The sequence below is a fragment of the Jaculus jaculus genome, chromosome 12 (genome assembly GCF_020740685.1).
Source record: "Jaculus jaculus isolate mJacJac1 chromosome 12, mJacJac1.mat.Y.cur, whole genome shotgun sequence".
NCBI lineage: Eukaryota > Metazoa > Chordata > Mammalia > Rodentia > Dipodidae > Jaculus > Jaculus jaculus.
In genome coordinates this window covers 9860389-9918322 of record NC_059113.1, presented here as the reverse complement: position 1 = coordinate 9918322, position 57934 = coordinate 9860389, and the positions used below count along the sequence as shown (strand labels likewise).

The following is a 57934-nucleotide window of genomic DNA, read 5'->3' as shown; positions in this document are numbered from 1 at the left end:
ATAAATTGGCATATATTTAAGAAAACAATTCACTGATATAAATAAGAGCTTTTGTGGTGTTCATATTCTTTGTACTCTCAAAACTCCTTGAGCAAGTTTTCCGGAATATAAATGTTTATGTAGAAACAAGCTGATGACAGCATAAGTGAAAGGTTAAAATGCTAAATGGTAAACATTAGAGGAAACAAGGTATATTTATGACATAGCATAATACAGCCATTAACGTGTTAGTCTGCTCACTAAGCATGGTTTCCTAGGGAACCAAGCAAAAAGGAAAGGACACAAAATTTACCTATCTTCAGTTTCAGCTGTATTAAAGCATGTGGAGTCTTACAGTAAATGAAGGTCTGGTTCTTAGAAAAAAAAATACATCAAGCATATGTTTAAAAACTTACTAAGAGTTTTAGAAGTTACTTGCTTCCCAAATCAGATTCTTTGGCATTAAAACAACAGAACAGCCCATAACCCCACACTGCCAATAGGCATATAAAATGATATAGCTAGGACAGGAGAGATAGCTTAGCGGCTAAGGCGCCTGCCTGCAAAGCCTAAGGACCCATGTTCGACTCTCCAGATCCCACATAAGCCAGACACACAAAGGTGAGGTAAGCTCAAGGTTGCACATCCCTGTGAGGTTGCACAAGTATCTGGTGTTTGATGGCAATGGCTGAGGCCCTTGTGAGCCAATTTTCTCTCTCTCCCTTTCTCTAAAACGAAAATTTTAAAAATGGCATACCTGCTTTAGGAAATAGTTTGATAGTTCAGAATATTAAACATCTAGTTGGCATGTGACCCAGCAATTCCATCCTAGATACATACTGTTGCAGTCAGGATCACATTTCTGGAAGAAACCACCCAGTCAAGAGCAGCTTGTGGGGAAAAAAAAAAGTTTATTTTGGCTTGCAGGCTCGAGGGGGATGCTATCTAATGGCAAGGAAAATGGTGGCATGAGCAGAGGGTGGACATCACCCCCTGGCCAACATAAGGTGGACAACAGGAACAGGAGAGAGTGCCAAACACTGGCAAGGGGAAACTGGCTATAACACCCACTGCCCCCAACAACACACTCCCTCCAGAAGATGTTAATTCCCAAATCTCCATCAGCTGGGAACCTAGCTTCAGAACACCTAAGTTTATGGGGGACACCTGAATCAAACCACCACACATACTCAAGAGGTGAAACATATGTCCACATGGAAATTCCAGTGAATGCATGTTATTCACAATGAACCCAAAGTGGAAATGGTCCAAATGACTATGAGGGCTCAAGTTTGATCCCTTGTGCCTATATAAAAAAGGCTGGGTGTCGTAGAGTATACCTGTAATTTCAGCATGAGGAAGGCAGACTAAGGAGGATCCCCAGGGCTCACTAGCCAACTAGTCTAACCTAACTGGTGAGTTTCAGGTCCAAAAGAGGTGGGTGACATTCCTGAGGCTAATACCTGAGGTTGTCCTCTGGCCTCACTTACATACACATGCATCCACATGTGCATCAAAACACATGTGAACACACAAACATACATCACACAAGCAAGTAAGCAAATTAAATTTTTTTTTTGTTTTTTTTTTAATTTATTTATTTGAGAGCGACAGACATAGAGAGAAAGACAGATAGAGGGAGAGAGAGAGAAGGGGCGCGCCAGGGCTTCCAGCCTCTGCAAACGAACTCCAGACGCATGCGCCCCCTTGTGCATCTGGCTAACGTGGGACCTGGGGAACTGAGCCTTGAACCGGGGTCCTTAGGCTTCACAGGCAAGCGCTTAACCGCTAAGCCATCTCTCCAGCCCAAATTAAATATTTTTTTAAGAACAACAAAATAAGCAAATTCACAGACAAAAAGATTAGTGGTTACTTCTGACAGGTAGTGTTAGGGGAAAGGGGGAGTGGTTTCTAGTTAAGTACAAAAATTGTGGGGTCAATATGCAAGTGTTCCGAAATTAACTGATGAGGTTTGCACAGCTCTACCATGATGTCAAACACCATTGCATGGCCCTTTAAGCAGGCAAATGCACAGCTCAGAATGCTTAGCAAGATGCGTGGGTAACATCTGGAACTTTCACAGGCTGTTGAGGCACTTAGGAATAATCTGTAGGGACCACCCAAAAGGGATGCAAGACAATCAGATGCTGGGAAGGGCCTCCTAGGGATCATAATGGTTTTATATTTCCTTTCAAAAAATATTTATTTTTTTTATTTGAGAGAGAGAGAGAAAGAGAGAGAATAGGCACACCAGGGCCTCCAGCTGCTGCAAATGAACTCCAAACGCATGTACCTCCTTGTTCATCTGGCTTACGTGGGTCCTGGGGAATAGATCCAAGGTCCTTTGGCTTTGCAAGCAAACGCCTTAACTGCTAAGCCATCTCTCCAGTCCTGGTTTTACATTTTTACAGCAAAGCCAAACACAGGCATCAGAGAGGACTCAGGGCCTTTCAAAGCTGATGAGCTGACCACCACAGAGCTCAGACACTGACAAGTCAGGGTCCAGTACTCCAAGTCTGAACCCTAATTTGCAAAGGAGTCGGAGTGGGGACTGTTGGAATTCTTCGTGCGGTTAGCTGTTTCTTGCCTTTGTTCTGGGAGCTGCATCTCCCACTTACCGCCTCGTAAAAGACTTGCCTGGGACCCTCTGGATCCACACTTGTTTCCACTCTTTCTGGACCCAAGAACCCAGCTCTGGTGACACTGTCCCTGTCTCCCGTCAGACTCAGCCTAATCACTTAGTCCCTGAGTGCTCATGATGGGACAAAGGAAAAAGAAGCTCAGAAGCACAAAAGAATGACTTTTCCTGGTTTCCTGAACCTACCTAGAGGCTTACGTGGGCTGCAAAGGAGGGTGAGCAGTGGAACCACGAAAAGGGCCTTTTAAGAATTCCTGCTCAAAGGATGCAAAATCAGCACACGGAAATCAATAGCCTTCCTATACACCAACGACAAATGTGCTGAGGATGAAATCAGAAAACACTCCCATTCGCAATTGCCTCCAAAAGTTAAGAGTACCTTGGACTAATCCTGACCACAGAAGTGAAGGATCTCTACAATGAAAACTTTAAAACACTCAAGAGACAAATTGCTGAGACACTAGGAAATGGAAAGACATTATCTGTGTTCATGGATTGGGAGAATCAATAATGTGAACATATCAATCTTACCAAAAGCAATCTATACATTTAATGTAATCCCCTTCAAAAATTCCAGTGGTATTCTTTACAGAAACAGCAAAACCAATCCTAAAATTCATTTGGAAGCACACACACACAAAAAAACCCTTAAATAGCCAAAACACTCTGAGCAACAAAATTAAGGCTGGCGGTATCACCATACCTGATTTTAAGATATATTACAAAGCTATAGAAACAAACAAACAAACAAAAATACCAGCCTGGCACTGGCACAAAACAGACATGTTGATCAATGGAACAGAATAGATGATATAGATGTAACCCCACACGATTTTCTGACTTTTTAACAAAAATGCCAAAAATGTTCATTGAAGAAAAGACAGCCCCTTTAACAAATGACGCTGGTAAAACTGGATATTTATATTTAGAAGGATGAAAATAGATCCTTATCTCTCTCCATGCATAAGAATCAAGTCCAGCTGGGCATGGTGCCATACACCTTTAATCCCTGCACTCAGGAGGCAGAGGTAGGAGGATTGTTGAGAGTTCAAGGACACCCTGAGACTACACAGTGAATTCCAAGTCAGTCTGGGCTAAAGCGAGGCCCTACCTTAAAAAACAAGCAAACAAACAAAAAAGAATCAAGTCTGTTGCAGTCAGGTTCACATTGCTGCCAGGAAAGACCTGATCAAGAGCAACCCGTGAACATAGATAGTGTCTTTCCATTTCCTAGTGTCTCAGCAATTTGTCTCTTGAGTGTTTTAAAGTTTTCATTGTAGAGATCCTTCACTTCTGTGGTCAGGACTAGTCCAAGGTACTCGAATTTTTGGAGGCAATTGTGAATGTGAGTGTTTTCTGATTTCATCCTCAGTACATTTGTCGTTGGTGTATAGGAAGGCTATTGATTTCCGTGTGCTAATTTTATATCCTTTGAGCAGGAATTCTTAAAAGCCCCTTTTCAAGGGGAAGCTCCCTGATGGCAGGTGAAAATGATAGCATGAGCAAAGGGTGGACATCCCCTCCTGGCCAACATCAGGTGAACAGGAGAGTATGCAAAATGCTGGCAAGGGGAAACTGGCTGAAACACTGATAAGCCCGCCCCCAATAACACACTGCCACCAGGGGGCGTTAATTCCCAAATCTCCATCAGCTAGGAACCTAGCATTCAGAACACCTAAGTTGGTGGGGGACACCTGAATCAAACACAGTCCAAATTTTTCAAAGACCTTAATATTACACCTGAAACTGAAACTGCTAGAGGAAAAAGCAGGGAAAACGCTTCAACATAAAGGCATAGGCAGTGGTATTCTGAATAAAACCCCAGTTGCTCAGGGAGTAAAACCACTAATCAACTTCTGGGACCTCATAAAATTAGAAAAAACCAAAACAAAACTTTTGTACAGGGCCTGGAGAGATGGCTTAGTGGTTAAGACGTTTGCCTGTAAAGCCAAAGGACCTCGGTTGGATTCCCCAGGACCCATGTAAGCCAGATGCACAAGGTGGCACATATGTCTGGAGTTTGTTTGCAATGGCTGGAGGCCCTGATGCACCCATTCTCTTCCCCTGCCTCTGCCTCTTTCTCTTGTTCTCTCAAATTAATTAATTAATTAAAAATATTTTGTACAGCAAAGGACACTGAATACAGCAAAGAGGCAACATACAGAATGGGAGAAAATCTTTGCCAGCTATACATCTGACAGAGAATTAACATTTAGGATATACAAAGAACTTAAAAATCTAAACAATAAGAAATCAAACAACCCAATCAAAAAGTGGGCAATAGGCTGGAGGGATGGCTTAGTGGTTAAAGCATTGGCCTGCAAACTAAATAACCCTGGTTCAATTCCCCAGGATCTATGTTAGCCAGATGCACAATGGGGCACATGCATCTGGAGTTCGTTTGCAGTGGCTGGAGGCCCTGGCATGCCCATTCTCTCTCTCTCCCTCTTTCTCTGTCAAATAAATAAATAAATAAAAATTAAAAATTAAAAGAAGTGGACTATGGAGCCCAGTGTGGTGGCACACACCTTTAATGGCAGCACTCAGAAGGCAGAAGTAGGAGGATTACTGTGAGTTCAAGGCCACCCTGAGACTACATAGTGAATTCCAGGTCAGCCTGGACTAGAGTGAGACCCTGCCTCGAAAATAAAAAAATAAAAAAATAAATCAAAAACAAAAAAAAGTGGGCTATGGAACTGTTTAGAGAGTTATCAATATAAGAAATACAGATGGCCAATAAACATCTAAAAACATGTTCTACATTCTTAGCCATCAAGGAAATGCAAATTAAAACTATTTTGAGATTCCATCTCACTCCTGTCAGAATGGCTATAATGAAGAAAACAAATGACAGTAAATGCTGGTGGCATTGTGGAAAAATAGGACTCTTTCTGCATTGGTGGGGGAAATGTAAACTGGTATAGCATGTGTGAAAATTGGTGTGGAGGTTCTTAAGACACTTAAAAATAGATTTACCATATGACCCAGCTTTACCACTCCTTGACATATGCTCTAAGAACTCTACTCACTACCTTAGAGATTATTTTCTCATCCATGTTTATTGCTGCTTTAATCATGATAGCTAGGAAATGGAACCAGCCTAGATGCCCTTTTACTGATGAATGGATAATGAACATGTGATATATTTATACAACTGAGTTCTATTCAGCAGTAAAGAAAGTAAAATTATTAAATTTGCAAGAAAATGAATGGATCTGGAAAGGGTTATACTAAGTGAGCTAACCCAGGCCCAGAAAGTCAAATGCCATGTGCTCTCTCATACATTGATCCTAGTTGCAAATGTTTAGATTTGTATGTGAGTTGGAATATAAGCCAGCAGTAGAGGCCAGGAAGCTGGAAAGGGGCTCTAAGGGAGGGAGGACAGGGGAGGATATTGTTAGATATGTGAGTGTCAGATTACTGGGGTGAAATGGTCTAAGTGGGATGGGGGGAATGGATAGAACAAAGGAAAGGTGGGAAGTGAGCTAATCAAAATTTAAAATGCGAGCTGTGTGTGGTGGTGTATGCCTTTAATCCCAGCACTTGGGAGTTTGAGGCAACCCAGACTGTTTACTGAATTCCAGGTCAGCATGGGTTAGAGTGAAACCCTGCCTTGAAAACAACAAAAACAAACAAACAAAATTTAAGATGTTATCAATAAGTCATATGGAAACTTACTTCTTTACTAGCCAATAGTGTGTGTGTGTGTGTGTGTGTGTGTGTGTGTGTGTGTGTGTGTGTATGTGTGTGTGTGTGTTTAAGAAAAGAAAGAGGCCGGGCATGGTAGCACACACCTTTTAATCCCGGCACTTGGGAGGCAGAGGTAGGAGGCCAGCCTGAGACTACATAGTGAATTCCAGGTCAGCCTGAGCTGGAGTGAGACCCTACCTCAGAAAACAAAAACAAAAAAAACAAAAAAAGAAAACATATGGGCAGATGTGATCTATGGGCATGGATAATGGTGCACCCAGAAGCCACTGATTGTTAGTAGAAAAGTTTCAATGTCAGGGTGGAATACCGTCCAGTGAGTTATTGGTCAGGGAGGTCCCTGGTGGCCCCCAAACATTACAAGCCAAGGCTCTCGGTTGTCCACCAGAACCGGATGGTAAGACCCAGCTGAAGGCTCCACATGCTAGGACTACAGAACATGGAGATATCAAGTAGAGATGAGCTAGAAACCTCCCTGTTGACTGGCTATTAGAAAATACTGTGCTACATACAACCTCATGACTTTCCCCATCATAGGTTTTCAGTATCAGGCAAGTATTCCCTCCCATGGAGCAGGCCTCCAGCCCAATTAGAGTGGTTGGTTTCTCTCATAATAGACGTGCCACTATTGCACCTGTTGGCTCATTTGACCTGGCTGGCCAAACTTAAGGCTTGCAGAGTCCACGGCTGTTAGTTCATGATTCTTAATTGTTTATGACATTAAAAGGTTTTTGTTTATTTGTCTGTGCACATGTGTGCATGCACGCAACAGGGTCTTGCTGCTGTGAACAAACACCAGACACATGTACCACCTTGCGCACTTGTGTGTTGGGGGATTTACAAATAAGTGCCCTTAACTGCTGAGTTATCAGCCCAGCCACAGTGACATTTCATTTTATGTAGCTTTTTTTCCAGGGATTGAACTCAGTGTTTACTGAACACTAGAGAAGCTCTCTACTACTGAGCTATAACCCCAGCCCCAAGAACTTTTGTGATTTTTGGTTACATGAGCTGCATGTAATTGAGCACCACTCAGATTAGACCACAGAGGTCACTCACTTCTTCATAAGTATACACATTTATTCACATTAGAGCTTAAATACATCTCTCCATGATATGATCCCCACTATCTCACATACACAGCTATTGGGGAAAGGAACCTGTATGGTTAAGGTGTCAACTTGATCTGTTTAGTAATCTACAGAAATCCCTTTCCAGTGGGCCTTGGAGGTTGCTTCCAGGAAGGATCAACAAAAGGAGGAAGTCCTTCCCCCAGAGTGAGACCTTCCCCCAGAGTGGGCGGCCCCTGCTCAGAGGGGGACTCGATATAAGGAAGCTCTGGGTAAAAAGAGCCCCTTCCTCCCTTCCTTGCTTCCACTTGGCTGCCAGAGCTGCTCGTTACCTTCCAACATGGACTGAAGACCAGCATCAACTGAAGACCCATGTGGATCGAAACCCAGCTGCTCCTCAGGAAGCCTCCAGGTCTTCCGGCACCATCTGCAGTGCCGGGTCGGGACTGCTGAGGCATCTGGCCACGTGGACTGAGCAGCTACCAGGTTCCGTGATTCTTGGGCCTGCTTTTGGACTACCGTAAGCTAATCCAATAAATTCCCTTTTTAAAACAATTAATTCTAGCAGTTCTGTTCCTCTAGGGAACCCTGACTTACACAGAACCCTAGAAGTGCTGTGGGCTTTGGCTTAACAAAGTCATGACCGCTAAGAAACTCTACCTGATAACACTTCTTCTGACCCCAGCGGGTAGGATTCTTGCACTTGCCTGCACTGGTCAGGTATTTGCCTGTACAAAGCACATCTGTCAAGTAAACCACGCTGAGGCTACTCTAGTTTAGGACTATGCCTGAGTGTGACGGGAAACCCATGATGGCACAGAATAAACATTCACACTGCAAAAGATGGCATTGGACATAGTAAAGAAATACTCAAGCATTACATGATTTAAACAAGGCAAACAGCAAACTCTGTAGTTTCAAGTCCAACAACTCTAGCCAGTGACAAGTCTCCAAGTCCGATAATTCTAACCAGCAAGAAGTCTCCAGAGTTCCAATTCCACCTCTCCAACTAGGCTACTCACAGTCCTGGAAAACTTCATCGGGGCCAGCAGCTTTCCTCAGCAACCATCTAGTATTCTCAGCATCTCCACTGGGTCTCCACTGCAATTCACAGTTCATCCTCACGGTTCCATTGGGTATCCATGCAGGCATCCAGCAAATCTGCTTCATACTGCCATGGCCGTTTCCAAAACACAAGACCATGCTGCAAAGTCAATGACCCTCTCTTTCCTGCACTTCTTATATTCCACAATATCAGGTAGGGTGCCTATTTATTAATCCATGAGGAAATAAAGCAGACTTTGAAGAACAAGACACTCCTTGAGCACTCTGGCGCCTTCAAAACAGTCTGCATTCTTCCTGTTGCCCCAGTGCAGATCAGCTGGCCCCATCTCAAAGGTTGTAATCTCTCAATTGCAGCTGAATGGGCAGCAGTTCACTCAAAGATTTCTTTTCTTTTTCTTTCTTTCTTTTTATTTTTTTGTGTCATATCCCTTTGCTCATACCAGTCTGTTTCTATGCAAGCAACCCTGCACAACTTCTCAGGACACAGGCATAATAGCAAGCCTCTTATACAAACTGCTTCTATCCCAGTCCAGACAAAGCTCCTTTTTCATCCTCTAAGCCAAACTTCATAGTCCATAGTTCTTACTGCATTCAGATTTGAATTTGACCAGAACAGTCCATCAAGCTGTACTAACAGCACTGCAAGGTGTCTCTTAGGCCAAGGTTTCAAATCCTTCCACATTCCTCTTGGAAATAAGCTCAAAAAGGCCAAAGCCACACAGTCAGGTGTCTAGTAGCAAATGAGCCTACTCCTGGTACCAACCTTACTATTGCAGTCAGGTTTGCATTGCTGGTAGAAATGACCCAACCAAGAGCAGCTTGTGTGTTGGGGGAAAGAGATTTATTTTGGCTAATAGGCTCGAGGGGTAAGTTCCATGATGGCAGGGGAAAATGATGGCATAAGCAGAGGGTGGGCATTCATCTCCTGGCCAATATCAAGTAGAAAATAACAACAGGAAAATATGCCCAAACATTTGCAAGGGGACACTGGCTATAATAACCATAAGCCCACCCCCAACAATACACTGCTTCCAGGAGATGTTAGTTCCCAAATCTCCATCAGCTGTGAAACTAGCATTCAGAACACCTAGGTTTATGGGGGACACCTGAATCAAACCACCACACATGGAATACTTAGAAGATGTAGCAACTGGGCTGGAGAGATGGTTCAGTGGTTAAGGCATTTGCCTGCAATGCCTAATGAATCAGGTTTGATTCCCTACTACACATGTAAAGCCAGATACCCAAAGTGGCACATGCCTCTGGAGTCCATTTGCAACAGCTGGAGGCCCCAATGCATCCATTCTGTCTGTCTCTTCTGTCTCTTTGATTGCAAATATATATACACACATGTATGTATGTTATGTATATATGTATATTTGCAGTAACTATGTCCAACATGGAGGAAGATGATCATCTGGGGATAGCCCTGGAGGCAGGTCAAGAACACCACTATGTGAAGTTACAGGGAGGCAAGTCTTAACTTGATGGAGCAAGAGCATTATGTCCATGGGAGATGTCTTTACTGGAAGCTGTGCTCCACCTGTCCAGACATTTAAATGATTCTTCAGGGCTCAGTGGTGAAAAGGTGCTTGCTTGCAAAGCCTACCTGCCTTGGTTCAATTCCTCAGTACCCACATAAAGCCAGATGCAGTAAGTGGCACAATTATCTGGTGTTTAAAGTGGCAAGAGGGGCTGGAGAGATAGCTTAGCAGTTAAGGAGCTTGACTGCGAAGCCTAAGGACCCAGGTTTGATATTCTCCAGTACCCATGTAAGCCAGATGCACAAGGTGGCACATGTGTCTGGAGTTAATTTGCAGTGGCTGGAGGCCCTGGCATGCTTGCTCTCTCTCTACATACACACACACACACACACACACACACACACACACACATATATGTATACATATATATATATATATACACATATATATGTGTGTGTGTATGTATATACACATATATATGCCTCTTTTTCTGTTTTGCTCTCAAATGAATAAATAAAAATAAAATATTTTAAAGTGTCAAGAGACGCCCCTCACACACACACAAATAAGTAAAAATGTGTTTTTTAAAAGGTCCCTGGGGTTCCTGGAGCATGCTTACTTATGGCACTGGTGGTGGTATTTCTCTCTGCATAAATTTGTGAAAGGGAGACAGCTTCTTCCACCATTACGGAACTTCCCCTGGATCTGTAAGCTTCAATAAATCCCTTCCTCCATAAAATAAATAAACGAAGGTCCTTTGGCTACGGAAATTGTGCCTGAGCTCCCTCCCTGCTGGCTTGGGTTCAATTCTGTACCCTACCATGTAAAGCCAGGTAGGCAATCGTTTGCAGCAGAAAGGGATCCTAGTGACCCACATCTACTAATGAAAAAAATTTTTAAAAACTTTTTTTTGTTCACTTTTTATTTATTTATTTGAGAGTGACAGAGAGAGAGAGAAAGAGGCAGATAGAGAGAGAGAATGGGCGCGCCAGGGCTTCCAGCCACTGCAAATGAACTCCAGATGCGTGCACCCCCTTGTGCATCTGGCTAACGTGGGTTCTGGGGAATTGAGCCTCGAACCGGGTTCCTTGGCTTCACAGGCAAGTGCTTAACTGCTAAACCATCTCTCCAGCCCATGAAAAAAATTTTAAAGTCTGTTGCTATGAGACTACAAGGCCATTAAAACTTAAAATGCAACTGATTTATTACATTTGTAAAATGCTCTGGAAGTTTGGAGATGAAATCCTTTGGAGAAAAGCAGTGTGATATGTTGTTACAACAGGGCTTTGAGCCCAGGAGCCTGTTGTGTTCGAGAGGCCCTCAGAGACGGGCCAACCCCACATTCCTCTGACAGCCTGCCCCTTAGATGCTGGGACGAGAGGCGTGGCACACTGACCAGGGAGGACTCGATGGTTCTTCTAGTTGCCCGTGTGCAATTTCCTTGGGAGGTCTTGCCACTCTGGTGAGAGCAGACCCTCCTGTGGAGGAGTGACTGGAAAAGGATTTTTTCACTGTTCCTAACATTAGTCACAGGCTCCTTGCTGCCAAAAATAGGAACCTCGGGGCTCCCTGGAGAATTAGGCAGGTGGTCAATCCCAAACTGGAAAAATGCTTTGGCATACAACTAGCTTGTATCTAAGGAACAGGCTAATTTCGTTAATTCCCCTCCTATTTGTTTTCATCCACAAGATATTTTGCCTTTAAGAAGTGCCTTGGTTAGGCTGGCTTTTTCTTCTGGGAGTGTGGGATGTATGCACTCATGTATGTGCAGATACCTGTGCCCTGGATGCACATGTGTAGAGGCCAGAGGCAGATCCAGGTGTTCTCTCTTGCTATTATTGTCTTATTTCCCTGAACAGACTCTCAGTGAACCTTTTCAGTTAGACTTGGTGGCCAGGGAGATCTGCCTTCACTGCTAGGGTTACAGGCATCCATGGCTATGCCCAACTTTTATTTTCTCTTGGGTTGTTTTTTGAGGTAGGGTCTCACTGTAGCCCCGGCTGACCTAGAATTCACTCTGTAGTCCCCAGTTGGCCTCAAACTCAAAGTGATCTTCCTACCTCTGCCTCCTGAGTACTGGGATTCAATGCATGTTACCACCATGCCCAGCTCCAACTCTCTTTTTAACATTTGAACCTATGTGTGTGTTGGGAGGTCACACATGCGGAGGTCAGATGACAAGTTGGAGGTGTCTGTGTTCCAGTTTCTCTAAGACATGGTCTCTTGTTGCTGCAAACAGGCTACCACAGAACATCAGACCAGCAGGTCTGTGAGCTTCCGATCCACCTAATTCTGCCTCTTCCCACTGCAGGCACACTGACAGCACAGACATGCCCAGCTGACTTTCTGCAGGTGCTGAGAAATCGAATCCATGCTGGCAGGCTTTGCAAGCAAGTACCTTTAACCACTGAGCTACCTCCCCAACCTTCCTGCCTGACTTTTTTTTTCTTCTATTTTTTCGTTTTCTTTTCTTTTCGAGGTAGGGTCTCACTCTAGCCCAGGCTGACCTGGAATTCACTCTGTAGTCTAAGGGTGGCCTTGAACTCATAGCGATTCTCCTCCCTCTGCCTCCTGAGTGCTGGGATTAAAGGCATGTGCCACCAGGCCCGGGCACCTGTCTGACATTTTACATAGGTGCTAGGGATCCAATTCAGGGCTGCGTGCTTGCTCTGCAAGAACTCTTTTTTAAAAACTTTTTTTAAAAAATTTATTTGGCAGAGAGAGAGAGAGAGCGAGCGCGCGAGTGAGCACGCCATGACCTCCAGCCACTGCAAATTCCAGACACATGCACCCCTTGTGCATCTGGCTTACATAGGTACTGGAGACTTGAACTGGGATCCTTTGACTTTGCAGGCAAATGCCTTAACTGCTAAGCCATCTCTCTAGCCCCCACTTTTTTTTTTTAATTTTTTTTGGTTTTTCGAGGCCTTGTGCCCGTTCTCTCACAGGCGTGAGGTCTGAGGCCTTGTACCGTTCTCTCACAGGAGTGAGGTCACACAGGCCTTGTACCCGTTCTCTTACAGGAGTGAGGTCTCAGAGGCCTTGTACCCGTTCTCTCACAGGCGTGAGAGGGTCTCACTTTTGTCAAGGCTGACCTGGAATTCACTATAGAGTCTCAGGGTGGCCTCAAACTCATGGCAATCCTACCTCTGCCTCCCAAGCACTGGGGTTAAAGGCATGCACCACCACGACTGGCTCCCCCCACTTTTTAAAAAATATAGTTTTTATTTATCCACAAGAACTCTTATGTGCCCAGTCATGTCCCCAGCCCGTAGTTCCTTTTTTTTGTTTTTAGAGACAGGGCCTCATGTAGGCCAGGATGACCTTGAAATCCTAATCTTCCTGCCTCTACCTCCCACATGCTAGGGTTACAGGCTTGAGTCACCATACCACACCAACTGTTTTTGGTGTAGCCCTTCTTCTGACTTCTAGTGTGGACTGAACTCACTTAACCTCACCTTAAAAGCGGACAACGCTCTGTTGACCTGGCGCCTTAAACCAATTTGCTCATGCTGCAAAAGAACATCTCAGTGAGGTATTTACAGAGTCTGTGGACAGTTTTTCACTTACATAAAATGTCACACACTGAATTGGCAGGCAATAAATGTTTAATGAGTCATTTAGTTACCTTGACCTTTGAAGACACTTGTCTTTTTCAACTGGTCTTCTAATGAGGTCTCATAGAAAGGCTCCCTAAGAAAACCTTTTCACTAAAAATAAGTAAACAATTAGCAAGCGTGTTATTGAACCAACTAACCGTAACTACAGTGTGAGGGTAGCAAAGTAAATGTCCTCAGTGCTGCTGTGGCCCAGGCTCTGGGTTGACACAGCTCTCTAGGCCCTCTGCTACCTCTAAAGGAATATGAAGCAGACTCACATTTCTTATATGGCCACACAGGCAATACTATGGATCAGAGACCCAGAAACAATTACAGTCTACTTCATTCTTGCCATGACTAGAATCTACCCTCTACATCTCCTGACAGCTGATTGAGTGGAAAAGGGGAGAGAACAGGTATAAGGCCTGTGTGACCTCACTCCTGTTAGAGAACGGGTTCAAGGCCTGTGTGACCTCACGCCTGTGAGAGAACGGGCACAAGGCCTTTGAGACCTCACTCCTGTGAGAGAACGTGTACAAGGCCTTTGAGAGCTCACTCCTGTGAGAGAACGTGTACACGGCCTCTGAGACCTCACTCCTGTGAGAGAACGTGTACAAGACCTCTGAGACCTCACTCCTGTGAGAGAACGGGTACAAGGCCTCTGAGACCTCACGCCTGTGAGAGAACGTGTACAAGGCCTCTGAGACCTCACGCCTGTGAGAGAACGTGTACAAGACCTCTGAGACCTCACTCCTGTGAGAGAACGGGTACAAGGACTCTGAGACCTCACTCCTGTGAGAGAATGTGTACAAGGCCTCTGAGACCTCACTCCTGTGAGAGAACGGGTACAAGGACTCTGAGACCTCACTCCTGTGAGAGAATGTGTACAAGGCCTCTGAGACCTCACTCCTGTGAGAGAACGTGTACAAGGACTCTGAGACCTCACTCCTGTGAGAGAATGTGTACAAGGCCTCTGAGACCTCACGCCTGTGAGAGAACAGATGCAAGGCCTCTGAGACGTCACTCCTGTGAGAGAACGCTAGAAGGCCTCTGTGACCCACACTCCTACATATTTCCTGGCAGATTTTCCTGTATGCTAGACCCATGTAAGTTTATTTGAAGCAAGGTTTGACTTGTTTCAAGATATATTTTGTTTTCTATTTCTCATCCTCCATTCACACCAGGCAGGTTCTAGGTATCCTAAACATGTATGAAACAAAGATGCCCGAGAGCACCTGTGTGTGTGAGATGTGATGGGAGTGCTTGAACAGCTACCATGAAAAGGCAAAAAGGCTAGAAGAGACTAAATGTATATACTATGTTCACCAAACTTCCCAGTAAACAATTCTCTTAATGTTCATATCCAGATATTAATGTTACTCTCACTTTTGGTTAGAGAACCTTCTCTTTTCAGATAGCGGTGACCTTGGGACGACTCAGAAAGCACCATAGTGCTGAGAAGAAGTGACAGAGGAGAGCTCAGCACTGCAGTATCTCTATCACACCTTCCAAGGCTCAGGGCCCATTGAGGAAAAGGTAGCGAAAAGAAAAGAGCCAAAGGAAGGGCAGGATTCCTTAAAACGTGCTCCTCCAGACATAAAATGACCTGGATGTCCATGACCTCCTACTGCCTGACACTACCTACACAAAACCATCATAAGAGGAGGAAAAGATCATGACATCAAAATAAAAGAGAGACTGATTGGGAGGAGGAGAGGATATGATGGAGAATGGAGTATCAAAGGAGAAAGTGGGGGCAGGGAGGGAATTATCATGGAATATTGTTTACAATTATGGAAGTTGTCAATAAAAAAAGGAAGAAGGAAGGAAGGAAAGGCTAGAAAGGGCAACCTGCAAAACACCGGGTTATAAAAAACAGTCATGTCCTCATGACGTACTACAGTGAAGGAGGCACAGGAGCAAGACAGCTTTTTATATGCAATCAGCCAGGGACAAGAGGTCCAAGGAGACACCACCTTGCCCACCCTGGCAGGACTAGAACCTGTGTCTGACCCAGTTCTTCCAAGATGGCTGCAGGCAACCCTCCCCCGCAGCTGCTTCCCGCTTCCTCCTCAGCTCCGCACACCTCTGGGCTGGCCTTTCCTGGGTCGGCCTCTTGGGTCCACCAACCAGTTGGTTCTGGCCCTTACACAGCTGAGTGATTATGAGACTCATTCTAGCTGCACGTTTGATCTGCAAATGGGCCAGGCACCTATGTGTAGCTCTCATTTTCCTGCTTCTGAGTTTGCTGGTCCTTGCTTTAGTAAGCTCTCTTCCCTGCAGGACAGGATTTACTTGCCTGGGCCTTTTTCTATTTATTTTCTACACACGGTTGGTTGTTCTCAGATGTTGTTTTGCTACATGGATGGATCTCTCTGATGTCTTATGTGAGGGGCTGTTTGACTTGGGCTTTGCTCTGCGTGTGTTTGTTCTGTCTTCCCTCCTCCTTTTGACTTGGGCATCCTGCCAGTTCTCCCTCTGGATCCTAATTCTCCCTAAAACAAAACCCATTTAATTCATAATCCACCCTCCTTAGAGTCCATGTTTTTCCATTCTTTGCTAGCTCAGATATGAATCCCAAAGTTTGGGGCTGGAAAGATTGCTCGGTGGTTAAGGCGCTTTCCTGCAAAGTCTAATGACATGGGTTCACTTCCCTGGCACCCACTTAAAGGCAGATGTACTAAGTGGCACATGATGGAGTTTGTCTGCAGTGGTGAGAGGCCCTGCTGTGTTACTACCTCTGTCTCTCTTCCTATCTCTCTCTGCCTGCAAATAAAGAAATCAATAAAAATATTTAATAATAATAAAAAAAAGAAGCTGGATGTGGTGGTGCATACCATTAATGCCAGCACCTGGGAGGCAGAGATAGGAGGATCGACATGAGTTTGAGGTCATCCTGAGACTACACAGTGAATTCCAGGTCAACCTAAGCTAGAATGAGACCATACCTCAAAACACAAAACCAAACAAACAAAAAAATCGCAAAGTTTGGTTGCACAAGCCTGGGATCTCCTGCTTCTTTATGGAATTGAATCCTGCCCTCAACAGGGTTGGACCACAGATTGGTTACGAGGGTCACAACTGTGAAGAGACATATTATTCAGCAGTTTGCTGCTGCGGCTTCCCTAAAGTAAAGATACAGAGTCATTTTGGGCAGTTTCCATTTAATTTAACATTTATTTTCATTTATATCCAGATGTCACATTTTCTACATTAAAATATAGTCATGCTGACTCCCCCCACCCCATCCCCTTGGACAGAAATGTGAAGAGCGTCACACGACTGGAAAGCTGGAATGCACAGAGTGGGGACGGTTCTGCTGCACCTGAGTGACACACACAAGACCGACGGCAGACAGGGCAGAAGGGCAGAGCTCAGGGCTCATGTCAGGAGGAGCAGAAACTCATGGAACACCGTCACTTGGGCCACAAGATTTCCCTGAAAGGTAGCTGGGTCAAAAAGCTTGGGGATTTTCCAAAGGCTGCTCTTGAGCAGAGTTTAAAACATCCGTGAGCCTCAGAGTGCTCAGGCCCTGCTTAGCGCTAAGGCCACCGCGAGCACACAGCAGCAGGCGGGCTTTGCTCCTCCACCCGCACCCACTCGTCCAGACCCGGTTCTCCCGCCGGCTCCACTTCTGCGACCTCTGCATGGAAATCCAGCAAGGAGCACCGACAGGACAGCTCACCACCACCAGGTATGTGCCAGCTGTGCAAAGGTGCACGCTCTTGCACTCACAGACACATGCTGTGTAGGGATCCCAGCTCACAGGTTCTGAAAGTAAAACTCCTTGTGCAAATCTTCACCTCATAGGAAAGAGCAAGTGGAAAGTAAAACCAATCTGCTCAGACCAGGACTGACCTCCAGACACAACCACGACCCACAGGAAGTGCTCAGGAACGAGCCCTGCTGCTTCCAAAGGAGAGTTCTTCCACACTTGTCTTGCCCCTGAACTTGAGACCAAAGCATCTTAACTTAAAAGCAGTGACATTCTTGAGGGAGGCGCGGTAAGGCCTGAGACCCCAACAAAGACACAATTAGCAACGGCACTATGTACAAACACACACACCAGGAAGAAACCGGCGCCTCAGCCCTGCAGCCACTTTGAACAAAGCACTAGACGTCAGGCTTTTCGGATCAGGGATATTTTAAAGTCGGTGAGCAGTTTAGAACATTGCAACACTGGCACAGTGCGTCACCTACTCTTTGTTTTTAATTACGGGGGAACAGGTAAACTCCCACACAAAGGTGGGGATGGAGGAGTGCAAAAGGAATCAGGAAACAGAACCAGTACTTCACAAGAGGGTCACCACAGAAGCAGCAGCAGCTAGTGCTTTGCAGAGTCTCGAGGGTAAAATTCGCTCAAGGTGCTCTGAGGGATTCTCTTCAGCATTTCTTTGGGGAAGATTCGGAGCAGCTGCCAGCCAATGTCCAAAGTCTCGTACACAGTGCGGTTTTCGTAAGGACCTAAAAAATTGAGACTGAATTAATGACAAAGAACTTCCAAATGATCAGTGTTGATCAGTATTGATTCTGTTCTATGACTAGCAAGCAATGTGGCCATCAAGTGTAAGAAAGAAAAGATAGGTCAGGACTCTTAAGACTGATGAGTCGTTGGGGCAATGAGGGCACCCAGTACACAGGCAATCAGAGAGAAGTGAGTGTCCTCGGGTTAGAGCCAGCAGGCAGCCTTAGCAGTGCTGGGGGAAGGGGCCGAGCTGAACCTTGACAAGCGTGTAGGATCCCTGAACATATACACCAGGCCCAGGGTTTTGTCCACAGACTAGTCAAAAGCAGTCTCCGCCAGACACAGCGTTCAGAGGAGCAAAGGCTGGGTTTGTAGGAAACCAACAGAGATGCTGACGAGGCCTTAAATGCTGGTGAAACAGAACGGACCACAGGTCAGAGGTCTTCAAAATTGGTATTTACTGGGAGAGAGTCTCATGTCAGCCTCAAACTTGTGATCCTCTGCTTCCATCTCCAACCAAATTATTATCTTTAATAGAAGAAGTCTCCCCCAATAAATAAATCTTCAATTGTAGAATCAAAAATGGCTGGGGTTCTGCTTTCTCTTGTTTCAGGTTCTGCACTTAAACAACAAAACTTTCAACAAGCCTGGGTATGTCACTTACTGACTAAGCACCTGCCTGGCATGGGTCGGTTCTTTCCCTAGTACTGCCGCCCCTACCTCAAATAAACAAACTATCCTGCATGTCTGGGTGGCTCTAGTAAAGTGCGCCATGTGAGCATTACTTCAAAGTCGCAGCCCGTTGTATCTACGCTCAGGTCAAGATGGAGCACTTCTAGCTCCAGCATGGGCACCAGTCTGAACACTCCCATGTACCAAGAAGGAAATCCAGCACGAGCTCTTCAGTAGAGGGACAGAGGGACGTGCACCCTGGAGCCACAGAGAGTGGTAGGAAGCTGACACCGGCGGCCAAGGGTGATGGGACAGGGCTCTGGACTAGGTCCAAGTGAGACCCAAGGCGGTCACCATCACCCACAACTTCCACACAGACTCTCCAGCCCCACATAGATCTGCTAACTCAGTTAGCATTATAATTTAAGAAAGATTCCCAGTTGAGTCAAAAGCAAACTGAGTTTGAAAAATATTGCACTAAGACTTTGAAGTGGGATGCACACAGATTAGGCTAAGCCATCTAAAAGGAGATCATGAGTGAGCAAGTATTTGATCACTGGAGTATAACCAAGGAAGGCTAAGAATACTGCCCTGCTGCTAAACCTAGTTAGCTGGACAAAGATCCTGCCAGAAGCCAGGCGTGGTGGTGCATGTCTTTAATCCCAGCACTTGGGAGGCAGAGGATCCCTGTGAGTTTGAGGCCACCCTGAGACTACACAGTGAATTCCAAGTCAGCTTAGACTAGAGTGAGACCCTACCTCAAAAAATCAAAAGAAGCTGGACGTGGTGGCGCACACCTTTAATCCCAGCACTCGGAAAGCAGAGGTAGGAGGATCGCCATGAGTTCAAGGCTACCCTGAGACTACAGAGTGAATTCCAGGTGAGCATGAGCTAGAGTGAGATCCTACCTCGAAAAACACAACAACAACAACAACAACCACAAAAAAAAAAAAAAAAAAAAAATCAAAAGAACTTGACCAGGATGTTGCTAGGCAGGAAGGTCAACTGGGACAAAATGCTGGTTCTGGGTCACAATGAGTTCTCAAGGGTCATAACATAAACAATGACGTCTGCATGACAGGTACAGATGTGGGAGCTTTAGAAAGAGGACAAAGATTCTATGTAGCAATTTGAAATTGTTTGGGGTGAGAGAGCAGAACAAAAGGTAACTCAGCTTTTTATTGTATTAATAATTGTGCAAGTGTGAATCAGATGCTGCCCATAGACTCATGTGTTTTGAATGCTGGGTCCACAGCTGGTGGCAATCTGGGTGGAGTGGGTATTGTTGGGAGACGGGCTTTGGGGTGCTATAACCAGCTCCCCCTTGCCAGAGGTCAGCTTACTCTCTTACTGTTATTTTCCACTTGCCATGGCAGAGGTGATGTCAGCCTCTGCTCCTGCCATGCCTTCCCTGCTATCACGAAGCTTCCCTTGAGACTGGAAGCAAAGTAACCCTTTCCTCCCATGAGCTGCTTCTGATCGATGTTTTGTCCCACAGCACCAGGGTTAACTACAACAATTAAAGGAGAGGAAGATGAATAATGAGAAAAATAGATGAAACCAGATGACTCAGAAAAGTTCAAAAGCCCCGATGCCAAAGGAGATTGTTGCTGATAAGCTGCAAGGAAAAGAGCTGGCAACGGGCATGGCAAGGGGCAGCGGGCTCAGCAGAGCAGCAGAGGATGGAAAAACATGGTGGCAGATCAGAAAAGGGATGATCAAGCCAGGAGTCCTCTAAGGTATTTAAAGGCAGAGGGGAAGAAGCCAGAGACTGAGAGAGGAAGAACTGCTTGAATCAGAGGGAAATGTGAATGGAGCCCAACATACATCTCTCAGACAGGAAGGAGAGCTTAGAAATTACATGAGACTTGTCGAAAGGAAAAAATGTTATCTTACCCTGAGTAATAAAGTTTCTTTCAAACTTTTGCAGAAATTCCAAGTAGAGAAGATCGTCCGAGGTCAGGGCTTCTTCCCCAACTACGGCTTTCATGGCTTGTACGTCCTTACCAATAGCATAGCACGCATACTGAGGAAAAGAAAGGCAGGTATAAAACAGAGGCATAACCCGGAAACATATGCTGCAGCTCTCTTCACAGATCCCACAAGACTACCCAACACAATTCACTTAGCGTTCCTGACAAAGCATCAGAAGGGCTATTTTGTTCTTCAGGCATGGGATGTGCAGACATCAATAACGCGCTACAAAAAATACACTTCCCATCCAGTAACTTACAATTCATAGAGCATCTGAAAAACCAAGCTCTCAGTTAAGCCTTGGGAAGATCTACCTCCAAGTTACACCCCAGCCACTTGTGACATTATAGGCTTACCGTTGCTACGTGATGGTCAGTGTTTTTCTTGGTGTACAATTTTGTACGATTACAGGAATTAGGGAATTCACATGTAAAACTGTACGCTTTAGTATTTCAGTGATTGTTTTTAATATATTAAGACATATGCTGGAATATCTAGTCAGGAATAGTCTAATTAAAATGACCTTACTGTTTTGTTTTCCTTTTGTTTATTTATTTATCATATATTTTTGGCTTTGGTTTTTCAAGGTAGGGTTTCACACTAGCCCAGGCTGACCTGGAATTCACTATGTAGTTTCAGGATGGCCTTGAACTGATGGCGATCCTCCTACCTCTGCCTCCTGAGTGCTGGGATTAAAAGGTATGCACCACTATACCTGGCCCTGTTTTCCTTTTATTCAAAAAACTTCTTTTGCTGGGCATAGTGGCGGATGCCTTTAATCCCAGGACTTGGGAGACAGAAGTTGGAGGATTCCTGTGAGTTTGAGGACAGCCTGAGACTACACAGTGAATTCCAGCACAGCCTGGGCTATAGCGAGACATTACCTCAAAAATCCTCCTGCCTTAGCTTCATGAGCTGTGATTACAGGGGTATGCTAGCACGCCCTGCCTCAGCAGGCAGCTTCCATCCTCATCAGCAGCCCCTATGCTTATGAGAAAGCAGCTACTTCAGTTCAACGAATGGCGACCTAGCTGCAAATACACACAGAAATTCTACTTGGATGAGGAAGAAAATAAGTGGTCAGAGGAAGAAGAGGGAGTAAGGCAGGAGGACGACCGGGCTGAGGAGAGAGGCGGCAACTTCTTTCCGACACCACGAATGAGGGCGCACATACCAGCTGGTTGGACACATCAGCATGATCCTTTCTGGTCATGCCTTCGCCAATCGCAGACTTCATTAACCGGGAGAGCGAAGGCAGCACATTAATAGGTGGGTAAATCTTGGGTAGAAAAGAAAAAAGTCACATTTAAGTAGATAAGCCTTCCTGGTAGCAAAGAAGCTCAGTCACTAGGACCTCAAAGTCACACGAGTCTGCTGCGCTGATTTCTTAGATGCATGCGCCTATCTTGGGGGTGGGGGGGGGGGAGGCACTATGAGAACCACTTCTGAGAACTACATCTGTAAGAGTAAAATCTATACAACAGTACGACACTGTTGAAAAGCTTCAACATCTGGATGGTAGTATCACAGTTCAGTTTAAAAAATGTTCTGAGCTCTGACTGAAAAAAATTTACACAAATAAAAAAAGAATAACTTTGTGTCAGGGCTGGTGAGCCTGGTCCCTAATCCAGAACATATAAATGACCTAAACGTGGATCTCCACAGTGGCTTTGCCCCTCCTGTCTTCTCACAGGCAGCTCTTCATTCCTTCTCAAACTAATGAAGTTTCTCTAAACTTAAAACTGATCAACAACAATTCCATAAAAAAGATGATCTTAGAAGCCAATACCTATTTAAAAACCATGAAAAGTTTGTTTGGGGGAGCTGGGAAGATGGCTCAGTGGTTAAAAGTTCTTGCTTGCAAATCCTGCCAGCCCCAGATCCAATTCTTCAGTACCCACATAAAGCCAGATGCACAAAGTAGCACATGTGCCTGGAGTTTATAATACTCTCAAATAATTTTTTAAAAAATGTTTCTCTATTAATAAGATTTGTAAATCAGACAATTATTGCATAGAGACCCCCAAAAGGACAGTAGACTCTATTTAAAGGTCCAATAAAGAAAAGTGTTAATTCTAATTTCTAACACTGCCCACACCAGCATTTCAGCGTACAGAAATGACACTTCGACTGCCATATTAAACACAAGTCTAGCTGGTATTTCCCAAGCACTACAGTTCTAAAGACCCCGTAGAGGAACTGACTGATGAGGCTCTGCAAGCCTCCAGCACTGCGCATGTCAGTACCTGTCTGTTGTGCAGCTGTCTGTCCACATAGATCTGCCCCTCAGTAATATACCCAGTCAGATCAGGGATGGGGTGAGTGATATCTGCCAGAGAAAGACATAAGGCATTCAGCACATGGTCATCTCACATAAGCAGACCCCCAGGAAGCCAGTGTGCTACACACGGTGCGGCCTGCAGGAGCTAAAACAGAACAATGTTCCGCAATGATGGAATGCTACTGTCTAACACGGTGGCCACTGTCCAAATGGGGCTGCCAACTGGATGAAATGTGGCTAACAAACCTGAAGTGCTGAGTTTCAGCGTTAAATACAGAGTCAAACGTGCTTAGTGGTTACCACATTATACGGCCATTTTGTTTGTCTGGCTACAGCTGTTCAGACATGTTCACACTACATAGTAAACTGGCTGTAGTCCCTGTTCTAGGTGTTTTCTCTTCAGTTAAAAAAAAAAAAAAAAAAGCCATTTTAAGCACAGAGTTCCCTTATAGAAACTTACCAACTTTATGCATATGGACAGAACATTCTTAGTTGGTGGCTCTGTGACATTTATCCATGCAAATACAGGGTGCTGGGGCAAGGCAATTCAAGAAGCACCAAAAGGATCCTATCAAAGAAGATCACGTGAGGCTGGCGTGGTGAACCACACCTTTAATCCAGCACTCAGGAGGCGAAGGCAGGAGGATCACTGCAAGCATGAAGCCAGCCTGAGACTATGTGGTCAGTTCAAAGTCAGCCTGAGCTAGAGTGAGACCCTACCTTGAAAAACAGATCACATGAGGTGTATTTCAAAATATCATAATTAAAACATGCAAAATACTTTGTGGCCTCTCCTTTGGAACAAATCCTTTTCACATCCTTGGCTATACACTGTGACAGTTGGTATAAATTATGAACCAGACTGTCCAAGTTGTTAACTTATCATTCCCTAACTTGATAAATTACCTTTCTGGGCCTCAGGCTACAGCACCCATCCCAATATCACAAGAAAGATCAAATGAGTGAACAGTTACAAAGAACTCAGAACAGTGCTCAATTACAGTAACTAAAAAGTGTCTTTAAAAACCAATATAGGGACTGGGGTAGGCAGCTGGCGGTGAGGGGGTGGCCCTGAATAGGGGCTGTGGCGGTGCGCGGGGACACGGCTGGCTGCGGTGGCTGAGGGATTGACTAGAAACTACGAAAGTTCCTGTGGAATTGAAGTAGAATTTCATAAGAGCATAATGGATGGAGAAGAGAAAACCTATGGTGGCTGTGAAGACCCTGATGCCATGTATGTCAAATTAATATGTTCTTTTTTTAAAAAAAAATTTTTTTGTTTACTTTTTATTTATTTATTTGAGAGTGATAGAGAGAGAAAGAGGCAGATATAGAGAATGGGCGCGCCAGGGCCTCCAGCCACTGCAAACGAAATCCAGATGCATGCGCCCCTTGTGCATCTGGCTAACGTGGGACCTGGGGAACCGAGCCTAGAACCGGGGTCCTTAGGCTTCACAGGCAAGCGCTTTACCGCTAAGCCATCTCTCCAGCCCATCAAATTAATATCTTCTGATGGTCACAAATTTATTGTGAAAAGAGAACATGCACTAACATCGGGAACAATAAAAGCCATGTTGAGTGGGCCAGGTCAGTTTGCAGAGAATGAAACCAGTGAGGTCAATTTTAGAGAGATCCCTTCACATGTGCTATCAAAAGTATGCATGTATTTTACCTACTAGGTTCGCTACACTAACAGCTCTACTGAGATTCCTGAATTCCCAATTGCACCTGAAATTGCACTGGAACTGCTGATGGCTGCCAACTTCCTAGATTGTTAAATAAAATAAATTATAATAATAATAATAATAAAACAATATAGGAAGCTGGGCGTGGTGGTGCACGCCTTTAATCCCATCACTCGGGAGGCAGAGGTAGGCGGTTGGCCGTGAGTTCGAGGCCACCTGAGACTACATAGTGAATTCCAGGTCAGCCTGAGCTAGAGTGAAACCCTACCTCAAAAAACCAACAAAACAAAACCCAACATGGGAGGAGCTACAGATGTGGCTCAGTGGGCACACCGCAGTAAACATTCAGTCATGGGTCTCCCCAGCATGGCATAACCAGGTGAGGGTAGAGCACTCGCAGTAAACATGCAGTCATGTGTCTCCCCAGCATGGCATAACCAGGCATGGGTAGAGCACCTTCACAGTAAACATGGAGTTAGCTGTAAGTCTCCCTAGCACTGCATAAACCACACGTAAAAGTGACATCTGAGCTGAAGGCAGTGGGATCAAAACCTCAAGGCCAGCCTTGGCTATACGGTAAGTTTGAGGCCAGACTGACCTACAAGAGACCTGCCTATAGTAATAAATATGCCAAAATAAAAAGGCATCACCAGCTGGGTGTAGTGGCACACGCCTTTAGTCCCAACACTCAAAAGGCAGAGGTAGGAGGATCTTTGTGAGTTTGAGGACAGCCTGAACTTCAGAGTGAGTTCCAGATCAACATATGCTAGAGTAAAACCCTGCCTCAAATAAATAAAGACAGCTGCTTCTGCCAGAGATTCAAAAGTCTTTCTTAAGTCTTGTAGTCTTTACCATCTGAATCTTTAACATAAAAACTACTTTATGTTTCAGAAACACTTAGATTTAAAACAAAAATCCCCAAGTAGACTGAGTTAACTACATTAACCAGAGATCACAAATTCTTAACATTCTTTTACCTACTAACAGCAGGCACTGAATATTACATAATAATCAAAGCATTAAAATTCAAATTAAGAAAACTGTTTTTCAGGCTAGAGAGATGGCTTAGCAGTTAAGCGCTTGCCTATGAGCCTAAGGACCACGGTTCGAGGCTCGATTCCCCAGGACCCATGTTAGCCAGATGCACAAGGGGGCACACGCATCTGGAGTTCGTTAGCAGTGGCTGGAGGCCCTGGCGCGCCCATTCTCTCTCTCTCTCTGTTACTCTCAAATAAATAAATAAATAAAAAGAAAACTCTTTTTCATCCATTAAGAGGTAAGGATAATTATGAGTAACTTTCAAATGAAAGTTTTAATTTAAGTATATCCATCTATTTTGAGGCAAACTCTCAGAAGAATTTCAAAAAGGCAGATGGTCTTCAGCTCCAAGCTCTTCCAGCGGCTACTCTGTTATAACCAAAAGTGGGCACTTACCGTCATTGGGCATGGTGAGAATAGGGATTTGGGTGATAGAGCCATTTCTACCTTCCACTCGACCAGCACGCTCATATATTGTGGCCAGATCTGTGTACATGTAGCCTGGGAACCCTCGCCGACCAGGGACCTCTTCCCTAGCTGCAGAAACCTGATAGTAAGCCAAAAAGAATGTTATATTATGGTATGAAAAATAAAGTTTGGTTAAAGTGTATCTGAATGTGCCCAAACTACAGAGTTGAAAATACTGTCCTATTCATTCCAAATGCTGTCTTAAAAGTGATGGTTTAGAAATCTAAACACAAAAGCAAATTACTCTACTGCATGGTGGGGGCATGTCTTTAATCCCAGCACTCAAAACACTGAGGTAGGAGGACCACAATGAGTTTGAGACAAACCTGGAGCTACACAGGGAGTTCCATATCAGCCTGGGCTAGAGTGAGACCCAGCTTCAAAAAGAAAGAAAGAAAAAAAGGGGGGGGGGTGCTGGAGAGATGGCTTAGAGAGATGGCACTTGTCTGCACAGCCAAAGAACCCAGGTTCAAGTCTCCAGTATCCATGTAAGCCAGATGCACATGATGGTGCATGCATCTGGAGTTTGTTTGCAGTGGCTAGATGCCCTGGTGCACCCATTCTCTCTTTCCAATCTCTCTCAAATAAATATTTTATATTTTAAAAAATCATTAAAATTACTCTAAAGCAAAAATATTGACAATTAAGAACCAGAAGTTTAGTTGGGCATGGTAACACACATCACCATATGAGTAAGGCAGGAGGACTCTAAGTTTGCAAACAGTCTGGTCGACACAGTGGACCCTGTTTCAAAACAAAGCACAGAAAATTTTTAAAAAATCAAATTTTCTGTTTGTTAGATATATTAAGTCTTCAAACAGTGTGGGAGAAGAAAATCTGGCTGTCACTTTATGAAGCAAAGGATGAGCTCTTAGGTTAAGAAGAGCCTCAGAGTGCTAGATTTATTTCATGTTGTGCAATTCACCACTCATCAACTCATTTTGAAAAGGTTAAAGGAAGTATGCAAAAAAAAAAATCACTTGTTGCATTGTACACACATTAGTCAAATCTTCACCACAGCTCAGTAAGAAAAGTTACATCTAATTTACAGCTGGGATCAAGTAAAGGAGGATCTCTCAAGATCATAAAGCCAGGGTTTGGGAGTTAGGTAGCAGAAGCACTAGGAGTTCAAGGTCATCCTCAATGATATAATGAGTTCAATGCCAACCTGGACTACATGAAACTATCTCAAAACAAATCACAAGCCAAGAGTCTACTACCTCACACAAATAAATGGTTTTCTTGGAGACATGCATGCTGGAATACAGATGCTCGTATTTCCCGACCATATCAAGCACCCAACATTATTACCAACTGCAGTGTTATAAGGAAAAAGAAACAAAAACCCCACATCCAAGTGGAATAAGGACTAGTTAGACAGAAGGGGCTCAGTGGGTGGGGGGTGGGACGAGGAGTCCAAGAGAAGGGAATGGGAGGGGATTATGGTCAAAATACATCTTATATGCACACAAATTGCCAATAAATAAAATTTTAAGAATTAAAATATCAAAGAGTATGCTCAGGCAGTGCTGTGCAAAGTGTGTCTACAAAGCATGTCACCAAGCACAAAGGTCAAAGCTCAAGTGAGGAAGAAAATCTGGGTTTGTAAGCTATGTCTTTTTACAAAGAGCGTTAGTCTATTCCAAGTGCGGGAATGACTCTAGTCCTTAACCATGACTCCAGAGCATTCTGTAACAGAGTGGGATTAGCTGATGATCTTTGGGAATTTTCAAAAGTTAGCTTTAGGTCTTTCCCCCTGTTTTCATGCTTAAAAGAGCAGCTCACTAAAAATGGTAATAACTTGTCTTAGAACATCCAAAAACATCTGGATGATAACAATGTTAATACTGCTTTAAAAAATTTAGTTAAAAAGAAAAAAGCCAGGCATGGTGGCTCACACCTGTAATCCCAGCTCCCTAGAAGTTGAGGTGGGAAGACCACAGTAAGTGTGAGGTCAGTCTGGGCTACAGTGAGACCCTGCACCCTTGTCGTACACATATAAAAAATGGTTTTCTGAAAGAAAAACTTCGAACCACCACTGTAGGATATATATTTAAGTATTATAATCATTAAAACCTAGAGGTATGAGGGCTGAAGAGATGGTTTAGCAGTTAAGTGCTTGCCTGTGAAGCTTAAGGATCCCGGTTTGAGGCTTGATCCCCCAGGACCCACGTTAGCCAGATGCACAAGGGGGCGCATGCGTGTGGAGTTCGTTTGCAGTGGCTGGAGGCCCTGGCACACCCATTCTCTCTCTCTCTGCCTCTTTCTCTGTCGCTCTCAAATATATAAATAAAGATAAACAAAAATTTTTTTTTAATTTTTTTATGTTCATTTTTTATTTGAGAGCGACAGACACAGAGAGAAAGACAGATAGAGGGAGAGAGAGAATGGGCGCACCAGGGCTTCCAGCCACTGCAAACGAACTCCAGATGCGTGCTCCCCCTGGTGCCTCTGGCTAACGTGGGACCTGGGGAACCGAGCCTCGAACCGGGGTCCTTAGGCTTCACAGGCAAGTGCTTAACCACTAAGCCATCTCTCCAGCCCTAAAATAAACAAAAAATTTTAATAACTACAGGTATGAAAAGGGTCAATATGGCTGGTATGGGCTGAACTTCCTGAACAGCCACTGGACGAACAGCGTGCAGCAGTTTCTTTACAGTCAGTTCTTAATTCCTTAGAATGATGATTATAACCAGAAGCCATTTATTTTAATCTCATCCTCTCATGTAACAACTACTCTGACAAAAAAGGGCATATTGTTCTTTCTACTTAAGATATTCTATTAACAAATGAGCAGTGAGCTTAAAAACATGACTAAAAAATAGCAACTTACAAAGCATCCAAAATAACCCTAAGGCATATTTGAAAAATAAGAGAAAGAAAAAAAAGGCTAGTTACCTCTCGAAGGGCTTCAGCGTAGGAGCTCATGTCGGTCAGGATAACCAGCACATGCTTCTCACACTGGTAGGCCAGGAACTCGGCTGTGGTCAGAGCCAGGCGAGGAGTGATAATTCTCTCAATGCTGAAAAGGAGCATAAGTCTAGCTCACTTGAACCAGAGGGTCAAAATAAAAACATGTCTGGAAATAACCATATAGCTTCCCTTTGAAAGGTTTTAATACACCGAGGAGAGGAAATAAATTACTACTTTGAAAATTCTTCAGTGAGGTAGTTATAAATCTACATTATTTTAAAGTTGTTCCATAATTTTGGACAGCTATACAGTTTCTCAAAACTGACAAAGGACTGCGAGAAGGGAAGGCAGAAGAAATGGAGGACACAGTCCACAGGTATGAAGAAAAGCAGGACCAGTTACGTCCTGGGAAACGCACACATGCAATCGCGTGTACTGTAACATGCACAGCAGTCCTGTCAAGTACTATTTGTCTCATTTTATGAGCTACAGAGTCTACGTAAGTCATTTAACCAAAACCAAACAGCTTACAAGAAGCAGGGCTAGAATTTATATACCTCACTCATAAATCTACGGGCTTTTATTGTGACATCTTTCTTCTCTCATTTTAGAACCTTATTCCCCAAAACACAAAGAAGTAGGGGAGTTTACTTACGTTGGGTCATTAGCTAAGTTCAAAAAGAGGCAGACATTGTCCATTGAGCCATTTTCTTCAAAGTCAGACTTGAAGAACCTGGCAGTTTCCATGTTGACCTAAATAGAAATAACTGTTATCAGTGCTGGGAGAAAGAAAATTCTCAACATTTATTTCTGATGAAGGCCAAGCTATAAATCTAAATTGTTCCTGCTTTTAAAATATGAAATGTCCAAAAATTTTTCACACAAGTAAGCAGAGCAAAGCCTTTTTAGGCACGGAGAATACGGTTCTTAAGGTTTAGCCACATGATACATTTTATTCTTTAGTTTGACGAAAATGCCAAGGTACAAATTCTCTACCTAGCAAATATATGTTTACAGTTTACTACCTCACTCTAATAGAACAAACGATTTCATAAGCCATGCCAAAATAGAAAACCTCTATACTTACCCCCATCGCAGCGAATACAATTGCAAAGTTCTCCTCACTGTAATCTACTACGTCTTTGGATTTCTTTACCAAACCAGCCTGGCGACAGATTTGAGCTGCAATCTGATGAAGAATAAAAGAACCATGTTGAAAACTAAACTAACATTACATTTCTACAACAGAGATAAGTTTAACCTCAACTTTCTTTTTTGGTTTTTGGAGGTAGGGTTTCACTCTAGTCCAGGCTGATCTGGAATTCACTATGTAGTCTCAGGGTGGCCTCCAACCCAAAGCAATCCTCCTACCTCTGCCTTGGGAGACAGAAAGGATCACTATGAGCACCATGGTCAGCCTGGTCTAGAGTGAAACCCTACCCCCCAAAACCAAAACAAAAAAAGAAATTATTTCTCACTTTTTAGGAGCCACAAGTGTAAGCAGAAGCCAGTATGTGTGAGTGAAGATTCAATGTAACTGGACTATACAAATAACACCCTGTATATTTATCTGCTTTCTCAGCAGTCATGATACATGTAGAAATTTCTCCCTGTTAAACAGCATACCAAATCCTCTAGTATCTATTTCACCTCATTGTGTGGTAATCCGGCAGCAGAGAAGATTGGAATTTTCTGCCCCCTAGCAATGCTGTTCATGCCATCAATGGCAGAAATGCCAGTCTGAATCATTTCCTCTGGATAGATTCGACACTGAGGATTGATTGGCTGACCTAATGGTAATGCAAAAGGGAAAACTTCAATGTCTGTTCATCATTTATGGGTGGAAGCATAAATCAATTAAAAGAAAATGCATCAGAAGACCAGAACTGTATAAAGCACTTCTCTCTACTTCAAAAAAAAAAAAAAAAATCCAGTACTTTTGAAATTTGAATTATTTCCTTTACTTCTTTTGTGGACCCACAAAATATACAGTAACAGAATTTATTTTCTCAAAGTGAGATAAAGGTACAAATACATAAGGAACATCAATTTCAAAGTCATGGTCTTACCAATACCCTAGTAATATTGCATAATATACTACATAAAATTCTGAAGTAATTTCTAGGAAAACTCATTTATTAAGTAACATAAGTAACTGCATAATTCGTAACTTAAGAAGAAAAAAAATACTGTTTATCTGCTTGAAACAATACCACAAAGCCCACCCTCCATCTGGTAAAGCTACTAGGTAAATTGAGATTCGTTTCTCTCAAACACAGAAATTTATTCACTGTGCCTACCCATGATGTCAAGGAAGTCTTCAGCCAGGACCACGGGACCTCTGTCAATGGGTTTCCCTGATCCATTGAATACTCGACCTGTAAAACAGTCACAAGACACAAATGAGTAGACCTTGATCTTCCAGTCTTGTTTATGAGGAAACAGATCTCTGCTTAGAGTGAAGAGCAATGTCCATTTACCAAGCATATCCTCGGACACGGGTGTTCGGAGAATATCCCCAGTAAACTCGCAGGAAGTTTTCTTGGCATCTATACCTGATGTTCCCTCAAATACCTATCAAAAAGGAGAATTCATTGAAGGGTAAAAGAAATATAGATCATAGGCATTTACTGGCTTGCAGGTGAAATGCCACAAGCAAGGGGAGAATGTCCTTGATTTGTATAAAGATTTGTTGAAAGAAAGAACAAAGAAATAGAACAAAAGAAAGAATATTCAAGAACTTTAAAATATTCCTATACAACCTAAAAAGAAGTTACTGAGAGCCTCCCAGAAAAGTTGCCAACCCCTGTCCAGGTACTGTTTTGAAACATGGTAACATTAAAAACTAGGAGTTATTTAAAAAGCACAAAGGGAGTTACTCAGATACTGTGGAACCATCCAATAATCAGCAAATTTTGCTTTTCTTCTCCCTCCTCTGATGTAACTCCTTAAGTGTTTTCACCTAGGAAGCAGCTGACAGAGCTCCTTACCTGAACCACGGCTTTGGAACCACTAACTTCTAGAACTTGCCCACTTCTCTTCGTGCCATCTGGTAACGTTAAGTGGACAATCTCAGCATACCTGGGAAACTAAACAGGAAAACACAAAAGATCAACAGCCCTTTCTGAAAAACTCTCCAGGCTACTGCTTATACTATCCCTCCTGTGGTATTATTGCCTATGCCATCTTCCCATGTGCCAACCCATGCACATTTATGTACGTCATCATAATATCCCCAGGGAACATAGTCGGAGTCCTTACAACACATGCTCACTGGCAAACACACTGGCAAACTTAGCACAAGGTACAGTGAGAAGGGCCTTAACAGACAAAAATATAGCAATTAAGTTCAATGTTTTTCCTCTCTGTGTATACTCTAACGTTATAACTGTAGAAAAGGTATAGAAATTACAAATAACCACATCTCTCTCCACCACTCAAAACTGGTGTTGACTTTCTAGGCTGCGTGTGCAATCACCTATGTACTACGTGAGGGAGGAGGAAAAATGATTCTACGTAACAATCACCATTACAGTAAAACAATGCTTAGTCACCTCCCTCAGTCTACTTCTAAACAGGTTTGTATCCTCCTGCGATCCATTTAAAAACGCAGTTTCTTTTCTCTGTCTCTTTGTAGACAGAGCCTAATGTAGCCTTTCCTTTCCAGGCAGGGTCCAATGTAGGCCGGGATGGCTCTGAACTCACCATACAGCTGAGGATGACCTTGAATCATGATCCTCCTGTCTTTACTGCCCAAGAGCTGGGATTCGAGGCACAAGAGCCGCCACGCCTGGCTGAGACAGCGTGTTATTTACTTAAATAGCAATGCGCTCAGCATAGGCTTCTGCAGCCTGTCTTACTGGACCTGCCCTGTGTTGTCACCACTCATCAAAGATGCAGCATTATTTCTGTGACATGCAGGAAAAACAATCCTCAAGCTATTTATTGTACAGTAGTAAATTATAAAACCTCTGGGTTCTGGAGATGTTAAAATGTACATAAATGGGCATCTTATAAAACAGAGCTGATGTAGTTAAAAATCTAATGACCATGTTGCATTTCATTCAGTTGTTCAACGAGTGAAATGCACAACGAGCACTCATTCTTAAAGGCAACTCCACACACAAGCTGGAGAGCTACGTGCTGGCAATGCCCTCTTTCTGACCAACTGCCCAGTAAACGCACTATAATCTCACTAGGGTAAATAAGTATTCTCTCCATTATCTTTGCCAATTTGACATTTTCTTATTCATTTGTAGCTTTACCTAATCTGGATCTTAACCTCTTGCCAATAATCTGCTTAGCTTTAACTTTCTTTATGGACTCTTGTATCACACAAAAATATTTCGCCTTTGTGTGTGTGTGTGGTTTTTCGAGGTAGGGTGTCACATGCTCTAGCCCAGGCTGACTTGGAATTCACTCTGTAGTCTCAGGGTCGCCTTGAACTCACAGTGAATTCCTGTATCAGGCTCTCAAAGACATGAATATCTACATGTATTTACTCAAGAGTGCAACATTTACAGAAGAAAAACACTATAAAAATATCCATGATACATGTCAGATATGACAAGGGACATAAGACGTCATATACTTGTATAATATCCTACGTGTTATAAGTGTGTTCTCCCTATTTAACCCTGTGAAGTAGGATTTTCCCCCTAATAATAATATAGGCAGGGAAAACAAGGCCACAAGAAAGAAATCAATACTAATCTTGCATTGGAATCCAGATTCCTGCCTTTTGGCCTCATACCTTGTTTCCTATTCGTGGTACTGACAGTCATGCCACAGAATGGTTTAACAATCCTAACTATATAAAGTCTACCAAAGCAAAGTTCAAGATATTCTGAACAAGATACATGAAAGTCTACTTCTTTGGATGATGGCACATCCATAAGCCATAGATTGCTACTAGAAAATTTTTGGTGCCGGGGATGGGATACTTTCCAGGAGTTGTTGGCCAGGGAGGTCCGTGTTGCCTCCAAACATTTTAGGTTATTGCCAAGGCCCTTGGTTTCCCACAGATGGTAAGAACCTATTGCTAAAGACTTCACATGCGTGGACAGCAAGATCACTGAAAAGTCAAGCTGGTGTTGAGCTGAAAACCTTTTCCCTGTAGACCAACCAACTGATAGCTGGGAAAAGCTGCACTGCATGCAGCCCTATGGGAGACAGAAGTCATCAGTGGTGAAAACAGTGGACACTGGAAGCCTCAAGTGTGGCCAGACAGGCCAAATGACTGAGCGATTGCAATAGTGGCATGTCTGCTCTGGGGGAAACCAAATGCTCTAAATGGATTGGAGGCCCACTCTATGGGAGGGAATACATACCTGGTACTGAAAACCTAATCAAAAGCCTATGGCAGGGGGAGGTCATGAGCCTTAGGGGTATAAAGCCCACTCTTGTCTAGCTAAATGCATATATTATTCTCACCAAACTGACCTGAAAGCACTACACTTAATGTTCATATTCATACATTAATGCTACTCTCAATTTTGGTTAGAGAAGCTTCTCTTTTCAGATGATGGTAACCAGTGGGATGACCCAAAAGGCAACACAGTGCTGAGAAGAAATGATGGGAGGAATATTCAGCACTGAAACACCTCTCACACACCCTGCAAGGCTTAGGGTCCATTGCAGAAGAGGTGGTGGAAAGAAATTAAGAGCCAAAGGAAGGGTACCACTCCTTTCAATGCAACTGTCCAGACAGAAATTGGCCACAACGTCCATGACCTCACAGTGCCTAGCAGTACCTTCACAAGACCCTCATGATAGGAAAAAATATGATGACATAAAAACAAAAGACAGACTCATGGGGAGAGGGAGGGAACATGAAGTTGTCAGTAAAAAAATAAAATAAAAAAGAGAGAGTTGGAAAAAAATAAAGTCTATTGTAGAGACTTAATACTACATTTTTAAGTGTACCAACAGTTAGAGCATAACAGTGTATTACCTTCACATGATCTAAGATCACTAGTGGACCATTCACTCCTGATACTGTCTTGTATGCTGCAAAGAAACAAGAGTCAGCTTTAGTGAACTGCACAAAAGCCTACACTTCTCCTCAGGTATCACAAGCCTCTCTACCCACCTATGCTACCCCACAGGAATCACAGGACTCTGCTTTATCCATCTCTAATAATACAAAACACTCAAATGGCTACACAAATTTTCAATAAATTTGTACAGCATGGATATTCCTATACTTTTCATTATCAATCTTCAAAGACACTGTGAATCTTACTATGGGTAAGTCACTGCTTTCAGAACTCAGGGTACACAAAGTGGCCACAGAGGTTGCCTACCTCTGTAAGTTCAGTTCCATTGTGGAGGACGGGAATTTCAATGTGACGAGACGAATGCAGAGGCTCCTGGGAGCGCAGCAAATACAGAGTGAAAGTTCCTACCTGGTTCCTAAACTGGAACAGCCTGGGTTGCAAGCATACCTAACAGACAACTTAGGGGACAGATAAGAGGGATGGGGAATGGGAAGGAAAGGTGAGATATACACAAAACCAAACCCAAAATGGACCGGTACTATGGAAACCTTCGTCCTGAGTAGCAGACTAAGAGATATAACCCTGGGGCTGGAGAAATGGCTCAGCAGTTAAGGCGCTTGCCTGCAAACATAACAACCGAGTTCAATTCCATAAAGCTAGAGACACAAGTGACACATGCATCTGGAGTTCATCTGCAATGGCTAGAGGCTCTGGTGTCTATTTCCTCTCCTATCCCCCTCTGTTTGCAAATAAATAAGCAAAAATACTTTTTAAAAAAGATATAACCCTTAATAGAAGCATGGAGGGATAGTCTAAAATAGCTGGCTCTGGCTTGTAACTCCCAGTACCCAAAACTGGTTACAATCCACATTGAGCTGTTGATCCAAAAGACCTATGAGGTCCCCAAAACAAAACAGGCTTCTGCCAAAGGACTTGACTACCTGCCTGAGGTTAAAGGTAAGACCCTATTCTGAAGACACCGAATGCTGCCAATGCAGAACATAAGACAGACACAGCTGAATCTGGAAGGAACCCAGTTCCCAGATGGTTAGCCCATATAGTGCTGAAAATGCTACATGAGCTGAAGGGAAAAAATGGCCAACAATGTCGTGAGCAAGCAGAGGACATGGACATACAAAAGCAGCCAGCCTGACAAGATGTCCAAGCCCGTGCAATAGTGGCACACAGCCTAGGTGGACAACCAATAGCTCTCTGATTGGCTATGAGATCCACTCAGTGGAAAGAACCCATAACTGGAACTGGGAACCAAGTCAGAATCCTATGGAGACCAAAATTATGGACCTCAGTGAGAAGCACTCACTAGTTTCTGTCTAAAAGTGAGGCTACACCCATCAATATCTCTCTAAATTAACAATGTGTATCCCCTTGAAACTATCCTGATCTCACGCTCTATAGGAAATCTGTTTCTTTTTCAGAAAGCAGTGAGAACCAAGGACAACCAAAATTTATCAACAAGACAAGGATAGGTAGTTGACTATCTGGCAGATGAACCACCCCTCACACAGCAGCAAGGGCCCAACTAAGACCACAGGGGAACTGGCAGGATGAGCAGGAAGGCGAGCCTGACAGGTTTGCCAGGGTGAAGGAGACAGACACTGAAGACACGCAAGACGCACCAAAGCAGAAATCCGGGAGCCACTGAGAACTGCACACCAAAGCAGATTTATAGCATACCACATGGCTCAGGGAATTCTGCAGAAGAGGGGCAGAAAGACTGTAAGAGCCACAATATTCAGAGACACTGCCCCCTCCACAATGACTGACTGCTGCTGTCACAACTCATAACCCTCAACTCCACGGTGAATACCAGCAATCCCCCTAAGGAGGGCCCTCAGTGGAGCGGGGGCAAAGAGGAGGGAAATGATAGTAGCAACCAAGGCATGCATGGTGTGTCCATACAAAGTTTCTACTTACAAAAGGAAAGAAAAAGCATTACAGAGGAGGCATCACTTAGCTAAGTAGATAGGGGAGGGGAAGGCAGTCCTCAACAACTGTAAGCAGAAGTGACAACATTCACGAAAGAAATCTGAGAAAATGAAACTAGTAAGGTAAAACCATAATTAAATGAACATCATTAAAAACCATGGGGAAAGAGCTATGACAGAGGCAGAAGGCAGTGGAGAAAAGATTAATGGTCAAGTAAGGCAAGTATTCATGGTTCACTTACTTTTAAGTATCCAACAACCTCTTGCTGCTGCAAATGAACACCAGACACTTGTGCTATTTTCTGGGACCATCTTACCTGGGTGGCTTGGGAATTGAACCTGAGCTTGCAAACTTTGCAAGCAAGTACCTTTAACCAGTGAGCCATCTTCCCAGCCCCAGCTTGCTTGTTCTGGTGAGACAGGGCCTTACTGTTAGCTCAGACTAGCTTGGAACTCACTCTGTAGCCCAGGATGGCTCTAAATTTGGAAATCCTCCTGCCTCAGTCTCCCAAGTGCTAGGATTACATGCATACGCAGCCATAAGCAAGAAAAGAATTCTTAAAAAAAAAAAAAAAGTACAAGTCAACAGGTTCAGAGGCCTATGCCTTTAAGCCAGGCTACTCTAGAGGGCTGAGGCAGGACGACAGGTCCAAGGCCAATCGAGCAACACCGTGAGGACCCTGTCTCTAAAAGGAAGACAAAAGCCAAATGTTACCACCACGTTAGAGACTGATGGAACCCCAGCTACGTGTGCCCTAGAAAGAAGCTTCTTAGTCTATTACTGCTCATTTTAAAATGAGGTAGCCAGGTTGGAGAGATGGCTTACTGGGTAAGGCGCTTGCCTGCAAAGCCTAAAAGTCCTGAACCACATAAGGCAGATGCACAAGGTAGCACATGCATCTGGAGTTCATTCGTTTGCAGTAACTGGAGGCCCTGGTGCACCCATTCATAGACATACTCTCTCTCTCTGACTCTCTCTCAAATATATTTAAAAAAAAAACTTAAAATTAAAATGAGGCAGTCATCCTTTCAGGCAAGTATCATAGTGATTGGGCAAAACAAGGAATTCTCAGGAGTGAGCAAATGAAAAAGAGTATTTCAGAATTCACTAGATCTCATAGTGAGAACAGCTATAAAAAACAAGAGATCAGCCGGGCGTGGTGGCGCACGCCTTTAATCCCATCACTCGGGAGGCAGAGGTAGGAGGATTGCCATGAGTTCGAGGCCACCCTGAGACTCCATAGTGAATTCCAGGTCAGCCTGGGCTACAGTGAGACCCTACCTCGAAAAACCACGAGATCAACTTTTGAAAAAAATACTACAAAGCATAAAATAATATATATGATGCTATTAACCAATTAGGAATTTTTTGCTTGCTTTATTTCTGTTGAGGTCTTCTAGTGATTTGGACAGTGATTCCTGGCCCAAACGTGATCTTCCCAAGAATGAGGAAACCATTTCATAACCAGTCTGTCCACTCCAGGGGCTTTGGAATTTAAAACCACAATTCCTTCAGCCCAAAGCCAGAAAGCAAGTGTCCTCGAACAAAATCTAGGACAGAGCAGGCAAGCACTACTTCATACTAATAGAACATTTAAATCTAGACATCAAATATTTCTTGAATTATCTATTAGAGCTAGGATGGTCTCAACCTGAGTTTCTTTTTTAACACCTTAAAGGCAGCTCACAAGTTAAACAATTAAGTCACCTAAACAGATGGCAGTATAAAGAGACCAGTATTCCCCTTAGGACTTGCTATAGTTTTTGTCACTTTCAGGAAAACATTCCCCACCATTTTATGACAATATAATACTGTTTAAAAAATATTTCAGTGTTATAGAGATTGCTTAGTAGTTAAAGGCACTTGCTTGCCTACAATACCAAAGGACTCAGGTTTGATTCCCCAGGACCCACGTTAGCTAGATGAACGAAGTGGCACATGTGTCTGAGTTCATTTGAAGTGGCTGGGTGCCCTGGTGTGCCCATTTTCTTTCTCTCTTCCTCTCTCTCCTTTGCTCTGCCTCTCTCAAATAAATAACAAAAATACTCAGCCAGGTGTGGTGGCGCATGCCTTTAAACCCAGCATAGGGAGGCTGTAATAGGAGGATCACTGAGTTCAAGGCCAGCCTGGGGGAGAGTCACTGCCACTCCCTGCCTCATTCAAACCTTTTAAAAATTCTGAGCTTGTTTTCATTTTATAAGATACCAAACATTCTCTATTCCAATGACTTTCAAAAATCGCTGCATGGAAATGGAGAGTGACATTAGAAATATGTCTTCTTGAAACCAGTTTCTAAACACAGAGACCTTTACAAAACCTTCCCTGTGCTGTGAGGCAGAGGGGAGGGAATCCATTTCTGAGAGTTATAAGAACCCATTTCAAATAAAACACATCATAAAATCCTTCAAATTCTTAAAGGCATTGATTTTTCTTCAACAAGATATATCTTCTTTGGCTGGATGTGGTGGCACATGCCTTTAATCCCAGCACTCGGGAGGCAGAGGTAGTGGATCACTGTGAATTCAAGACCAGCCTGGGACTACAAAGTGAGTTCCGGCTCAGCCTGGGCTACAGTGAGATCCAATTCATAAGAAAAAAAAAGAAAAGAAAAGATAGATAGATTGATTCAATCTCCTTTGGACTTCTAATATCTACAAGCAGCTTCAAGATCTCATGGTTAAAATTCATAATTGTTCCAAACTATGAAGCTTTGCCAGTCACAAGCAGAATGCATGACCAAGAAAAAGAAACCTGAGTCACAGCTTTTCCTGGAAACAAGTGCATAGGACCTCAACTACAGAAGACAAGACCCACGAGGCTCTGAGTTCAACCCTCACATAACAATCTAGCTGTCTCAATTTGCAACAGTAAATATACATCCTTTAATAGAGAGTGAGGAGGGCTAGAGAGATGGCTTAGTGGTTAAGGCGCTTGCCTGCAAAGCCTAAGAACCTATGTTCAACTCTCCAGATCCCACGTGAGCCAGAAGCACAAGGTGACCTAAGCAAGCAAGGTCACACATGCACAGAGGTGGCGTCTGGAGTTTGACTACAGTGGCTGGAGGCCATGGTGTGCCAATTCTCTCTCTCTCTCATAAAAAACTATAATAAAAATGTGAGTAAACCATCCAAATTAACTGATTAGCATCATTACCAAGACACACCTAGTAAGTGCTTGTCTGGAATTCTCATTTAATTTCCGTTACACACCTACAAACTAGCTATCGTTATTCCAAGTTTTAGAAGCGAAAAGTTCTCAAATACATTAAGAAAACTGCCTTGGCATCTACACTTACAGCCTGTCTCCAGTCACTTGTCCTTTAGCTCTACTGCAGTCCAAATCCTAAAGCTGAACTGGCAAGTGTGCAAATGCCATGCTTGTCTTCCAAGAATTATGTGCCAAAACTGGGCACAGTGGCACTTTTCTGTAATCCCAACATTTATACTGAGACTTAAAGGCTAGCCTGGGCTACAAAGTGGGAAGAATTACATAGCAACTCCACCCAAAATAATGTCACACATCTGCATATGAAAAATGAAGAACACACACAGCTTAATGCACTCAACAGTACTTCCTAGTGGCCACATTCGATCATTGCTGCAAAGCACTTTCCTCTCATAAAGCTAGGAGACCCAAACTCAGTCCGGGGGCTCAACTGAGCCGTTTCAGTTCCTGAGATATTCAAGCAAATAGTAGCTCTGCTGTAGCAAGCAGAGAAGGGAGTATGTGAGGGAGAAAGTGCAGTATTCATTCACTGGCAATCTAAACACAAGGAGAATGCCTCTGGCTCAAATCAGACATGAAACATGCTCGGTTTGGCTTAAAGCGACATTAAGAAAATGAAGCTAAAAACATACCCTAACCCACAGCCGGGTTGGGAGGCAGAGGAAGGAGGTGAGTTCAAGGCCAGCCTGGTACTACACAGTTAATTCCAGGTCAGCCTGGGCTAGAAGTGAGACCCTACATCGAAAAAGAAAAAAAAAAAAAAAAAAAAAAGAAAGGAAAAAAAAAAGAAAAAGTACCATAACCCAAACTAAGTAAAAATACTACCAAACTATTTTTGGACAATGTGGCAAGCTTTTATAAGGCATTTTCAGATAGTTTATCTAATCTCTATTTTCACAAAATAGTCAAGGCAAGCAAGGCTGATACTACCTTACTTTACACTTACAAGATAAAACCCTGAGAAAATTGTTACCAAAAGGAGTCAGGCTTACTAACAGTTTTGTTTTGCTTTTCTTTAATTATTAAGGCTGCTATTCTATGACCTTAGAACATTTCTGACATTAGCCAACAGTATAACTGAAAAATGTGGAGATGCCACAGTGCCCAATACTTAAAACCACAAGTAGGTACAGGAGACAGGTTAAGTCCAGCCATAGTAATGAAAGTATTCACAAGGAAAATATCAACCACCAGCATTTATCCCAACAAGATCCATTCAGTCCTCATCATTATCATTAATAGTTGGAAATAGAGATGCTAGTTTAGAATACGGCTTCTAAGAAGCTAAACTGCTCTTCAAGCATCAGAGGCCATTCAAAAATTACTATCAATTAAAAAAATTACTATCAGAATCACCCTCTTGAATACAACAGTGGATACAAAGAGGCTGATCATAGTGGGTATGTTTACAACACATGCCACATCTTTGACTCTGAACCTAGGACAGGCAATGGAGTAACATTTAAATATCAAGATCTACTGGGAGACGACTCAGCAGTTAAAGGCCTTTGCTTGCCCTGGCTTGATTCCCCAATATCCATGTAAGGCCAGATGTATAAAGTGGCACACGTGACTGGAGTTCATTTACAGGAACTGGAGGGAGGCCCCAGCACACCCATACTTACTTTCTACCTCTCTCACAAGAAAACAAATATAGTTTTTCTTTTTCACAAAAAGATCTATTGAGAGCTGACTTAGGGGTTAAGGTGCTTGTCTGCAAAGCCAAAGGACCAAGGTTCAATTCTCCAGGACCCACGTAAGCCAGATGCACAAGGTGGCACATGCATCTGGAGTTTGTGTGAAGCAGCTGAAGGTCCTGGTGCGCCCATTCTCTCTCTCTCCCATCCCTGACTCTTTCGTTCTCTCTCAAATTAATAAAAATTTAAAAAAATATTTTTTTAAAAAAAGCTCTTTTGGAAGGCTAAGGCAGGAGTATGGCCACTGGGCTACATAGCAAGTACCAGGCTAGCAAGGGCTACCGGAGGAGGCCTGTCTGAAAACACGCCGAAATCACTCCACGATCCAGAGGTTTGACGGAGCATGTCCTCTGGAGCATGTCCTCTGTGGGATGCCGTGCTCTTCCTCTCGAGGCAAGTGGTTGTTCAACACTAACGCCCTTAAGGATTGTGACACATTCAAAGTGAAAAGTGGACAGCCATTGCACAATATGCTCTAGCACGTTAGGCTCCACCTTAATAGCAAAACTACAGCTCAGAAAACAATCATATCTATTGCACAAGAAGAGCAAAGAATTAACCCTGAGCAATGGACACCTCAAAGGGAAGTTCGGGGGGAGGGGGAAGCAAGATTCTTTGCTTAACTTTTTGTTGCTTTGAGGAAGGGCCTCATTCTAGCCCAGGATAACTTGGATCTCACTCTGCAGCCAAGACTGGTCTTGAACTCACGGCAACCCTCCTACCTCGGCCTCGTAAGTGCTGAAGCAAAGGCATAAGCCACCACAGGCACGGCTTCTTTACTTGACTTCCTATGGGGGCTCTGCTCTATGATGTACGAAGCTTAAGGCATACAGTCTCAAGAAAAGTGGAGATCATCAGACTCACCTAATATCTTACTTTCTATTTCTTCTTAAAAGCCCTATAATCCTGAAATTGGTTTTAAACAGGATCTAATTTGCACAGGGTAACTGCCAATATTACTCCATTCCTTCACTCAGAGTGCACATTAAATAACTATAATTACTTATCACCTCAGATGGTATCAACAAACTTTAATTGCAAAATTAAGATGGTAATAAATATTTACTCAGCATTTAAAACTGTTGACTAGAATAAAAATGTGGTAAAATGGGTAAAAAAAACTATGATATTCAAATGCAGTTAGTTGTTAGGCTAAATATGGCATCATTTATGTTTTTCAGAATAACTCACAGAAGGGAAATTCATTTCAATCAGGTATTCTTGCTTCCAATTCATTCTAACCATATGAAGAATATTCCTGAACATGAACAAAGGATTTAAGTGAAAATTATGTAAAAATTGCAGGATACTTTTAGACAGATACTCTGAATATGGAGGTACAAAAAGGAACCCTGGCCTCTACTGGTTCTGCTTTAAGCACTTTTTCCAAGTGTGTTGTCAGTGGGTACCTTATATGGAGAAATTCTTCAGCCACAGAATGTTGGAGAAATCATATTCATGTCTCTGAAGGGCTTACCACCTTAGCCATTCTCTAAACAATGTGTAAAATTAACAAATTATTTATCATATGGCAAGTAACTACTAGATCCTTGTAATTTTTTTTTTTTCCAGAAGCCACACTGTTTACAGGTTCTGCCCAAGGTAAAGTAGACAAATGCAATGCCAGAGAGACCGTGTAATTCTTAGGTATAAATTTATTGCCAAGGTTTCTGTTTACAAGATCTGTCAATTTCCTTAACACGAACTTCTCGACTCAGACAACCCTACTAACAGGCATTTTCTAATTCAAACAATTAGAAGGCCCATCTCAGCAATCCGGACTCAAAATGTGTTTTTTCCCTTCTTCCTCACACTGCAGTGGTATCACATGACCCCGTAACAGATCAAGAAGGGATTAGTCAGGCTGGAGGGCGCCACACTAAAACCCTCCGTCTGAAATTCTCTTTAACCAGTGAGCCACCCACAGAGACTGGCTGGCAATTAACCAGCGCAAAGGCAAAGTCACTACCTGGGAAACAACATACTCCCCCAAGATTTTTCTTTTCTTTTTGTATTTCCAGGACTCACCCCCAGTTCCAATGGAAGCTGAGAAAGAGGCGTGATGCCTGACAATTACCTTTAGCCACCAAGAGCCATTTATTTTCGGGGCTGCTGAACTGTCTCCTTAAACCTAGCTTATTAAGGCTTTTATAATCACGTTTCAACGGACATATACGTGCCAGACACCGGGCACAGCTCGCTGACTTTCCCAAAAGAACCTTGCACTTAAAACGAAGTTTAACTCTTCAGGAAATGGAGGGAGGGAAAGGGCAGCGAAAATTAAGAAGCCTGGTTTCGCCTTTGCCAACAATCGGATGTCTGAGGCCTGGCAAGACCTCTCCACCTCCGAACCTCGAGGCTTCTCACCTGTAAAACGAGAAGGCAGCGCTGGCTGACAACGCGGGGTACGTTTCAGTTCTAAGGTTGGGTGCTATCTGCACGTCCTTCTGTGAAGCACTGTCCCCCCACAGCCCCCCGCCCCCGACACACACACACACATACAGAACAAGCCTCCTGTCCCTGCAGCCGCCTCCGTCCACCAAAAAAGGCCTGACCACGTCAGCGATGGCTACCGACGTCCACTCCTGGTCCCCGCGCACAGGTCCTCGGGGCACAAGGGACGGGGGTGGGCGTCCCATCTCCCCCCCACCCCGGATAATCCACACGAGCCCAGGAGAGGATTTCGGACCCGAGGGACAGCAAGCGGCCCTGGGGGACAGGCGAGCGAGTGACCGTGCACCAGCCCGGGGCCACCTGGACCGGAGCGCGCAGGGCCGGCGTCGGGAGCCCACCACGGCAGCCCGCCGGGGACCGCCGCCCACCCCCGTGTCACGGACACGTCCGGTCCACGCGAAGCTAGAGGACACTTGGCGGGTGTCCGCGGGGGTCTGAGACGGGGGTAGCGGGGAGGAAAACACTGAAATGTCCCACTCCCTCGCGCCGGCTGCGGCAGGTGACTCGGGAGCCCCGGGGCTCGGCGGAGAAAGCGCCGAGCGGCAAGCGCCCGGCTGGCCCCCTACTCACTGAGGCGAGGCTGCGAGAGGTAGTTCCGGCTCACGGCCAGCGCCTGCTCTCGAGCTCCCAGCCCCGGCCCGCCGGCGGGCGTGGGTAACTCGGGTGCGGCCCCGTTCACGATTCCCCGCATCGCCCGCAACGCCATCTTGTCTCCTCCGTCTCCGCTGGCCCGGCAGCAGCGGCGCCGCGCAAGCGCAGATATGCCGGGGCGGCCCCGAGTACCCGGCTCCGCCCATGCGCGCTGCGGAGGCCGCGGCTTAGCCACGCCCCCCCGTGCGCGGCGCCCCGCCCCCCCAGCCTCGTGACCCGGAGCCCGCGTGGGCGGCGCGGCGCGCGCGCGCGCAGGCGTGAGGAGCTGACCAGCGTGCTGCGGGCGCCCGCGGGGTCCCCAGGCGCGGCGACCAGGGAAGGGCAAGGGCCGGGAAGAAATGCCAGGTGCCAGGTTAGGGCGAGAGGGCGTAGGGAGGAAGAAGAGGCGCATGGCAAGTCAGAGGAGCGGGAGGTACTGCTGATGCCCGTTTCATAATGGCCTTTCCTTGCCTCGAGCAGAGCTCAAAACTATGAAAATCACCGTTGTTTAAATTAGTCTTTTTTTTTTTTTAATTAGGCGTGGGCATATTTAGTATGCGTACGACACATGTAGGTGCCATCCTTAAACTCCTCCCGGCCCCTTTTCTGAAGAGGCCTTCCTCACGGGGGATGCAGCTCAACCCCATGGGGACTGTGGGTCATGCTGGAAGTCACCTGTGGAAAGCAGCATATGGCCAGTCGTGGTGGCGCACGCCTTTAATCCCAGCACTAGGGAGGCAGGGGTACGAGGAGCGCTGTGAGTTCGAGGCCACCCTGAGACTACATCGTGATTTTTCAGGTCAGCCTGGGCTAGACAGGGACCCTACCTCAAAAAGGAAAAGTAGAGCAGTATATGAAACTTCCAAGGGATATTACTTACTTCACTATACTAAATACCTAATTCATTCACTCCTATCATTTTTTTTTTTTTTTTTTTTTTTTGGTTTTTCGAGGTAGGGTCTCACTCTGGTCCAGGCTGACCTGGAATTAACTCTGTAGTCTCAGGGTGGCCTTGAACTCACGGCGATCCTCCTACCTCTGCCTCCCGAGTGCTGGGATTAAAGGCGTGTGCCACCACGCCCGGCTCACTCCTATCATTTTAACAGGCATACTTTAGCTTGACTTAAGGTGAGTATACATGTGAAGGACAATAGATATGAATAAACTTGAGGCTGGAGAGAGAGCTTAGCAGTTAAGGTGTTTGCCTGTGAAGCCTAAGGACCTAGGTTCAATTCTCCAGTACCCATGTTAGCCTGTTACACGTGGTGGTGCATGCATCTGGAGTTTGTTTGCACTGGCTAAAGGCTCTGGTGCACCCATTCTCTATCTCTATCTCTATCTCTTGAGCTGGGCGTTGTGGCACATGGCTTTAATCCCCGCACTCAGGAGACAGAGGTAGGAGAATCACTGAGTTCAAGGCCAGCCTGAGACTACATAGTGAATTCCAGGTCAGCCTGGGCTAGAGCAGGACCCTACCTTGAAAAACACGAACCCCCCCCCAAAAAAAAAAGATGGAACAAACAGGGTGACTGGGTAGCTGTGGAAGATGATAGCCTAGTTTTGATAGATCCTGAGTTGTTTGTGGTTCTGTTTACAGAGTGGAAACAAGGAAGGAAGAGAGGAACCTCACTGGTGTAGGGGAAGGTAAAGAAAGACTATTCTTTTTTAAGTTTTTATTTATTTATATTCACAAGCAGAGAGAAGACAGAGAGAAAAGAGGTGCACTAGGACCTCCTGCCACTGCAAATGCACTCCAGAGACATGCACCACTTTGTGCGTCTGGCTTTATGTGGGTATTGCGGAATGAAATCCAGGCTGTCAGGCTTTGCAAGCAAGCACCTTTAACTGCGGGACCATCTCTCCAACCCCAGGAAAACTATTCTGTTTAGGGTCTGTTTAGTTACCTTAGATGGTTCATAAATATCCAAAAAGATAGCTGGGCTAGGCTGAGATACGATTTGTGGTTTATCAACAGGATGGGAATGTGGAGATAAAAAGGAATGTGCAAAAGGAGACATAAAGGGAAGAGAAAGGAAGGGAGGAGGATACTTAATAGGTTGATATTGTATATATGTAATTACAATGATTGTAATGGGGAGGTAATATGATGGAGAATGGAATTTCAAATGGGAAAGTGTGGGGGTGGGGAGGGAGGGAATTACCATGGGATATATTTTGTAATCATGGAAAATGTTAATAAAAATTTAAAAAAAAAAATAAGGAATGTGCATAGAGTGGAGAGATGGTTTCCACCAACTAACAGGAATCGTTGGGATTAAAGGATGGACTAATTTTGTAATGCTATTACAAATGAAGAGAATTTAGCCAAGGTAAGGCTTCACCTCTTTAATCTAAGCACTCAGAGGGCTGAAGTAGGAGGATCACTGTGAGATAAAAGGCCAGTTAGTACTACAGAGTTACTTTCAAGTAAGCCTGGGCTACAGTGAGACCTTTGCTCTCCACCCCTAAGTAGGACTCAGTACTCCAGCTCCAGAGCCTAATGAAGAGAAGATGTTATTAAGGAGGGACTGTTGGCAAAGTGAGCGAAAGCCAGGATCCCAAGAGTCCATTGTGTTTGGACCTTGAATCTGGGTGTGGTAGTAAATGCCTGAAATCTGAATACTTTGGAGGTGGAGGGAAGAGGTTCAGGAGTTCAAGGCCAGCCTAGGTACATATTAAACAAATAAACAAAAGACGACCATTGTGATTTGATGAAGACACTTGATGAAGAAAACTTTTTTTACACAGTGAGTGGGGCGCAGAGAGTTGGGGGAAGGATTTGAGAGTTGAACTGTATATAGTGGTGGTATACAGGCTGGTCACCCATAATCTGAAAATCCAAATTTTGAAGTACTACAAAATCCAAAAGTTTTTCATGCCAACATGATGCAAAAAGAAAACTTCCCCACCGTGGAATTTTGTTTCATGCACAAAATTAGTATGTTGCATAAAATTGCCTGCAGACTATGTACATAAAATATACATATGATAATCCCATCACTTAGGAGGCAGAGGTAGGGGGATCACTGTGAGTTTTGAGGCCACCCTGAGACTACAGAGTGAATTCCAGGTTCAGCCTGGGCTAGAATGAGGCCCTACCTTGAAAAACTAAAAACAAACAAAAGAAATATAAATACAAGCATATTAAATATAAATGAATATATGTCTACACTTGGATACCATAACCAAGATATCTCACTGTATAAATACAAATATTCCAAAATAAAATCTGAAATCCAAAGCACTCTAGTCTCAAGCATTTCATCTAAGAGTTCATCAGCTGCTACAGTGAAACAAACATTCCTGGGTTTCCTGAAATATACTTTGAGCACACATCATTTCCAAGCACTTTCGTACACATGCCCACTGTCCTTCTGAATCACCTTGCTAAAGCAAGTATTCTTTTTAGAAATATTTTTATGGGGCTGAAGAGATGACTTAAGCAGTTAAGGCACTTGTCTACAAAGCCAAAGAACCCAGGTTCATTTCCCCAGGACCCACGTTAGCCAGATGCACAAGGGGGTGCATTCGTCTGGAGGACCTGGTGTGCCCATTCTCTCTTTCTCTCTCTCTGGAAGGTATCCCATCCCTGGCAATGAAAATTTTGTAGTAACAATCTATGGCTTCTGGGTGTGGCAGTGTCCAAAAAAGTAGGTTTCCATATGATTTATTCATACCCTCTTAGACTTTAATTAGCTGTCTCCCACCTTTCCTTTACTCAATCTTCAACTTTTTAAAAAACTTTTTGGAAAAATTTTAAAAAATATTTTTACTTATTTGAGAAAGTGAGAGAGGAAGAATCAGACACAGTAGGTATGGCGCATACCAGAGCATCCTGCCACTGTGAAGGAAGTCCAGACACACATGCCACTTTGTGCATGTGGCTTTACATGAATACTGGAGAATTAAACCCAGGCCAGCAGGCTTTGCAACCAAATGCCCTTAACTGCTGAGCCATCACTCCAGTCCCTAGAAAAAATTTTAGATATTTATTTGTGTGTGTGTGTGTGTGTGTGTGTGTGTGTGTGTGTGTTGGCACAGCAGGCACTCTTACTCCTGCAAATTGACATCTGTTCAGCTATACATGGGCAGCTGGGGAATTGAACTTGGGCTGGTAGGCTTTTGCAAGCAAGTGCCTCTAACTGCTAAGCCATCTCACCAGATCGCTTTTTTTTTTTTTTTTTGGTTTTATCTATTTTTATATTTATTTATTTATTTGCAAGAAGGAGATGGGAAGAGAGAAAGAGAGGAAACATGGGCACTTCAGGGTCTTTTGCTGTTGCAAACAAACTCCAAATATGCACCACTGCTCCACTTTGTGTCCTGGCTTTATGTGAGTACTGGGGAATTGAACCCAGGTTGGCAAGCTTTGTAAGCAAGCACCTTTAACTGCTGAACCACCTCCCCAGTCCCTAGACTCCTTTTTTATTTTTGTTTTTTTAAAAGATTTTATTTTTATTTATTTATTAGAGACAGAGAGAGAGAGAGAGAGAGAGAGAGAAAGGGCATGCCAGGGCCTCTAGCCACTGCAAACCAACTCCAGATGCATGTGTCACCATGTGTATCTGGCTTACGTGGGGCCTGGAGAATCAAACCTGGGTCCATGCACCTTAACCACCCAGCCATCTCTCCAGCCCTCCTTTTCTGTTTTTCAAGGTAGGATTTCTGTCTATCCAGGGCTGAGCTGGCACTCACACTTTAGTCCTAGGCTGGCCCTGGTCTCAAACTCACAGTGATTCTCCTGTCTTTGCCTCCTGAGTGTTGGGATTAAAGGCACCGCCACACTGGGCTTCAGATTAGATTTTTTGACTGGCAAACTTCTAAGCATTAATTACTGTGTGTCAGGCTTTTTGCTAAGAGCTAAATGACATGTTCCTCTAACCAGTACATTTAAGCAGGTACTATATCATAAAAATTATGTTAATTATTTTATTTACTTATTTATTTTGGAGAGAGAGAGAGAGAGAGAGACAGAGAGAGAGACAGAGAGAGAGAGAGAGAGAGAGAGAGAATGTGTGTGCCAGGGCCTCTAGCCACTGCAAACAAACTCCAGATGCATGTGCCACCTTGTGCATTTGGCTTACATGGGTACTGGGGAATCAAACCTTGGTCCTTAGGCTTTGCAGGTAAGTACCTTAACCACTAAGCCATCTCTCCAGCCCTATATCATAAAATTGGAGCCAGTCTGGCTTTAAACTCCTGACCCTCCTACTTCCCAGTGCTGGAAATACTGGTGTGGGCCACCATACCTGACTGTCTGTAAAGAAGGCTTGCAGGACTCAGTGCCTCAGATAGAAACATGAATTTTTACTCCTTTGCTACAAATATGTATCAAGAGAGAAAAATAAGGAGAAGGAAGGGAAAGAAAAGCTCATGCCAGTGATCCAATTTTTCCCATTTAATGGGCATCTTTCTTCTTTTGCTGGAAAATACTATTCAAGGAAAATATTACATAGCTAACCCACACCAGATTAATAAATAGATCTGTAAATTTCCATGTAAAATGAAAGAACAAAGCAATATAAAAATTCCAGCATAAAGTATGGAAGAAAGTCAATTAAATTTTTTTGATGATATTTTGCTAGTCACCTTTTTTCTTTTCTTTTCCCTTCTTTCTTTCTTTTCTTTTTCTGAGGTAGCGTCTCACATTAACCCAGGCTAAGCTGTAACTCATTCTGTAGCTCCAGGTTGGCCTCTAACTCACAGTGATCCTCCTACCTCTGCCACACAAGTGCTGGGATGAAAGGTGTCATGCCTAGTCTATTGGCCGTTTTTTATTTTCAGACCATCAGATACAGAGTGAGACCTATTGTCTGGAAACTGCTTTGTTCTGAAAACTACGATTTCTTTCTGTCATTAGGGTCACAAATGTGTTGTGGAAAGGAGAAAGAACAGCAGAGGCCCCCTATGATCAGAACAATAGCTAATAAAAGAGAGTGATTCAAATGTTTAAACATGAAAACCAAATGGTGGATACCCGACAGTTCACTTAACCAGGTGCTGCTGTACAAATTCCTGGTAGTCTGAAATAAGCAACATGTCCTTGAAACTCAAGTGCTGTTTGTCAAAGACTTTTGTTCTTGTTAGATCAAGACTGACCTTCAACTTCCCAAATCTCTCTCTCTCTCTTAAAAAAGAAAGAAGGAAATCAGTCTGATAATGACACATCTACTTGAGAGATTATTATTCCGATACTAAGCCAGCTAGAAATATATTTTCAGCATGGGGAAAATTTCAGAGATAATGTGGGTGCAGTCTGTTATAAAGTGATACATATAAAATGATAGCCATGAATAATATGTGAACACATATACTCAGAAAACGTTGGAACATGGGATGTGTTGGCTCACACCTAGGATGCCAACACTGTGGAGGCTGAGGTAGGAAGATCGTCATGAGTTTGAGACTAGCCTGGACTCAGAGTGAGTTCCAGGTCCTACTGAGCATCAGTGAGACCCTGCTTCAAGAAAAACAAGAACAGTTTGGAGGAGATGTGGATTAGAGCCACAACACTAGGTCTCTCACAGAAGCCTTGAGCAATCTCCTGGTTAAATTCTCCTGATTAGCAAGAAGCAACAGCTCTGACGGGGTCAGAACAGATGATGCATGTCAAAGAGGAATTTATTTTAGGGAACTTCTCATTCTGGAAATTCCCCAAAACAGATAGAGGGGCTCAGTAGAGCAGCGTCAAAATCTTACTATTTTTCTGATACTTTCTTTTTCTTTTTTTTTTTTTTTTTTTTTGGTATTTTATTCATTATTCATGAGAGACAGACAGAGAGGTGGGGGAGAGAGAGAGAGAGAGAATATGAATGAGTATGGTGTACAAAAAGAGAAAAATGAAAAAGAAAACCTCCAGACACATGCGCCACTTAGTGTGTCTGGCTTACATGGATACTAGAGAATCACACTCAGGTCTTTAAGCTTTGCAGGTGAGGACCTTCACCCCTGAGCCATCTCTCCAGCCCCTGATACATAATTTTTTTAGGACGCAATATTGTATGCTACTATGTTCCACACACTGTTGCAAATACTTCCTGTTTCCTTACCCAGTGACTCTTCACAAGAACTCTGAAAGTTGGCAGTCTGAAGCATGGACAAATCAAGCAGTTGTCCACATGGCGCAGCTGGAGAATGGCCGGACCAGTGTTTTTTTCTCTGTTTCCAAGTGTATGGACAGGCGTTTAAAGGAAACAGATCCTTGAGAGACGATGACTTTCCTTTCCCACTGAAGTCATGGATAGTCCCACGGCTTCTCTTGTCCAGTGCAATGGTTTTGAGACTGGGATATTTTCTATGTGTGGTATATGGATAAAGTTAATTAAGGAGTCATTGCTGAGGCTAAGAGCCCAAGGGTTAGGGGTGGAATGTTGCTCACAGTCCAGGATGTGTGGAGTTTTAGAGCTGAATCAAGTGAAAGGTAGTATTTCTTTAATCTCATTCTTTTTAAAACATATTATTTATTTATTTGAGAAAGAGGGAAGGAAGAGAGTGCACCAGGGCTTCTGGCTATTGCAAACAAACTCTAGATATATGTGTCACTTTGTGCATCTGGCTTTATGTGAGTATTGGGGAATTGAACCCAGGTCCCTGGGCTTTGCAGGCAAGCACCTTAACTGCTGAGCCATCACTTCACCCATTTAGTCACATTCTTTTTTTTTTTTTTTTGAGATTTTTGAAAAAATATTTTTATTTATTTATTTGAGAGAGAGAGAGAGAGAGAGAGAGAGAGAGAGACAGAGAGACAGAGAATGGGCATGCCAGGGTCTCTAGCCACTGCAAATGAACTTCAGATGCATGTGTCACCACCTTGTGTATCTGGCTTATGTGGGTCCTGGGGAATTGAACCTGGGTCCTTTGGCTTTGCAAGGAAGCGCCTTCACCGCTAAGCCATCCCTCCAGCGCTTAGTCACATTCTTAAGCAAAGATGCTCTGGGAATGTACAAGCTCCTTCAGGGCTTTCAGCACCTTAGCCAAACTTCTGTGAAGCCCTGAGAGGCAAGCTTGATTCATCACTATTATTAATGGAAACAATAGCAAATGGTCATTAATTCTCTCTTTCTGCTTGAAAATAAGTCATAAAAATAAAAAGAACAGGGAGTCTGAAGGGATGTCTCATGGTTAAAGGCTTTTGCGTGAAAAGCCTGACAACCTGGGTTCAATTTCCCAGTCCTCATGAAGCCAAATGCACAAAGTGGTATGTGCATCTGGGGCTTATTTGCAGTGGTAATAAGGGTGTGCCCATTCTTTTTCTCTCTCCCTCTTTCCCTCTCTCTCTGTCTGTGAATTAATAACAACAAAATAATTATCATGGTTTGCAAGTGTTCCCCAGAGGCCTACATGACAAAAACTTATTTACCAGTCTTCATCACTATTAGGAGGCAGAGGAACCTTTAAGAGATGGGGTCTAGTGAAAGGGAAGTTAGGTCATTGATGGGGTATATTAATTACTGTTATTGTTGCTGTGACAAAATCCCTAACAAAAGCAACATAAGGGATGAAGGATTTGTTTTGGCTCAGAGTTTGAGGGTATAGTCCATTATGGTGGGCAAGGTGTGGCAGAAAGAGCTTGAGGTGGCAAGTCATGTTTTATTTGCCATCAGAGAGAAGAGAAGGGCTGGAGAGATGGCTTAGCGGTCAAGGTGCCTGCTTTCAGATTTTAACAGCCTCGACTCCCCAGGACCCACATGAAGTCCGATTCACAAAGTGGCGCACACATCTAGAGTCCGTTTGCAGTGGATGAAGGCCTTGGTGCGGCCATTCTTTCTGTCTCTCTTCTAGCTCACTCTGCTTGCAAATGAATTAAATATTTTAAAAAAGGAAGCAGAGAGGGCTAGAGAAATGGCTTAGTGGTTAAAGCACTTGCCTGTGAACTTGAGGACCCAAGTTTGATTTCCAGAACCCATGTGTGATAGTTAAGGTGTTGTCAACTTGATCTGTTTAGTAATCCACAGTAAGCCATATGGACATAGTGGCACATGTGTCTGGAGTTTGTTTGCAGTGGCTAGAGGCCCTGGTGGACCCATTCTCTCTCTCTCTCCCTCTCTCTCTCTCTCTCTCTCTCCATATATATATATATATATATATATATATATATATATATATATATATATATATGCATATATATATACATAGATATACACTCTGTCTCACTCTGTAGACAGGAGGGGCTGAGTCCTCCCTGGTGCTGAGATTATAGGTGTGGACCTCCACACCCAGCTTCAGAGATCCTACACAATCACAAAGTACATAAAGGGTTATATATATATATATATATATATATATATATATATATATATATATATATATATATAGTATTTTTAGAAAATAAAGAAAGGAGAGAGAGAGAAACGCTGGTGGTTAGCTAACTTTCTTCTTCTGATTTAGTCTGGGGGCTCCAGCCCATGGAATGATGTCACCCACAGTCAGGTGGGTCTTTCAACTTAACCTAATCCTGAAACTTCTTCATAGACATGCCCATGGATTTCTCTCTTAGGTGATTGTACATCCAATCAAGTTGACAATCAGATTAGCCATCAAGCTGGGTATGTTGGCTCATGCCTTTAATCCTAGCACTTGGGAGGTTGAGGTAGAATGATCCCCGTGAGTTTGAGGCCACTCTGGAGCTACAAAGAGAATTCCAGGTTAGCCTGGGCTAGAGTAAAACCCTACCTCAAAAACAAAACAAAATTAAACAAGAGATTAGCCATCATAGGAGATATATTCTTTTAAAAATATTTTTATTTATTTGACAGAGAGAGAGAATGAATGGGCGCTCCAGGGCCTCCAGCCACTGCAAACAAACTCCAGACATGTGTGCCCCCTTGTGCATCTGGCTAATGTGGGTCCTGGGAAATTGAACCTGGGTCCTTTGGCTTTGCAGGCAAACACCTTAACTGCTAAGCCATCTCTCTAGCCCAGATATACTCTTAAAGAGGACACAAGGATCCAAGTCTGGAGAGAAAGATGTAAGTCTCAGGATGTGAACTTTCAATCAGGTAAATTGGAAAGAAAGCAGAGTCACACTCGGGGAAACTCCAGCTTTGGTCTGCCTAGAAATGACGAGTTCTTCCCAAGGACTGAGGCCATCTGAGTATAGCTACATCTAAATCTAGCTGTTGATTTTTTTTTTTTTTTTTTTTTGCTTTTTCAAGGTAGGGTCTCACTCTAGCCCAGGCTGACCTGGATCATCACTATGGTGTCTCAGGGTGGCCTTGAACTCACAGCGATCCTCCTACCTCTGCCTCCCAAGTGCTGGGATTAAAGGCGTGCGCCACCACGCCCATCTAGCTGTTGATTTTTACTGGTGATATCTTAGTCTTTCAGTGTTTCCCACTATTACCTGGATTATGAAGATGCACAGCTGTGAGCTTGGGAGGCTGAGAAAGGAGGGTCATGAGTTCAAGGGTTGCTTGTTATCTGTTTGTGTCCAGAGACAGGGTCTCACTCTGTAGACAGGAGGGGCTGAGTCCTCCCTGGTGCTGAGATTATAGGTGTGGACCTCCACACCCAGCTTCAGAGATCCTACACAATCACAACGTACATAAAGGGTTTTTACAATGTAATTGTACTAAAATAAACATGAGGTTTACCCTCTTAACCATTTCCAAGTTTACAGTACAGAAGTGTTAAGTATATTGACTTTGGTGTCCAACCAACCTATATATTTTTCCATCTTGTAAATTGAAACTTTATACCTATTAAAGAACTGCTTCTTATTTCCTTCCCCTGGACCCTGGATAACTGTGAGTTTACTTTCAGTTTCTATGAATTTGATTACTCTAGAGACCTCGATTAAATGGAGCCCTAACAGGTTTGTCTTTCAGTGAATAACAGTTCTTTTGCACAGTGTTTTCAAGATAAACCTATGTTGTAACATGCGTCACAATTTCCTTTCTTTTCTTTCTTTTTCTTTTCTTGGGTTTTCAGAGTAGAGTCTCTCAGTGATCCTCCCACCTCTGCCTCCTGGGTGCTGGGATTAAGGCCATACACCCACACCTGGCTTTCTTTTCTTGTTTGAGTCTTGGTCTCACTCTAGCGCATGCTCTCCTAGAACTCATTCTCTAGTCCTAGGCTGGCCTTGAACTCACAGCATTTCTCCTACCTCTGAGTGCTGCAATTAAAGGTGTGTGCCACTATGCCTGGCTCAGTTTCCTTTCTTCTTATTTTTTCCTAAATATTTTATTTATTTGAGAGAGAGAAAAGGTGCACCAGGGCCTCTAGCCACTGCAAACCAGACTCTAGGCACACGTTCCACATTGTGTATCTGGCTTACTTGGGTACTGGGGAATTGAGCCTCAATTCTTGGCTTCGCAGCCAAGAGCCTTAACCATCTCTGCAGCCCTCAATTTCCTTTCCTTATAAGGCTGAAGAATACCTCATTGTGTGCATCTACTACATTTGTCCACGTTGCTGCTGGCGTCTCTCGAGGCCCCATGCTGAGCTGCATTGTCCTTGCAATCATCGCCCGGATAAAGATTTCCTGGAGGCCACTGCGTGCCAGCAACTGAGCTGGGGTGGGGATGAGGAGATGCCATGCTAAATCTGTCCCCTTACGTGGCTCACGGGTGCTGGGGTTTCATGTCTGCAGAGCAGCAGGCACATCTTCTCCCAAACATTTGTTTCTTTTCAGGAAGCAACTGGGGTTCCAGGAGCATCTTTGACTAAGAAGCCAATGACAGGAGTTGCACCCTGGTTCTGTCTTACACTCCAGTTTGTATCCACACTTTAGGCAAGAGTTAAAAGAGTTGTTATCACGCATACACATGGATGAAAAACAGCCTTGCCCAGAGCCTTTTAGCCTGGCAGGCCCCTTCCTCTGTCCTCTCTAGCCCCGCCTACTTGCCTTTGACGCAAGGAGCTCAGGGTCTGAATCAAAGTTGGAGGTTTCAATTAAACCTTTGTGGACATAGGGCACACACACACACACACACACACACACACACACACATGCTCACCAGTGTTCTCAGATAACGGTGGCAATAAATCCATCAGCACATCTACTTCCAGAAAGCAGAGTCCCTGCTGTCTTGCTAACAGCTGCCAGTACCTTGGTGAGTCTCTCACATCAAGATGGGCTGTAAGGTAAGACATTTTTTTTCTTGCTGGACAAAGTTGATATTTCTTTGTAATTTGTGTTTCTTGTTAGACATGCTGACTATAAAGCTTACTACTGGTTTGTTGGTTTTTGTTTGGTGGATTATTTTGTTGTTTTTTTGTTGTTGTTTAGTATCTCCCTATGGAGCTCATCTTATTCTACTTAACATCCTTTGATTTTATTTGTTTGCTTTGAGTCTTCCTACTTTCATTGTTAAGCCTCTTAAATAAGTTTGTGCTTGGGGGTTTCATGTTTATACAGAGAAATGAAGGGTCTTAAGTGACTGAATGCATTTTCTGGTTACCTTAATCGGGGAGCGCGCTCACTTGAATTCTGGCTGTGGGCTTAAAACACTTCCAACATTTGAGGCTGACATGTAATCCCAATAATAATTACTTAAAATTATTCACTGCTTGTATGATGTAATTAGTTCATTACAGAATATTTGGAAATGCTAGAAAATGGAAAAAGAGGCTAATTTAAGCCATAGCCAGAATTTGAGTGTGCTTTCTTTCTAGCCTTTTGAAAATGTGCATAATAATGCTTTTACGTATAAAGTTTAAGCTGTGAATACATTTTCATATGTCACACACATTATGGCAGTCATCTATCTTTGGCATTTTTATTTATCTTTTCCATCTTTGACATTTGCATACATGTATATAATATACTTTAATTATCTTCTCTTATCTTCCTCCTATTACCATCCTTCCTCTTTTCCATTAATGCCCATGTTGCTTTCATTCTGTTTTTCTTTCTAAACTCATTGAGCTAAACTAGGGTTGCTTGCATGATCATGGATGGAAGGCTATTTACTGTGGAGTGAGTAACTTGCCAGTGGCGACA

General features: G+C 43.7%; 1 protein-coding gene and 1 pseudogene across 1 annotated transcript; one reads left to right on the top strand and one right to left on the bottom strand.

Annotated features, from left to right (window-relative positions):
• Window positions 1-16700: 16700 nt before the first annotated feature.
• Atp6v1b2 (ATPase H+ transporting V1 subunit B2) lies at window positions 16701-45099 on the bottom strand. The gene is made up of 14 exons (XM_004669690.2): window positions 44932-45099; window positions 34993-35048; window positions 32030-32128; window positions 31520-31613; window positions 31340-31417; window positions 30690-30829; window positions 30127-30228; window positions 29695-29792; window positions 29025-29148; window positions 26055-26205; window positions 22901-22983; window positions 21829-21933; window positions 20577-20706; window positions 16701-18007 (listed from the first exon to the last, which is right to left on the bottom strand). Exons 1-14 carry the CDS (start codon window positions 45065-45067, stop codon window positions 17868-17870), a joined length of 1536 nt encoding a protein of 511 aa, XP_004669747.1. The 5' UTR covers window positions 45068-45099; the 3' UTR covers window positions 16701-17867.
• Window positions 24120-24725, top strand: LOC105944849 (annotated as a pseudogene).
• Window positions 45100-57934: the final 12835 nt, after the last annotated feature.

What these genes read in the sequence shown, in the direction of transcription:
- Atp6v1b2 (XM_004669690.2), bottom strand. Translation starts at nt 45,067, where the DNA reads ATGGCGTTGCGGGCGATGCGGGGAATCGTGAACGGGGCCGCACCCGAG. An exon ending in CCTCTCGCAGCCTCGCCTCA is followed by an intron (nt 35,049 to 44,931) that starts GTGAGTAGGGGG and finishes GTTTCTTTGCAG; the next exon opens with CATACAAGACAGTATCAGGA. An exon ending in TTGTATTCGCTGCGATGGGG is followed by an intron (nt 29,793 to 30,126) that starts GTAAGTATAGAG and finishes ATTTCTATTTAG; the next exon opens with GTCAACATGGAAACTGCCAG.